The sequence below is a fragment of the Neomonachus schauinslandi genome, chromosome 1, assembly GCF_002201575.2.
Source record: "Neomonachus schauinslandi chromosome 1, ASM220157v2, whole genome shotgun sequence".
Lineage (NCBI taxonomy): Eukaryota > Metazoa > Chordata > Mammalia > Carnivora > Phocidae > Neomonachus > Neomonachus schauinslandi.
Window position 1 is genome coordinate 61,574,545 of NC_058403.1, and position 72,089 is coordinate 61,646,633.

Sequence of the window (72,089 nt, forward strand, 5' to 3'; positions counted from 1 at the left end):
ATGTAAATGAAAATAATGAGAATTCTGACCTTACAGAATTGTTGTAATGATTAAGTCTTGAAGAATATTTGATGCTTGATTAGAATTAAATAGTATTTAACAAAAATGAGATAAAACAAAAAGAAAACAGACATCTGAAAAGCCATCTCCGATAAACTTATAGTTGTTTCCTCTTTGGCAAATCCCCCAGCAAATTAATCTAACCTCTGCTATTCCCTGACAACATTGCGTCTTCTACTGTCTGCAGCTTTTTGCAAATTGCATCCTCTCTTCACTGTCGTAAACTCTAGTTGTGATCTCATGAAGGCAAGGGCTGTCTTACTCATCTTTTTAGTTGTCCCAGTGAAAGTAACTGGACATAACTGGTTTCTAATACATGTGTGTTAATTTGAAAAATGGATACTAGGTACAAGAGAAAAACCAGGGAAACACAATTAAGTATGCAGAGGAAAAGGCAGATATGGAGAACATTTCTTTCTGAATCTAACATCAGTGTTACCTAGTTGGCTAATTTTTTTTTAACAAATGTACAACATATTTAATATTGCAGTGTGGACTTGACCCTGTCATCTAGGAAGGCCTTAGCACAGGTAGCTTAATGAAGTGTTAGGTGAGAAGCTGTCCCATCCCCTATTAAGCAGTGTATTGTCTAAATGAGTTTAATTACCATGCAAATTACTATGAGCTCATATGCCCAAGGCCTAAAACATATCAGATGGCAGGGCTAAGAGAAATTCAGTAAGCCGTGCCTCTCTGCAGTAATGTGTCTCTGTAATAAGGAAAAAAAAAAAAAAAAAAAAACGGTGACTGTAACAAGAATGAAATGCTTGAATTCTTAGTGAATTTTGGCTAAATTAGTAAAATTACAGGAGCTGATACAAATTGTGGAAGAGTAATAAAAGAGTTCATTTTTAACAAATAATTTTTAAGAATTATTTATTAACCTATTTGTTTTCCTTGTCCAAGGCCCATTTTCACATGCTCCTGAATGCTTGGAGAAAGGCATCCATAGAAAAGATCTATGTTCTAGGTCCACTAACTAAATGTGTGGTCCTAGGCAAGTCACTTAACATTTCAGAGTTTCAGTTCTCTCCAGCAATAAAGATTAACACTAGTAATGAGGTTAAAGTGTGGAGTAAATAATTTTACGTGTCTTCAAAACTCATACAAATAAAGGTGTTCATCCTATTAATACTTTTTTCCTCCCTAAAAAACAGAAGATACTTTCCCGTTCTTGGGATCCTTCCCTACATGGAGTTTGGGTCTGTCAAAATATTAACCACATTTTAAGACCAATCAGAAGTGCCACCCAACTAGTAACACTGCTCCCTATACCCTGCACATCATAGTTCTTAACCACACAGACTGACACACAGCAGAATATCCTGTAGGTGCTAAATAAATATGTTCAGGACGATACGGAAATCCCATAGCTACCCTCATTTGAACATCTTTCCAAATACTAACCAAATTGCAATGTAATGGGCTATGACCATCTGTTATCTAGTAAATAAAATGACCTAATGGATTTAACTTTCACAAAGTGTCTAATCTACTCAGGGCCAAGAATAAACTGGGAAATAAGCTCATGAATTCAGATTGGATTTCGAAGTTTTTTCCCCTTATAATTGTCACCAAAACGTGTCTAGGAGAATTCGTACCTTATGGGATAATACCCCAAAGAGACATACTCCTATAGCAGCCTTCAAACTTTGATCACAACCCTGAGCAAGAAATATATAAGAAATATATAACATCATAACATCGTGACTGCTCACACACAAATAAACCAAAAAAGAGTTACTATGTGCAGTGCACTCTTACATCATCTATGTTATCCTACCTGTTATGTTCCATTTTACTTAAAAAATTATGCTGTTCACAATGTGTTGATGGTTTATGACCCATTATTTGGAAAACACTGTGTTATGGATCCAGCACTGTGTAAGTACATAAGTGTTCCATAGTCCATTTGCTTGTTTGCAGAGATGAGGAAATCTGACACAGGTGCTTGTGAAATGCATCCTTCAAGGCATGCATGAGAGTTGTCAGCACTAAAATCATTCTTTGCAAATTACAAAATCAGTATGAACTGTGAGCTTCACCGAAGAGGAGAGTTCGGGTTGTATTTTGTTTTAATAGTTGTATGCAGGGCCAAAGGACTGATAATGTGTTTGATTTTCTCCTTTGCTTCTGTAAACAGGTTCGCACAGGTAAAGGAATGTTAATGTCATTGTTCAGTAACAGCCTAATATGACTCAGTGGATTATATCAGACTCTTTTCTGTTTAGTTGGGACTAATGGGTAAAACTTTAAAGGGAGTTACATTTTTTTTTTAATTTAAAGGAGTTTTGTTTTGTTTTTTTTAAGGCATCTAACTGAGGAATTGCTGTCTTATGGACTCGTAGGACTAGTATATTTCTCATCAGGCTGTATTCAAGAAGTATCTGAAAAAAGATCCGTAAGAGCTCTGATGGAAAATGTTCCAGCAGTGGGTAGAGAGTAGAGAAAACATCCAAACCTGTGCTGATTCCAATTTTGTAGCTATTAGTCACCTGTGGCTATCAAGCACTTGAAATGTGACTAGTGTGACTGAGGAACAGAATTGTTAGGTGTTAATTGACATAAATTTAAATTTAAATAGCCACATATGCCCAATCACAATCTGTGATTAATATGCTGGACTACACAGATCTATAGCAACCAGTATGTTGATTATCTGATATGATATTTATGTTATCATAATTCATCATGCATCCTAAATACGAAAAAGTGATCTGGAATCCATGAAAAGTGGCAAATACAGAATTGGTATATTATAAGTAGATCAGTTTTGAGACTATGGACAAACTTGTTTCCAGCTTTGGGTTTTGGTTTTTATACCTTTCTTCCGATTCTCCCACAGAGACTGCTGACCTCACTGACTCTTTTTAGTGCTTTTTGAGAAGTCATGCTCCAGATTTCAGCTGATGCTTACAGATCAGATTTAAGATACTGAAAAGAAAATTCTGCTATTCCCTTGAAAATGGGGCTGTTTTTTCATTTGTATCGATAGAAGAAATTAAAACAGGGAATGTTTTTGTAAAGTGTGTCATGAGATGATACCTGTGTGATGCAGCTCTTCTTACAGGTTCATTTAATCTTAAAAACAACATAAACATAAAACTCTGAAAAAAACATATTAATCTTAAATTTCTTAGCCAAAAGGAAAACACAGCAAAACAACTGCCCTTTTAGTGACAATTCAGTTGCATCTGATTCCCTCTAAACTCTAAGAAGCCCTTGATTTTTTTTTTTTAAAGATTTTATTTATTTTTTGACAGAGAGAGAAACAGCGAGAGAGGGAACACAAGCAGGGGGAGTGGGAGAGGGAGAAGCAGGCTTCCCGCTGAGCAAGAAGCCCGATGTGGGGCTCCATCCCAGACGCTGGGATCATGACCTGAGCCGAAGGCAGACGCTTAACGACTGAGCCACCCAGGTGCCCCGAAGCCCTTGATTATATGACATTTCTACTGACTTAAAAGGAGAACCCCCTCCAGATACAATAAGGAATTTGTGATATGCCCAGAATAGAGGTGAAAGGACAAGGATAAACTATCTGCTTTAGAAATTAAATCTAGGACATTTAAAAGGACACTTGCACTTAAGTATAACCAATCAAACTGAGCTAAGAAATTGCTCTTTCCTTGATATTCCCAGCAAGCAGCAGAATATCGTAGAAGACATCAATAAGGATTTCAGCACCTCATTTTGTTTGAAAATAAAAAAATAAATAATAACTAGTCAAAAAATTTGACTTTGCATCCATGAACCCCAGGCTAGAGACTCCCTCAGTTGGATCCTTTTCAGGAACTCCCTGGGAAGTGATAAGTTTTACCTGGATAGCAGTCAGCCTTAGGGTTTGAGCGACATGGGAGAAGTTATTATTTAACAGGTTGAACAGGAGTAGAGTTCAAGCAAATTCCGAGAATTCTGGGTGTTACCCATGTGGGTGGCATGGAGGTATAAGTTGCACAGAATCCACTGAAGACTAAGAAATGAGGTTGACCTCTGAGAACAAAATGAGTTGGATCCAGAGATAATGTGTATGCACTGGCCCCTTCTCGCAAAAAAAAAAAAAAAAAGGTCATGATATTTATAAAAATGTGAAAAAAGAGGTTTGAGCTTTCTCTCTAACTTCCATCAAGGTGAACTAGGGAAAGCAATGCAGCAGTTTGACTGAAATTTAATAAGTTGGACTCCAAGCAATTATTGTGCATCTTGTTCAGAGAAAGCTGAACAAAGCGAGAAAGATTAGCTTGGGCTGTAGAAAAGGGAAACCAAAAGCCCCGAAGTTGCTACAATATCTAACACTGCCAAAGAATTAGTTCCTGTGCCAGCAACTTGTCCAATTTCCATGACACTTACGTACCTTATAGCAGAGTGTTGAAAAACTGGGCCTGACACCAGATTACCTGGGTTCTGATTCATTCACATTTTTTAACCTTGGGGAGCGTATTTGCATCTTTGTAACTCAGTTTTATCCCCTGTAACTGAGTATAATGATAGAATCCACCATCAGAGTTGTTGCGAAAATAACTGAGTTAATATAGATCAAGCCTGTGGGAGAGTGCCTGGCCCATAGTTAGTCCTCAATAAATGTTTATAATTATCACCTTGGAAACAGATATAGAATTTATGTCGGGTGCCTGGGTGGCTCAGTTGGTTAAGCAACTGCCTTCGGCTCAGGTCATGATCCTGGAGTCCCAGGATCGAGTCCCGCATCGGGCTCCCTGCTCGGCGAGGAGCCTGCTTCTCCCTCTGACCCTCCCCCTTCTCATGTACTCTCTCTCATTCTCGCTCTCTCAAATAAATAAATAAATCTTTAAAAAAAAAAAAAGAATTTATGTCAATGTATGTGTGACTCAGGCAACTAATTATCCCTGTTTTAGGTTCACGGGAACTAAGCAACTCATTGTCCCACATGAATTGGCCTATAAGAAGGGATGCACTAGGCAGACTGATTTTACTACTCTGATCCTAGTATCACTTTAAATTCATAACTTGGCATTTTGGCTCATAGTTCAGTACTTTGTGCGTGTTATTATTATTAGTCAGCTCTCTAAATCCAATCAACTCTAGACACTGATATGATTGACATTTAGACCACTGAGGCTGAAACCCAGAAGCTTGATAAATTCACTAAATGTATACTAACTGTAAGGTCTTTTGGCAAACGACTAAAAAGTCATCTCCTGAAAACTCCTATCTTCTTTCAGAATGTCAGTAACTGACAACCAAGATTTTCCCAGATGCCAAGTGGTTTGGAATCTCCCAATGGGAAGGAAAAAAAAAAAAAAAGGAATAGCCTATCTCAGAGATAGGGTTAGATAGCAGAAATGTTGCTTTTGAACAAGATTTATCAATCACTAAGATTTGCTCTGCCTTGTCTACTAAGGCTTAAAGATTTTGGCAACACCTGGAGCCTAAGACTTGAATGAATGTACACAGAACAACACACAAAGGGGTCGGTGATTTTTAGTTCAACCATGCCAAATTCCTGCTTCGAATAAACCCATCAATATGCTAAATTAGTACCCACCTTTCCCTGCACGTCCAGTAACCAATATTTCACCTTATCTCTGTCTATGAACAGAGAAGGCAACAATCTCTATTTCTAGAGTGTGGTCCTAGAAATTTAGGAGGTATTTTCTTTTTTTTTTTTTTTAGAGGAAGACAAAAACAATGATGTATTGCTATTGCAGATTTAGGATTAAATAGCCATTTTTCCTCTTTCAGGGGAAAAAAATGACTTTTGATATACCATCCCTTATGTAGTAGAGTTGAAAAAATTCCAGAGCCTCACATGCAATTTTTAAGACTGCTCTGAGCCTTATGCTCCAGCCCATGGAGCATCTCCCCATGCTGCATGGAGAGATGCAAAATTTTGAAGACTCTGCTGCAAAATTTTGAAGACTTCCTGGAGCTGGGTTGATACTGGGTATGCTCTCACAGGATTCTGGGCCAAGGACTATCTTACAGCCTCTAAGTATCAAGGGTTTTGTTTATGTTGCCCCTGTATATGTGGGACTTTCCTCTGCTAATAATGCAAGTCCAGTTATAAGGGAGCAGAACTGAGCCTGTGAGATATGGTAAGGCTGCCAGAGAGGAATTCGACAGAGCATCCACAGCTGAGGAGACGAGAGCACCTGCTACTCTGGCAAGGAGGTGAAACATGCCAACCTTCTGCCCAGCGGTGCCACACCAGTGCTCTGAACATTAAGCCGAGTTTACTGCCTCCCCTGTGACTATGCCAGTCACATTCGAGAACATCTGCCACAGCCTTAACGACAGAGCCTATGGGAACCTAGTGAGTACCCCCTACACCTGTGCTTTACCAGACAGCTGTTTCCGTCTCCTCAACCTCCTTTCTCGATCCTCCCCTCACGTGAGCTCACTGCCCCTTCTTCCCTATAGGATACAGTCAGACTCTCATACTGGTTCTGTGCTTCTGTTAGGATTTCATTTATCTCCATTTGCATGGCCCTCAAAGGCAGCGGAGATAAAAAGCATAGTGCCTTTCAGATTGCTCAAGCTTCACCATTTACTATGCAAAAGGGTGAACATTGGAGACTGAGAGTCAATCAGAAGAGTCCATGGTTTAAGACATATGGAGACTAGAAAGGAGAAGATGAGAAGAGGTGCTTCCCTTTCCTTGACAACAATTCTCAGACATGAATATGGTAATTCACAAAGCCATAGACACACTTCACAGTTTACAAATGTATGGAATCATTTGTTAAAACATTTTCTGATTAAGATAGGTGGCTAGTGGAAGAGCTAAAAAACTGAACAGAAAATCTAGTACCTCTTAATAAAATGTTCTTTAATAATTCTGGGAATTCTGATTATATTAGAAGTGCACAATTCATATGATGCGTGGCAGAAAAAAATCCTAATAACTGTGTGACCTTTGGCGAGTTATTTAACTTTTCTGAATTTCCATTCCCTAGTTTGTTAAATGAGGATAATTATATGGATTTGGTGAGGTCATAAGAAAAAAATTATAGGATGCCTGGGTGGCTCAGTCATTAAGCGTCTGCCTTCGGCTCAGGTCATGATCCCAGGGTCCTGGGATCGTCCCACATCGGTCTCCTTGCTCGGCGGGAAGCCTGCTCTCCCTCTCCCACTCCCACTGCTTATGTTCTTGCTCTCGCTATCTCTGTCTCTGTCAAATAAATAAATAAAATCTTTAAAAAAAAAAAAAGAAAAAAATTATATACATTACATGAAGAGTATCTTATAATACTTGGCACACATCAAATGCTTGATAAACATTGGTATTGTTGTTACCACCATAGAAAACCCATTTCTCTTGGCTTTACTACAGTCATTGAAAGAACATTTGTTCTTGGTACATATTTTCTCAGAATAAATCATCCTCTTGGTGACAGAAGGGAAGTGAAATACCTCCTAAATGAGAAAAAAACTTCAAATAATTAACACATTTTTTATGTAATCAAAAGTTACTAACCGGAATTTCATAGCTATATGGCTAACAGAATATGAGATTTCTGTGACCATTCATTTTAGTCAGTTCACAAACAAGAAGAATTATATGTTCTTTGACAAATAAAAGCCATGTGGCATGATAGAACTTGGACTATATCAGATGTTTGTGCTAAAAATAGTCTGCCGTATCTAGATCCCTACTGTCCAATATGGTAGCCATAAACCACACGTGTCTACTGAACAACTGAAACATAGCTGCTCAAAACTGAAATGTATTATAAGTATAAAACACACACTGAATTTTTGAAGACTTAGTATGTAAGAAAGAATGTAAAATACCTTAGCCATAATTTTATATTGATCACAGGTTGAAATTGTAGTATGTTGGATCTATTGGATAAAGCATATTATTGAAATTAATTTCACATTTCTTTTTACTTGCTCTAACTTGTCTACTAGAAAATTAAAAAGTTCCACGTGACTCCTACCATATTTCTTTTGAGCAGCACTGTTCTAAAGGCAACAGTTCTTAATCTTAACGCATACACTTATACTATGTTTATAAATGTCACCCAAGGAGCTTGAAAAAAATCATACGCCTGGGCTCTCAGTGATTCTGATTCCAAGGGCCAAGAAATTTGCATTTTCAACAAGAAACTGGATATTTCTGATGCAGATGGTCACTGGAGCATGCTTTGAGAAACACTGCTTTAGATGCATCCTAATTTGAAACATGATGCTAAGAAACACAGGTAGCACTGAGGGGATATTTATGGACAATAAATAGGCTAATATGAGGCAGGAAAGAAGAGGGGGAAGCCCAATGGTAAAAGATGCCCATGTACCTGCTTTAAGGATCTTTTCAGTGATAAATAGTGAAGATAAGTCTGTCCCTCTTTCCCAAATTCTAGCATGCATGGGGAGGAAGCAATAATAACCTGCACTGTAGGAACCTCTGACCATTAAACTGTAAAGTTTGAAGGTGAGTTTTACAAGACTATGGTAAATAAAAGTGATGTCAGAAATAATTTCTTCAGTGGTAACTAATAAAATCCTTTTTCCCAACACCACCTTTTCCCTAATATTGCAAATTGGCTGGTGGTGACATGTATAGATGGTATAGATCAAATTTTTAAGAAGAGAAATACTCCACAGAGCCCCCCTGCATCCTACTGTTCTAATTGTATAGTCACTGTCCATGTACTAATTACATTCCAGGCACCCGGTAACAGAATCACAATCATTAACTACTCGTCATTGCAGGAACACAGAACCTCTCCCGACCATGTCTAGCATTTAAAGCTCTTTCTTGGCTACCACAGGAAGGGGGAATCTTTCGAATATAAAGGAAAGATTCTAAGTGGGAAATAACTTATTCAACAAACCCCAACTCATCCTCCACTGTGGTCATGCCCTTCTTTGAGATTCTTCTACTACCAATGCCCTTTTATTTCCTTCCTACCAACATAATGTCTTTGCCTCAACTACTGCATCCTCACAGTTTGCTCCATGATGCTATTGCATCTTCTGTTGCCTTTCCCTGTCCAGCTCACAAGAAACACACAACTGATAAAGTCGTGCTGACTGGATGGTGACTGTCCAAGCCCAACAGGGCATCTCTTTCAAGATTGCCTTTAAAAACCATCACTCTCCTGGAGGACAAAGCTATGGCACTGGCTGGGGATTTTTGCAATCAGATTTCATCTTCATTTTGCTGTACAAGCCAGCAGGGTAAGCACCTCTCCCACTGAGGGCAGTGTGCCATCACAGTGAGATATGAAGTACACTGCATGCCATTCTCAGTGATGAGAAATAAGTTCCTGGTCCAGAAAAGGGTCTGAGGGAAATAGCTGGTAGCATATTTTCAGGCTTGAGTTAACAGTTAAGGTTATCCCCCCAATCTAAAATTTTCTACTCTAATACCGGTAGTGAGACCATACAGTTGTTGAGTTGGATCGCATTTGAAGTCATTTAGTCCAGTTTCCCATGTAAAATAGCATCCCAACTGGATGTCACACATTCTGAATGTAAACAATAACAAAGTTCCAGACATTATTTCTAGAATTTTCCATGAATTAACCCCTGAAATCCTCAATATAGGTATTACATATCCCTCCCTCTTTATGGTGATAAAACAGAAACATAGAGAAATTAAGTAACTTACCCAAGGTCACAAATTGAAGTTATGAACTGTATTTGGACTCAGGAAAACCTACTTCTAACTGCTAGGGAGGATTATGATTGACAGTAATCTGTATCTTCCAGACCCCAAGACCACAGTTTTAGGCTAGTAAGAGTTAGGTCCAGGACTCTTCTAGAAACAACTAAGAAAGAGTAGCTCTTTCTTTACCCCACAGGGCTGCTGAAAGAATAGGATGTAAATCAACCTTTGCAACCATCTCGACTCCCCAACTGGTGAGCCAGAGATGGAGAGGTCCTGCATCTGATGATCCCCTTGATCCACCTGTGCCTGCAACTGTGAGCCAAGTTGAATTATTTACTATCACTTGATAAAATATAAGAATGTAATGAGGGAGCCACTTAGCAACTGACAAAGCTCTAAGTTTCTAAGGCTTAACTCAATATCTTGCACATATTAGATATTCAATCAATATTAGTTTTCATTATTCCATATATGATTTTTCAAGAGCAATGATTATATATTGTTCCCCTATTTTTCATAGTGTCTAGAAAAGGGCTGGAAGCATTTAAAAATATTGAATACATATTGACCAAACAACTTGACAGGTTGAGAACTACACATTGGAGAAGTTAGACAGAAGAATGTCCCGCTCATCTTTTCCAGTTCAGCCTCTGAGTAGGAGCCAGAGAAAGAAAAGTGCTCTCAGCATGGCTCATAGGGGAGACTCTCCCAACAGTATTGTACAGATTGAACTTGACGTGTAGATGTAAACCAGTCTTGCCAGACTTGCCCCTGGGCCACCTGGTTAACCAAAGGACCAGAAAGCATCTCCAGAAGAAAGACTTCAGGGACCTAGGGAAGTGGAAAGCAGTTCACTGAAGTTCCTGGCATCTGCCTGAGGGCACAGCTGGAGATATTAATAATCATTTCTCTCATCAGACCGCCAAAAATGAGCGCAGAGTGAGAGGAAAAAAAAAAAAACAAGTGTTTTGCTGCCTCCTGTTTGAATTAATCTCTTCTGACAACTGCTGATTTGGGCTTGTGATTTGATCCTCCATATGCCTAGCTCTGTTGGTCAATTAAGTGCAGAGGGTGATTGGGGGAAGCAGTGATGCCCGGCCTGATTATGGGAGGAAGCATCACACAGCATTTAGAATATGCAAAGCAGTCCATTGAATGTGGCTTCAGTGGAGCCAAGCTGAGCAAGGGCTGTGCCCAATACCACCAGGACGGTCAAGGGAGAGCTGCTGAACCTCAGCTCTCAAAGCACTAATCAGGCAAACCGGACGTCAGACTCAGCTTCCCATGAGCAATAAATAAGTTCTGGAGAGTTATGTAGGGGATCTCAGGCTGGCATGAAATTAAGTCCTCTATCAACCAATTCCCATCTTATCCTCCAGACTGTCCAATTAATAAAACACTTTTGATGACATGTCATAAAATTAAAAACAGGAAATTAAGTGGTATTTAACTTGGAGAGTACAACTTATACATTTGAAGAGATTGTTTAAAATAAACAAATGGGACAGGAAAACACATAATATAGAGGAAGACAACGTAGCAGCATATAGCACGCACATCACTATGCAGTAAAGAAAATACTTAGGAACTCTGAGTCCTAGCCCTACCTCTGGTAATGGTTTGTGCGTTACTTTGCTGCAAGATACTTCTTTCCTTGCCTGTCACTTCCCCGTTTCCAAGGATGTTGATGGAGGCAGTGGGATACCTTGTAGTCTCACAAAATCAAACCTGACCTGACAGCTCAAGAGAATGTTTTGACTGAAGGGATGACAGCCTCAAATCTTCTCTGCATACTTAAGTCCCTCATATAACTATTGAAAAGAGCTAATAAAAATGATTGTATACTATCTTAAAAAAGAAAGATCTATATCAATGCATAATAATCATCATAGCACGCAACAAGCTCATTTTAAAGTATGTCAAGAAGCGGCTATGATTTCCAGGATGTGGTCACAGACTTACAATGCCATAGAATATTAATCCTTCTGTTTTCCACTATGAAAAGATCTGATTTAGCATTAGTTCCCAGTAATTTACCTAAACCCTAAAAGGGAAAAATTGATATTTGATCAACAAATGCTTATGAGTGAAAGAGTAACACAGCAAATGTTTCAGTTGTTAAAAATAATGAAAAAACATAGGCTGGATCCAAACTAGTTAGGTATGCTCTTAATTGTTAGAATAACTATCGAAGAGTACTAATACAGAGATTTCTAGCACTCTGAGGGAAAGACTGAAAGCTTAGCAAAGACTGTACTGTAGGTACTATCCTATTCAACATGTGTATTATGACTTGGTTAAAATAATCTTTATCTATGTCTTGTCTTTAGCAAGATTATCAATTCACTTCCCAAAATTTAAGAAGTAAAGCTAAGGCATAATAGAAGCAAGGAAAAAAATGAACTCTAGGTTATTTTGAACAAGTCAACAAAAGAAAATCCAACATGGACAAGTATAAACTTCTTCACGTTGGCCCACCAAAACTACCAACCAGTGAGTACAATTGCACAATATTACACCTTAGTCACTGTAATGACTACATGTCTCATTTATGGTTCAACAATGTATTGATGCTGCTAAGAATGCCTATGCATTCTTAGGCTTGACATGAGTACAGTGGTTTGAGCAAGGATGGTCATAGATCTGCTGTATGCCATGATGGTCATTGTATAGAACAAACATTTACTGTAACTTTGGCCGCCACACTTAAAAATGTTGACAAATTTAGGTAAGTCAACAGTACCTAGGATGGGAGAGAAGAGTTGGAACACTGTGGAAGAAAAACTAAAGGAAGTGATTCAAAGGAGAGTGTGTTTGAGGGAAACAGTGACAAGATAATGGGGCTTTTGATATAGTGAAAAGGCTTTTTGATGGGGAAAAGATTTAGACTTATTCTCAATGGGTCCACAGGTAAAATCAATGGACAGACATTTCAAAGACAAAGACTCTGACACAAATAGACTCTGACAAGTAGAATTTTCCTAATAAATAGTGAGTCTTCTGACAAAAGGGGCTCAAAAGAAACTACACAAAAAAAAACCACACTGTAAAAGAGATTCATGAGTTAATTAAGCATCTGGACTAAATGACTTATGAGATTACTTCCAACTGTACAACTCCTTGATTCTATCACAATAGGAGAATTCTATAACTATTTATTGCTTATCTAGAGGAAATATGCTAAGTTCTGAGATACATAAATCTCTCAGTTAACTATAATGATGGGAAATAGAATAGAATTAAATGGAAATAGATTTGATGAGTATATGGTTGCAGGAATAAAATCAAAGAATAGCCCATTGTAGAGTCTTTCTTGAGAGAATGAACCATCTATAAAAGAAGAATAAATCTTGACTATTATGAAAATATTTTATGTGATAGAGTTGCTGAGAGTGATGTTCAAGAGTACAAGTTCCAGATTGGGTGCTCTCATTCAAATCCTGGCTCTGTCATTTGCAGTGTATATAACCTTGGGCATGTTACTTCTCCACAGTTTCTTCATCTGTAAAATGAGAAGATTAATATACCTACCTCATAAGGTTCCTGCAGAATTAAATGAGTTGATGTACAGAAAGCTTTTAGTAAGGGCTATATGAGTGTTAGCTATTATAACAGCTGTTTAAGAATCTTTCAGAAAACAGAAGGTATTCAAGTGAAGATGGATATGCTTTCAAGATTGCTGTGCATTAAACAAACAAACGACACAGATCAATATTTGATTTCACGAATGTATGTATTTGGTATTAGCCTTCTGGGATGGCCATATGCCAAAAAGTGATTTTCGGCCTGTTGTTGTCATTGTCATTACCGACGAAGGAAGTTATAGCACAGAAAATTGAAGTCCACTAATTTTAGCTATTACCTAACTTTTGTAAAAGCTGAAATCTAACAACTTGCAGTAAGATTCATTCATGCCTTTTTTTTTTCCTAACTGTACCCTAAGGTAATGGTGTCAATGAGTGGCCAAAAGATGGAAAGTCACAAGGCAGCTCATCTGATTATTAAATTGTATAATTGACTCCCGCATAAATGGGACTTGATTATATATATAAATTACAGGTTAACTAAAAATGGATAAATGTATTTTTTAAATAACAACAAACTGGGTGATTTGATGAGATGAAAATAAGCTGTAAAAGTCAAAATATTTAAATGAACAACATCAACAATGCACATTATGAAACATGCAGCATCAATTCATTAAATTACTAGTTAATATGGCAGAAATTGGCAGAGTATCTCACAGTTGTGCACAATGTGGGAATTCCAATAAATATTTTCTTGATTCAAAACCAAGATGTCCTTTTTTTTTTTTTTTTTAGGTCTTTCCAAACTGAAGCACAGTCAATAGCAAATAAGAGATATGAGAAAAGATGAAACACTTAAATAAATTCCACAGGAAAATAACCTGCATCTTTCTTTAGACAACAGACCAGAGCTTTTATTTTTCCCCTAAAAAAAAGATTTTAATAGGCTTGATTTAAAAAAAAAAAAAAAAAGCAAAGTCACTCATTGATTTCTCCTTTTTTTTTTTCCCTCACTACCTTTAATGGAAATGCTAATAATATTTCAATAAACAATTCCGCTTCTGAAAATTAGGAAGTAGCATTGCCTAGTGACATTGAAAATGTGACCTTTGGTTAATGTTCTAGTTCAAATGTAATCTAGCTTTATGACCTTGAGAAAGTTTCTTATCTGCTCCAAGCCTCAGTATTCTCATCTGTAAAATGGAGACACATACCTCATCGAGTTTTATGAAGAATACAGGTACACATTAAGAGCTTACCATAACCACACAGGTATTCTAAATTGTCTTTATATCAAAATGGGTCAGTCACTGGACAAGCATAGCATAATCTTCCACAGAACTAACTTCATGGTCTATCATTTAATAACTTACTGAGGATAGAGGGGTGGGGGCATGGGGTAACTGGGTGATGGACATTAAGGAGGGCACATGATGTAATGAGCACTGGGTGTTATGTAAGACTGATGAATCACTGAACTCTACCTCTGAAACTAATATACTATATGTTAATTAATTAAATTTAAATTAAAAATATAACAAATAATTTATTGATGATAGAAATAAGAAACTTCACAACAAAGCATGTTTTGGGGATTTGCTATAACGTGGTTAGAGACATTGTCCAATATGATATTAAGTAACTTCTTTTAAGATTCTATAAGATAAATATATTTTAGCATGTATTACCCCCCAAAATGTTTGTCTTTCTTGGAGAACTAGTATTTTTTTTTCTTTTATCAGTTAATGAAAAAAAATAGACTTCTTTTTTTGTTTGTTTTGTTTTGTTTTGGCTGCTAGGAAACTCAGATTATATTTATTTATATTTGCTCCATACTTTTTTGAATTCCTTTTTCTACGATAAGTATTGTATAAATATCATGTTAATAAGCTGATTGAAATATCTGATCCAGAGAAAAGATTATTTTCAAAAGTACAATGTGACTCTAATATATCCTATGTCACAAAAATAAAATATATTTTATATCTTATGTTAAATATACACTAAAATTATTTAAGCTGATATACTTTCAAAAACAATAAACAAAGGATGCTCACTGTTGTTATAGGTGTGGAAAGAAAAGCAGTCTGAAATGCGGCCTGGTAATGGTGAAAAAATCCACTAAAGAATTTGGCAAATCTTTATAAGTGGCCTTGAATAGGTAAAGCTAATTAAAAAATAAATTTTGTTGTAAAAAGCTATTATTTCTAAGAAAACAAGCATAAATAAAGATAATAGTTTATATATAAATATAATCACTGCAGCATAAAATTGTAAAAATATTTTATGAAAGTATCTCCAACCAAAGGAAACCATGAACTAATGCAATACATAGAATTCCAACTTGTCATATACTTAAGGGAATGATTTTACTTAAAAGAATAATGCACAGTGGAAAAAAGCAACAAGAAGTAAATCCTGCTTAAAATTACATTGAAAAATCATACTTAGACATACAGATATGATATTTTTAAAAACTGGAAGAAAATACATCATAATGTTAATTTTTATTTTAAAGATTTATCTATTTATTTTAAAGAGACAGAGGAGGGTGGAAAAGCAGAGAGAGAGAGAAACTCAAGCAGACTCCACGCTAAGTGTGGAGCCCAACCTGGGATTTGATCTCATGACTCCGAGATCACAACCTGAGCCCAAACCAAGAGTCCAACACAACCTACTCTGCCAACCCAGGTGCCCCCATAATGTTAATATTACTTAAATCTTGGCAATAGGATTTCCAGTGGTCCTTCTTTTGCTTTTGATTGCTCTGTTTTCTAATTTTGTATAATGAGTATCACATTAGTCAGAAAAAAATAAAAATACGGGGAAAAAAATCAAAGGTGAAGGGGGAAACCATGAGTTAACTTTGATATTAGTCCAGTTAAGAAAGTTCTATTAGAGAACATGTGTAGGCAAAGAAATTTACTACTCCACTTTATTACAAGCTGATATCAGTATATTTAAGATGATTCTGAGTTCTGATATAATAATACATGTTAGCCCAAACACCCCTAATTCCACAAATCACTAAATATTATGGAAAAATAGCTGACAGCAAATTTGACAATCACTACGGAGTTTTCAATGTGTTGACACAAATTGTCCTGATTCGAATTGATTCTTGTGGTACTCTATATGGTAAGAGGATTGTATATTAATGCTTTTCTTATTCAAAGAGGTTGCATGACACTCAAGCTCACTTACAGCTGCCCCATGTGGAATCTAGATTCTAACTCACACTAACTCATGTCTTAAGATTGAAACTTTCGGGAAGTCATGGGACAGAAGACTCACTGTTTTCTGATGTCTTTTGTCTATGTCTTTTTCTCTTTCCCTCTCCACTCCTGCCCCCAACCCTCTCTTCTCCCCACAGTGCAATATTATTTACTTCTCCACAAAGCAGTTAGGTTAGTGCCTGGAATCCAGAGCACATGCTGTATTTGTTAATGAATAGAAGTCAGACTTTTCATATTGGCTTGAAAAAATGGACTCTGGGTCTCCTTTACGAAAAAGCTGTGTTCATTTATCTTTTCAGAAAAAAAAAAAAAAAAATCCACTCAAAACTTTTCCTTGATTAAAAAAAAAAACTATTTTTTCTAATAATTACCTCACTTGTATGTGAACAACAGGATATACTTCTGTTCACAATAACAGAGGCCCATGTGCCTCTTATTCCATTTCTGTCATCATGCTGCCCAAAACCAGACAGAAGTCAGGTACCGATTGGCCGTTGTACAAGGTACACTCAGCAATCCCGTGTACTTTGATGCTAGCACCACTGCGGCAGGCCTTCAAAATTGGCCCTGTCACTTTAAATATAACAGACAATAAATCATCCCTCTGAGACAGCCCCTAAGGAAAACAGGGAAAAAATAGAAATAGCATTTAAAAGCCCTTTTCTATTACAGTGCCTCTAGGGAGCTTTTAAATATTGGAGCTTTTTTAAAGTGAATTTTATGCTTTTTGGGGCTTTCAAAAGTGTTTCTAGAATCAACCTTGAAATTCTATGACCAAATCTTCCATCAGATCCGTTAATTTAGGTCTTTGTTATGCTAGGATTGTCATATGTGCTCAACTTTTCTCCTCAATGCTTTCCATACTCTATGTGTTTCCTGCTCCAACCTCTTTGTCCTTCTGCCAGTATTTCTTGTTTGGTGTTTCTTTCTTTCTTTTCTTTTTTTCTTCATCAAATATGCTTTTAGTTCCCTCTCCTCTAAGATAACCTTTGGTCTCTTTGTAACTCAGACACAGATAATCCTAACTAGACGACCATGCAGATGATGTAGAACTTTTTCAGTTGGCAGGTTGGAGCCACGATCCTCCTCCTATAGCAGAATTTTCCAAGGCACAACTGAACCCCATTCATCGCTTTCTCATAAGCCTCCTCCCCTCTTATGCCTGTGGCTCTTTCTAGTTGATAAGAGAAGAACATCAAGATAACAAAGAAATTTGACTTCCTTTGGTAAAGAACCTTAATCAAATCCTGACAGGAATACATAGTAAATATACATAGAAGCTTCTCCCTCTCCCGCTCCCCTCTTCTTGTGCTCTCTCTTTCTCACTCACTCTCTCTGAAATAAATAAAATCTTAAAAAAAAAAAAAAGAAGTGATCCAAAATCACAGCCTCACCCTTGTGTAACCAGTACTCAGTTACAACGACTCAAGCAAGTCCATGCAGCATGATGGCCCAATAAAACAGTATGGATCCCTGGCCTTTATCAGTCTTATAAATTAAAAATATGTACTGAATAAGACACAGTTCATCTTAATATTGAAAAACATACATGCTCAAGTAACAACTGACACTAATATGACATGTCTTCTTAGAGCCTCTGCTATATGAAGAAAGGGAGGAGAAATCCAACTCAATACTGAGCTGGTATCTTTTGATAAATTGGGGAGGCCGAAGTATGAAGTGAAAAGCAGTGAGAAAAGATTATTCTGACACCTTTCAGATTTATAGACTTCCCAGGCTCCTTAATGGCCATTCATGTCACCTGGCCTGCCAGAGTCACTCCAGCCACCCTCTGGGTGAGTGCTTATTACCTACAAAGCAGCAATCAAATTATTGTAGGGAATTTACTGAGTGAGATAAATAAAAGCTGCCTCAGTCAGTGTTTCTCACAGTGTTTTCTCTGGAACATAAGTCTCAGGAGAAGCTCTAAAAATGTCCCACAGACTATAAGTGTGGTCAACGCTACATGTCCTAACACCTCTACAGAGTCCTCTAGCGTAGTAAAAGCCCTGAGAAGTGCTACCAGAAAGAAAGCTGTTTAGTTTTGTTTCCCTCAGCATTTAACCAGAGTCCATTGGAATTCTTACTTTAACTAAAATCAATGATCATTCCTTGAAAACTTTAGAAAATCTAGACTAAGCACTTGCCTAGGAGAAGATCTTATCCAGGAGACTATTTTGGAATTTGAAACTTGGTAATGATCATTAAACCAAATGATTAGATGGAGAAAAATAGTTAAGAAGGAATGCTGCAGGTTTGAATTAATGATTTCCACCACTAAAAGAGAGAGAAATGTACCAGCAGATCACAGTCATTAAAGATGACCCATCAGTGGACAGCATTACATACTGGGGAACCGATGTCGGAGAAAAATCAAAGAGGTAGAGGTCATGTTTTATTTCACTTGTAGCCCTTTTCAAATTCAGTCCTAACCAAACCTGATTAAAGTAAATCCTTTTTTTACAGCCTGTGGAGTCTATAAGATTATGGTGTTAATGGAAGTGCGATTCGATCCGTCAGTAATGGTGCATGTCGGGACCCTGGCGCCTCTGACAAGTCCATTTTTTAAGACGTATTTATTGTTTTTTTTTTTTTTCTCCCTTCTGTTCTCTGCATTGCGGGGTTTAATTGAACAGTTTAAAGCGATTCTTCTTCAAGGCCCATTAATTGATTTTATTTGTGTATTCTCTAGGGGTCAAGGAAAAGGGGAAAAAAAAAAAAACAATAAAATTACAGCTCTGGTTTTCACTTTCATACTCTCCCTGGCAATTCATAGCTCTAATTTTTTTGTTTCTTTTCTCCGCCTCCATCTTTTTTCTTATGGTTTTCACAAAGTGCGATTTTATAGGTTTGTTTTGCAGCATATCACGAGTTTATTCAATCCTGATAGGAGTTCACCCTGAAGAAAATAATAAAATGCACCCAGATTTGATAAACCATGTAATAACCAGGAGTTCTTCAAGATAAATCCTAATGAAAGGGGACGCTGTCATTGAAACAGTCATTAAACCTTATAGGCTTACGGTGCAACAAAGTACCATACATCTTCTTTCTGTCATAATAGGACAGTCTCTTGAGTTTGAGGTCATGACCTATGTATACATATATGCACACAGTGTGTTCATATTTACGCACAGAACCCACCACTAGGCCTGAATGGCTTTAGTTCTGTTAAGTAGGAATGAAGATGATACATGGATTGCAAAACAGTATACTCAGAAGGCGGACACTGTAGATCGAAACTGCGATTCTGCCAAGGGCAGAAGCTATAACAACACATCATAACATCATACCTCAAGAGACTTTGCCCTATTATGACACAATGTTTTATATCACACAAAATGACCTGTACCATTTTGGATGCTGCTATCAAGCAGTAGCTAATCCTTACACTGATGCTATGAAGTAAGTATTACTAGCACCATTTAATCATCAAAGTCTGAGACTCAGATTTATTAAGTAATCTGCCAAAGATATAGATGGGGTTTAAATATGGATCTAATTTGCTCCAATGCCTGTACTTTCCCATCACTTGTATATATGATTGTCTTGGAAGCTTCTTTGCAATGGCTTTTATTTCATTAAAAATGGAAGTATAATAAAGCCATTTAGAGAGATGGCTTTATTTTTTTCATGCTGCCTCCCCAGCACAGGCCATAAACAAACACCAGTTGAATGCCTGAAGAAGATGCCTATCCCATCACTATTATATTGCTCCTGCTTTGAGTCTCACTCCAAGACCAGTCCTTTGTGGGCATCATTCCCACAATGGCTGGCATAGAAGACAGGAAAGTGACAGGACAAGTAAACACCAACCCATACCCCAAAACTTGATGGACAACCTACCTCCAAGCCTCTTGGCCATCTGTGTGTTCCTTCCACCATATGCTTCTCTCTGCTCAATTCCCGTCCATTTATCCTAGTTCTTTGGATGACGTTCTAACAGATTCTTCAGCTTAGGTCTTTCATTAAAATGTAGGTCAAATTTATCTTCAACATAGACTAGTAAAAATATGCCATTGGCTTCTGGTTCCCAATTATCTTCCCCTGAACGTTTTGAGATTGAGTGTTTAAGACTGACTGACATTGAGAGAAAGGTGGGGTTTGGGGAAGAAGGGGTTATATAGGACATAATATATAGGAAGACTTCTTTTTTTTAACTTGTTTTAATTTTGTCGATAGGGGAAAAGGGAAAAGGAAAAGTTTTAAATTCACTTCCAGAATATTAACAGAACATCTTCAAATAAGAGGAACGTATATTTGCAAATGTACTGGTAAACTGGAAATCTCAGAAGCACAGCCCTCTTGTTGAAGGGGTGCACTCTATACTCTTGATGGTCCTACAGTCCAGACAAAACACTGTCTTCTTTCTCATCTCTACACTTCCATGTCCCTTCTCTCTTTCCTCTGCCTAGGATATCATCTTCCTGGAACCCCTTTATCTCCATTCACCTTTGACAACTTTCACGAACTTATGAGACTCTTGTTAGCACCTCCTCAATTTTGTCTGTTTTCTAATAGATATTGGCAGTGAAATCCTTCAAAGGGCCAGGCAAGCAAGTGGTGCTAAGGAGAACTCATTCCCCTCTGAAGCCAGGTGTGATGAATAGGGATTGTTGGAAGGCGTATTTACATAATCTTGAAGGGATAGTGCCAGGTGATAACCAGTACGGAGGGAAAGAAAGCAGGTTTACTTTTTGCAAATTGTTACAACAAAAGAGAATATATTTGTAAATATGTCCTACTCCTATGAAATGGACAGACTGTTGTACAGAAAGATGCATGCTCCTGGACACTTGCTCTTTTCCGGTTCTCTACAACCTGCCAATGCCCCATCAAAATACATGTCACATTCTACCATAAGCTTTGGTTTGCCTGGATCTCCCCTCAAAATGGAATCAAGTCATGCTCATCACTATATTCCTAGCCCCTCCTTAAGTATCTGGTATATAAGAGATTCTCCATAAATACATTCTAGCACAAATAAAAGAATGAATAAGAAGAAATTCCTTTATAAGCACTACTATACATTGTGAAGAAGACACAATTCTTGGCGATAGTGGGGCAAAAAACCCAGTGAGGGTCAAGAACTGGCCTAGTATGAAGCTATGCATGAATTTTGAATTTGTATTATTAGGTTAAATGAAACTCCTGGTGACAGAAAAACAGTGTTTACGTGGGAATTTATTTCAAATTCCAAATGGCGAGTTTACAAAAGAAGCTTTAGAATGCAACCTGCACTGCTCAGAGCAAATATCCATCAGTACAGAGGGCTTATAAGCACAAATAAACATTCACCTCCATAGGTAGCCCTAAGGATCCTGATCCGGAGATAACTAGCTCTAGCATGTTCTTCACTCTTGGAAGTGCCTATCACAGTTTTTCCACATTTGAAACAACTGTTTTGAGTGTGTGTGTGTGTGTGTACAGTGGATTGGAGGGAGAAGAAAACTGTGTCATCAAAAGGCCTTTTACAAAATGTACATATTTTACTTAGGAGAATGTAAATATTGAACCAATACATTTTTCTCATTAATACATTAGCAGAGAGTACCATCTTCATTTTCATCAGAACGCTAAGTTGTCAGGTGGTTAGAGTAGAGCAGATTCTTTTCAACATGAGGGTAATAGAGAAAATGCTGCCTTCCCCTTCTGAGGCTGCCTACAAACTCACTTTGAATCAAAGATTCAAACTTTGCACATACCATCTGTCTTTATTTTTATTTTTCTAATTGTCTCCTGAGATACTAATATGATAGTAGAAGATAACCTTCCTAGAAGAAATCTGACCCCAGGAAAAGTGCATACAAGCATACACATGCATACAAAAATAACCAAACTCATTTTCATCTAAGAAGAAATGTTCTCTAATGGCATTACTTTGACCTGATACTACGATCAGTTTCCACTGAAAACTTCCCTTATTACAGAAGTATGTAATCTCTGCAGCCTAGGTTTTCAGTGACAAAGGAATTTGGATAACAGATTATTTACTTGCATTTATTGGTAATGTCAATAAACACAATCTTCTTCCTGTCTTGTACCTCGTCTCCCTAAATGGTCAAGTTTACAAGCAGACTGAGCATCTAAACTTTCTTCTCCAGATTAAAGAATTCCTCTCATATACTCATTAACATCCAATTTTGTTCTAAAACCCTATGTGAGGGTCCACTTTCACCTGCTCAAATTGATCAGGCTTCATTTTAGCTCCCAATTAAGTAATTTCAACCCAACTAGATCTATCCAATACAACAAAACCAAGGATTCGTTTTTCCAGTACTTTCTGCCATATAAAAATTGCAGCACAGGGCGCCTGGGTGGCTCAGTCGTTAGGCGTCTGCCTTCGGCTCAGGTCATGATCCCAGGGTCCTGGGATTGAGTCCCACATCGGGCTCCCTGCTCGGCAGGAAGCCTGCTTCTCGCTCTCCCACTCCCCCTGCTTGTGCTCCTAATCTCGCTATCTCTCTCTCTGTCAAATAAATAAATAAAATCTTAAAAAAAAAAAAAAAAAAAATTGCAGCACAGTCTTTTAAATGAATATATTGTTATGAAATCATACATGCACACACTCAGCAAAATTATACCTCCTTCATAATAGAGTGGATGCTAAGGTATCTGCGTCCCAACTTCATTTTGCTGCTGTAAGCAAAAAGCAGGCAACATCACTAGTGGCTAAATCAATATCAACTCTATTAATAAGAGCAAAATGAACACGTGTCCCTGGATATTTCTCTTTCAGTCACTCTAGGTCCAAAGCTCTCTAGTTTTAGCTTTAGTCTTGAATGACCATCAAAGACATTGTGCCTGAAGAGGGTCACTGCCAAGCAAACATGTGTGGGACCAGATCAGAAGAAAATACCCAATAGACTGTGGGGCTTGTGAGGGCCTGGTGGAAGTCAGGCCGTTATATTTGCATTGCATAATTGGCGGAGCCTGTCCCAACACTGCTGGAGCCCGCAGCTGCTCTCTGCTGAGAACTAATTCCACCTGATCTCTTTAATAGCATAATGAATTTAATCTTCTCCACATTCAACAGGAAGCCAAAGAGCACAGTTTATGGCTAAACCTGCGTTTGCGGAGAGATGACAAGAAACCTCTCTGGTGATAAGAATTAATTTAGAGAAGGGTGCTGACAGAGTCACTCAATCCTTCATTTGGTTGAGGTACTTTCCCTCTTCGAGGGAGCAGGGATTTGTATGGTCTGAACTTCCCCTTCTCTCCTCAAGAAGAACTCCAGGAGATGAGAAATAGACTTAGAGATTGGTATGGGCTGAACTGCATCCCCCAGATGCCAATTCATATGTTGAAGCCTTACTCCCCTTACCTCAGAATGTGGCTGTCATTGGAGACAGAGTCTTTAAAGAGGTCATGATGTGGAAATGAGGCTCTTGGAGAGAGTTGTAACCCAAACTGACTGGTTTCCTTAATAGGAAAAATTAGGACACACAGAGACACCAGGGTTGCATGCATGGAGGAAAGACCACGTGGGGACACAGGAAGAAGGCACCCACCTACAAGCCAAAGAGAGAGGCCTTAGAAGAAACCAAACTTACTGATACCCTAATCTTGGGCTTCTAGTCTCCAAAACTGTGAAAAAATAAGTTGTGGGTGATTAAGCCACCCAAACTGTGGTATTTTCTTATGGCAGACCTAGCACACTAATAACACTAGATAACATTGGGTTATCTAGCATAACCCAATGAAGATTTTCTCTACAGAATCCCTTAGGTTTTCATAGAATAGAGCCAGGAAGGGACACCTCTCTAACACAAGGCAACTGATTGCATCTAAAAGCAGGTCATTTTGTTAGGAAGTTCTGTGTACTGAGGCAGGATGATCCTCCGTATGACTGCCATGCCACTGTCCAAATTCTGTTTTCTTGGTTTAGAACCAAATCAAATGTCTTACTGGGCAGCTCTTCAATTACGTGAAGGCAGCCATAGTGCCTCCATGTGCCTTTCTTAAATCATCGCTTTCAAATTGAACTTTTCTTTTTTTTTTTTGCATTTTTTCTTTTATTTTTTTATTTTTTATTCTTATGTTAATCCCCAAGTTGAACCTTTCTTAATGCCTTCAAATACTCCCCATACTCCACTGTTCTGGGTGCATTATATAGAATGTCTGTCCTTTAAATCCCTTCCACTGAGTCATTGCTTCTTTTCAAATAAGATATGCCTGAAGTTACTAACTCAGATGTTATCCAGCAGTGTGAAGGGCTTTAGGATTATTCTTCTGTTTTCACCACCATATTTCAGGATCCTTTCCATTAGGAAAGGATGAAACACAGAGATCTTTAAGTCCCAGAATGGAACGGACATGTGGTAAAGGACCTGAGGGGACCATGACAACTTCCAAATGTGACAAATGGGAACTGAGGTCTACTGACTAACTTTCCATCAGCTGAATATGTTTAGAACACATTATTTTAAATATTGTTAGGATATACTCCCAGTAGTATATTTTATTGATATATACTTTGATGTGTGAGATATATGTACATATCCAGGTTCAAGTAGCTTTACTCATATGGGTTCATATTATTGTAAAAATATGAACATATTGGGGTGCCTGGATGGCTCAGTTGGTTAAGCATCTACCTTCGGCTCAGGTCATGATCTCAGGGTCCTGGGGTCGAGCCCTGCGTCAGGCTCCCTGCTCAGTAAGGAGTCTGCTTCTCCATCTCCCGCTGCTGCTCCTCCCGCTCATGCTTGCTCTCTCTCAAATAAATAAAATCTTTAAATTTATATAAAGTATTTTTCCCAAAGATTCAGAAATCCCAAAATCAAAAACAAAAGCCTCAGTATTACAATGGTGTCCACAGGAGTGAACAAGTTTCCATAGCACACTAAAGAGGAATATTACTGTAAATATCCATTAAAGTTCAAAATGCCACTCAATTGAATCTGCAATTTGCAGCTTAGGAGGAAATGGTCAGAAATGATGGCGCCCCCAGGCATTAGTATATGAACAGAGTTACAAAAATAGAATAACAGTGTATATTTTTGGTTTCAATTTGCTGATCTATGTATACCGTAAAGCAATATCCAACTTCAAAGACTTTCATGCTTGCCCAACAGGTGTTGAAAACAGAACATAATTAAAACCTTTCTTCCCTAAACACTACATGCCTCCTTAAAATGTTGAACATAAAATCTACCCAACACGAAATAGGATATAGGTATACCGCCGTCTACCGTATCAACTTTCAACAGTTTTCCTATTATATAAACATATCAAAAATACCCAGAGGCTAAGGCAGGGCTATAAAAATGTTTGGCACATGCAAGAGAATTTGAGAGCTAGCTTAGAGGCACAGTAAATAACAGACACATTAGTTATTTCAGTTACTGGAAAAAGGGTAACCAATGTCTTATTCTCCCATAGCAACTATTTTCTCTATTCCATTCTTGGCATAATCTCTCTAGAAAATTACGAACCCTGATATACTTGAGGAACTTCCTCAAAAATGTAATAACAATATGGAAATACCTTTCAAATTCCATCCTAAAGAGAGAGGTCTGCTTTGCTATTGTTGTTCACTACTGCACAAGACTCCCCTTAATCCCAAACTATTTTGCATTTAGCATTTGAGCTGCCAGAAGGTAATGTCAAAAAAGACAGGCCGCTTAATGAAAAGAAAAGTTAATGAACTAACAAGGGAGCCATAATCACTCCACAAATCAAGGGAAAGATGAAATGGTTTCTAAGGGGAAATGGATGTATCAAAATGTTTTTCCTAGAAACTCAAAGCACTCTGTTTTAAAGGCTAAACTTTGGGGGGGCAAAGATGTAATGTCTGATTATCACATTACTACTGATAACCTCAGAACCATAATATCCCATTGTTTTCCTGACTAGAGGAAAAGTGACAGAAAAAAAGAAGAAAGGTCTAGTCTTTTTCCATCAGGCGAATGGCTTTTCTACCATATGGCATTAGCTGATACAAAAATGATGCCAGTGACGGGGGTCCATTGTGTGGGCCTTTTGGATGAAGTATGAGTGCCTGCCTGACACCTGTCACACAGCCCAAACACCCGAGTTGGCATATGTACATCTAAATTAGAATAATTTAACCATCATTAGCCCCTACCTATGTTGATGAAGGGTACAAAGACTTACTTACAATTTGGGGGCGGGTACGGATGGGGCCTTGATTTTAGACTTGGTGGAATTTCTGTGAGTAGACCAAATACTGCTGTGTCATACCTCCATGCTGTCAGGCTTTATGCCCAGAACTCCATTTATTTGGAGACTTGGAACCTGAAGTCAAGGATACCTCATGCTCTAGTGTTTTCAGTAGAAAAATAAGATGAACTGTCAATTGACTGATTTTTTTATAAAAATGAACAGTCTAGGATTTATGGGGCAAATAAATATTGTTCCAGGAGAGCTGGCAAGCGTGAGTAAGAGCACAAACTGCTGGTATGTTATCTGCGACCTCCCACACACATACTGTGAGCTGCAACTCAATAAGTAGATGATTATAGAGGTTATAAGAAAAGTAGAAATAAATACAATGAAGTTTAAAGAACACCTGGTATGAAAGATACCGTGGTTTCCAGCAGAGACCTTCGTCTCTTGGGAAGCAATTTAAGAGTAGTGGTTAAGAGGGCAGGCTCTGAAGATAGCTGGCCTGGGCTCATAATTGGTTCATAGCCAGTTAGGAGCCGTGGGATTGGACCCAGTCACAAAAACTCGCTAAGCCTCAGTTTCCTTGTATATACAAAAAGTTTACACTGTTGCCTGCCTTGTAAGGTTATAGAGAGAAACAAATGAATTACTCCTCCTAAAGCCCTTATTATAGTGCCTGACTCATGATATGTGCTTAATAAATGCTAGATGTTAATATTACCTTTAATATAGTGCATATGATCTGGCATATTCTGATTTACAATGTCACTATTTTCTTGTCCCCAATACTACCTATTTTAATTGAAAGCAGAAATGCAGCAGCTTCTCAAGTTGGAGCCCATGCAGAATAGTTACAGAATATAATATACTTTGAGATTTATTAATACTCCCGGTGAACATATTTTTTGCAAAAAGATAATCATGTTCATGGAATGGTTTAAACAATGCTTTATTTCCTGAGACAAATGAATTAGATCTTACATATATTTTTGAAAACGGTACACACATAAAAAGGATAGTTAAGCTAATCTGATTTATTTACTTTCATTAACCTTTTATGTGTGGTCCCAAAGGAGTCATGCTTTGTCCTAGGTCTGTGTGAAAATTGCATTGCTGACTTGAACTTTCGGAAAAGGAGAAAGCATTCTGTTAAGAAAATGTGAGTTAAGTCATTAGCTTAAGTGCTGTGAAGAAATTTACATAGATTCATATACACATTAATTAACTTAATAAAGCATATTAAGAAAACCACATCTAGTGATCTAGTTTTAGCCAATAGCTCAAAAGCACCATAAGTTCAGTGTCCCAAATTATATTGCTTACCACCAGTGCCTAGCACACACTCTGCTCCAATGCAAATGCTCCATTCTAACTGATAAATTGAGGAGATATCTGTGTGTGCATGATATTTAGATTCCATTTACAAAGTTCACTCTCTGTTATATTTAGGATATGTTCCACTAATTACAGCTACTATTCTGATGAAATACCTTATGCCAGACACTTTAAAGATACTATTCCTAATCTGTTTTTACAGATGAAGAAATTTAAAGCTCAAATGTGTCAGAGCTGGTTGAGTTCAAGGCTAATAAGTGCTAGAATCAGACCTGATCAACATTCCAATCTCTGTTCATCCTGTGATACTTTCCAATTCGTTCACATGTCAGCTCCTCTGTGCCTAGATATGTGGTATGAGTTCAGACATACATAATTATCCCTTCTAGGTTTTCTTTTTATCTCTATGAGAAAATTAATTATGCAACAGGGAGCACTAATTATTCCTTTTCATACCCCCAATTAAATAAAGATTTATGCTAGTAGGCAGCAAGGATAATTCTCCTTTAGTGAAATAAGCTTTTTATATTCAATGTTCCAAGGAATAAATTTACTATTTCATATACATTTGGTTTTACTATTTGCATAGTCCTTCATTCAGCTTCACCAAAACAGTTAAACCCTGCTCACCCATTCTGTCTCAGTACCTACTGTGAAAGCCAAAGGTTTTCAATGCAATGGGTGTTTGTTTTTATAATCTTTTATCACTCTAAGGAATATTATTAATAAATCACTATTTCTCTATGTTAGAAGAAGGCCAGCATTCTTTTGGATGTGCATAGGTAAACATTCCTGGGTTTAAGATGTAAGTAAAGAGGGCTTTACCCACCCTTTTAATTATAAGGAAATGTGGAATTCAGTGGTGCAGAAAACCCATCTGCAGTCTTGCCTAAAGGGGATTCTTTTAGGTTATTTTGTTAAACCTGGATCAGACAGTAAAATCTCTTTCATTTTTGGTCACAGCAAGGCCAAATTGAAGTCTATTTTCTGAAAATAGTCACATAGTTAAAATTCTAATGGTAAGATAGTAATATTCAATGAAACTACAACTTTTCTGGAAAAGCATCTCACCTTAAATATATGAAACATAGCAACAGTTTCTCAGGATAAGAATTCATGAACTAGTGATCCCCCATAAAATAAATTAGGTTTTCAAGCGACTGGCTTCATTTAAATAATCAACATATATATTTCAGGAAAAAAACTTGCCATTACTGAAAAATTAAATAATATGAGTTTAAAAACAGTAACAGTAATTATTATATTTTCAATTTATTGGTAGGTTACTGTGTGTCCAATCCTCTGCTGAGTAATTCACATTTATTAACTCAGTTATCTATACTTCAATTCTATAAGGCAAATACTTTTTTTTTTTTTAAAGATTTTATTTATTTATTCATGAGAGACAGAGAGAGGCAGAGGGAGAAGCAGGCTCCCAAGGAGCAGAGAGCCCGATGCAGGACTCGATCCCAGGACCCTGGGATCATGACCTGAGCCGAAGGCAGACGCTTAACCATCTGAGCCACCCAGGCGCCCGGCAAATACTTCTCATACCCTCAAATTATGCTGTTTCATATCAAAACACATTAGGATTAGCAAGGAAGAGCAACTTGACTAAGGTCTCAGGGTTAGTATGTGACACTCAAATGGGACTGACTCCAGGGCATAAACTCTTAACCTTCATGCATATTCAGTGGTATAGGTCAGTGGGTCAGTTTCCAAACTCCAATGTGAGGACAGGTGCTAATTCTTAAACTTTGAGCAGTCTTCAAGGTAAAAGAAAAAAATAAGCATTAGAAGGAAACATTCCAAAAAGCTGACTTTTTCAGTTATAGAGGAATTTTTCCATGTTTTTTTGAAAGAATCATAATTGCACATGGTAATCTAGTTTTATTTTGCTTTTATATATCCTTATTTGAAAAAATTAAAATGTTGGCAAATAAGTGCTATTCTTCCACAATAAAAAATAAAACACACTTTTAGGAGTTGAATGAAAAAAAAATCTTTCAAGCCATTTCTGTGTACTGGATAGGTTTGAGCTGTTGCCTGAATGAGGAATCCCTTACTTGGATGCTCAAGGGTGACGGTGTTAAAGATCAGCAAGAAGAGTAGATGGAGAAAGGTAACCATGTGAATAATGGCAGAGATGTGGGAAATACTGAGAGGAAGCAGAAAGTAAAAATTGTTATGAGCCTAAATGATTTGGAAAATTCAGAGAAATAGAAAACTCTGGGGGAGACGATGCTATATTATATGGGGACATAGTGGGTTGACTATTAACTTGCTCCTGAACATGTTGAGTTTGTGGTGATGGATTCAGAAGGGAAAGTATCTGGCAAGCAATACAAGGAAAACTGCTGGTTTCCAGATCAGATAAAAACTGAATTCTTCAAGGTAAGCAATGTGGTCAGTCTCTATAACAGGTTGAAGGGTGGAAAGTGGTTCATCTCTCATCCTTGACACCTGTTCCTGTGATTCATCTCCCCTTGGAGATTTATCTTATGTGAATATTGCCACTACTGCATTGGCTTGGAGGGGGGCACATCCTTTCATCCTCGCCTGAGCCTATCCCTTCTCTTAATTTTCCAATTCAGAATTGAGATCAGGCTGGTATATTCCCCAATGGTTAAAGGCTCAGAGTAACAAAGTGGAAATTAACACAAAGTATATAACATATAATTAGGTCAGTGACTTTTAACCTCCTTGGGTAGCTTTGAGAATTTGATGAACCTCCCCATAAATACACACAATTTCGCACTGCCATGGAGAAACTCCTCCAACATACCTAGACTCCTCAAATCTCAAACCCAGGAGAGAAAAAGACGTGAGAGATGTAGGAAGAAACTCTTTCTCTGGTTGGTTAAGGCCCATTTTCATCTGCAGATGATTGGCCTGGGGAATATACATTCCCTTCAGTGATATTTAACCTGTCTCCCTCCTCTGACGTAGGGGTCGAATCTTAGTTTATGTCTCCCAAAGGTCAACCATATAAAATGCAACACAATAAATTCAACATGGGTACAAGAGATACACATGTGCAGTACAAGAGTGTACTTTCATCACAGAAATAACTTTAATAAAACAGGGCTTAGTAACCCCACAATCCCAAATGCCGTATCAACTCAGGACACATTGAAACTAAACACCAATCCACAGATCTACTTCCAGAACTCTGACTAGTTCTATATTTCTATGCTGAATTTTTTTTATTGAGGGAACAAGAAAGAATAGATTATACTGACAAATACATACACGGCAAAGTTGTCTTTAAATCCCTTCTTCCCCACATCTCTCTTCCCAAAGCTTCATGCATCCTGGCATTTGCTTGAATCTGTTCAAAACATAAGTCTCTGCCCCTTTTGTCTTTCTCATTTCTCGATGTACTCTCTTTCTTCACTTATGTTCCTTCCTCCAGGCTCACCCTTGTTCTTTCCTTAGTGGGTCTCTCCGTGCCCTATCCTAAGGAGAAATATCTATTCCCCTCTGAAGACAAGCAGCTGTGAGAGCTGCACACAAGACTCTTTGGAGGAGCTGACAGAGGACACATTAGTCAAGCTGAGAGCTATGAAAAAAGAAATGATATTTGTTTTTTGCATTCAATTGTAGTCTGAATACTTCACACAGTGCTTGATGCTTAATTTTTCAGTATATTTGTTGAATGAATAGAGAAGTTCTGTTTGGATTTCAGTCAGAATTCAGCATTAGAAATCTTGACTTGCAGAAGTTCACTGAATGTCAAAATTCTAATGGGCCATATGCATAAGAATGAAGCCTTAATAAGATATAACTAAAAAAAAGTCATCAGAAGAACATCATATAGGAAAAGAGAATACACAGTGTCCCAGAACTGAATCTTGGAGAGAGGAAGGAAAAAAAGAAAATGAGGAATTAGCAAATGAAAGATCATCTTTAAAAAAGAGAGAGAGAGAGACCACAGGAGAAACAAGAATGCATCATCACGAATCCATGAGAGAGTTACAGAAGAAAAATTCAAGGTCAACAACACATCACTGAGGAGAACCCAAATAGCATAATCCCTCACATCAGTGTGCAATTTAATCATCAGGAAGAATTTTCTTTTGACCTTCTTAATCAAAGTTTCTTGATCTGGTGTGCTTGCAAAAAGGTTGGTAGCATCACGAAATTAGTATCTGAAACTCTGGCTGATGAAGGAAAAAACAATAAAAAATAACCTGGATTTGCTCATAGTCCTAAGGACTAAATGGAATACTCCATTTTATTTCATGTGCATATGTGATTCTAGGCTATTTTTGGAAATAATTCATATCCAGGTTAGCCTGGAAAAATAGTTTTATAAGAAAGGAACAAAAGAACTGTAGAAAGTAAAAAACTATTCCAATTGTTAATCTACGTTTTAATAACTAGTATTATGAATTATGCTTATAAAGTTCAAGTATTCAAGCTGTTGGGGACAAATCTCATTACTAGTAATAATTAACCTATATTATGAATGAATCATCTTTGAAATTTCAATTAAACTTATGATTTTAAAAGTAGACTATTTCAACCAAAGAATTTTGTTTCATTACCTCCATCTTTAAATGATTAACTATTTTCCTTTTCTTAAAAAATCTTATTTCTAAAAGAATGCTTAAGTAACCAAAGACATTAGATATTTGCAGCTCATTTTATATAATCACATGGCTGATGTTTCAATTATTGTAATATGGACATACAGAAAGACATCTGAGCATAGGGCAAGAAAAAGTGAAGGGCTGAACTGTATGTTTGTGTGTGAGACAGAGGGGGTATTTGTTGAAGGGAAGCAGGAAAGAATTCAAGAAGTTCTGTCCTACCAGGATCTAAAAGGAGTGGAGAATAATCTCTCTTATTTCCCTTTTCTTCCTTTATTTTGAACCACCCTCAGCTACAACTTTAAAATTAGTGGGGCCCTTTGGTTATTAACACTTATATTTTTTCAGAGACACCTAACCAGGGTATTCTCAAATGAATGCTCACAGTAGTAATTCTGAAGTAACCCAATATATAAGAATCAAAATCTTTATCTCAGTCCTCTCTTGCTGAGAACAGGTGAAAAGAATTCTTAGTGGTTGAAGAGACCCTAAAATATAAACCTTTAGAAATCCCTCATTCACTTCAGCCAAGCTTCAGAGTGTGTTCGCTTAACCTTGATCATTACACAATACTCAGACCCCTAGCAACCCAAGACATGGCTGGTTTTCTCCTACCTAGAGTGAGTGTCTGGTTGGTATCCTATATATATATATATATATAGCTGCAGCCTCTTGCAAGTTCTTAAGGGAGACTGCATGACGGTGTATAGATCAATCAATGAATCTACAACTACTCAATAACAGAAAACCAACCCAAATAACACACGGATTTTCAATAATAGGTCACTGGAATTATATCCTTATAACAACTATGTACCAAGTAGATACAGTGTTTATGGAACCTAACAGTCTTGGACAACTTTCTTAAAACTACCATGTTTATTTTTTGGATTATTTTACAAAACTGGCCTATGAATTTCTTATCAAGCAAGTAGAAAAGTATTCTAAAAAGATAAATGAAAAAGATCTTTCCAAAGTACATTAGAGATTTGCTATGGATATCATGGGTTAGTGTTCAAATTGCATTTGATGTTCTTTATAGCACACCTTCCTGAAACACTAAGATGCAAAAGCTAAAATTTGTATTTCCCAGACTTCTTTGTAGGTATATGTTTAGATGTTATTTGTATTGTCCAGTTGGAACATTTCAGTTTGATTTGAAAAGGAAAGGAGACTTGAGGCATTTGGTTACTTGGCAGCAGCATTAGCAGAGGTCGTAGGTGCTGTGAAGCAGGGTGAGGAACATTCTCTATTTGAGACACTCTTCCATCAGACTCCACCATGGAGCAGTCAGCAGTAATGGAAACTTCCTTAATGTAGCAGCTTATGCAGCTTATGGAGTCATAGAAGAGGAACCGCTTCCTTTGGGATGATGGTTTAATGCTGTCTTTGGGGGTTCCTTATGTCAATCCAGTCTAAACCTATTTCTGTAACCCATCCATGGGTTCCATAATTTTTTTATTTTCCTATGATAAAGTACTTCTTGTTTAAAAAAGCTAGAGTGGATTCTATTCTCTACAACTGAATTTGGATCAATATAATAATGTTTTAAAAATCCTGGGTAGCTCAGTCTGTTGTCTGCCTTTGGCTCAGGTCATGCTCTGGATCCCGGGGTCCTGAGATCCAGAATGACCTACTTCAGGCTCCCTGTTCAGTGGGGAATCTGCTTCTCTGCCCCTCCCTCCTACTCACATGGGAGCTCGCTCTCTCTATCTCAAATAAATAAATAAATAATAAATAAATAAAAGTTTTTTAAAAATCCTACATTCAGATTAAAATTACTAATCCATTCTTTCTTAACACTTTCTCTTCTGTTTCTATTATCTTACACATGGTGAAAAAGTGGCCCTTTCTATTCACCTACTGGTTGGCTTATTTGGGGAATCAACTTGTAATAGTCCCCTGGGACTAGGTAAAGTAATGTCCTGCCTAAACTGGTAATCTGGTCATTTAATCAATGTACAAAGTTTTAAGGTATGTAGACTTCAGTTTCACCTCCAATTTTAACTTTTACTTATTTTTTTGAAGAAACTTATTTAAGGTCAGAGTACATGAAAATTAAAAGAAAAAGACTTTGCAGTTGAATATATACTGAGTTGGAAAAATGTTCTTCATGTATTGTTCCTTATAAAAAGCAGGCTACCAAATATATATGTAGAAGGATTCCATTTCTGTAAATAAAATGCTTAAATATTTATCAAAAGAGACTGAAAAATACAACAAAATATTATTAACACTGGATATCATTAGGTGGTGGGATCATAGGTAGTTTTATTATTTTTTTTAATATTTTATTTATTTATTTTGACAGAGAGAGACAGTAAGAGAGGGAACACAAGCAGAGGGAGTGGGAGAGGGAGAAGCAGGCTTCTCGCTGAGCAGGGAGCCTGATGTGGGGCTCCATCCCAGGACCTGGGGATCATGACCTGAGCCAAAGGCAGACACTTAATGACTGAGCCACACAGTCGGCCTATAGGTAGTTTTAATTGGCCCATTTTGCCCTAATAATTCTTCTCACTCAAAAATACTTCTGATAAAAGGTGATCCAATATTTTGTCTTTAGTGTAGTAGTCACAGATGTGCTTCATCTATTTTTTTTTTTAAAGATTTTATTTTATTTTTATTTGACACAGAGACAGAGAGCACAAGCAGGGGCAGAGGCAGGGAGAGGGAGAAGCAGACTCCCCGCTGAGCAGGGAGCCCAATGTGGGACTCGATCCCAGGACCCTGGGATCATGACCTGAGTCGAAGGCAGCCACTTAACCAACTGAGCCACCCAGGCGCCCCTGTGCTTCATCTATTTTATATTCAATATGAAATGATGGAATGGAAGCATCCCCAGCTACTGTCACTAGGGCATTGTTTAATGATGTTACTTAGGAAGAGACAAGGCACTAAAGAAACAGGGGATCCATTTTGCAGTTCAGATCTAGGCAGGAAGAGTCATTCCACCAAAAAGGCTTGAAAAATACGCTTTCATTATCATTATCTGAATACAGAATGCAATTATCACTGAGAACAGAAAGAAAGGCTTTGGACTCCACAGATGAGAGAATGGGCCAAAAGCCTTACATGGCTTTTCTGTATGAATGAGCTTGTGTAGCCCAGTACTAAAGACATATTCTGAAAAAGTGAATTAATAAAAGGTTTGAACTTTATATGGAACCCTGAGGGAGGACACAAGCATCATAGTACATCAGTGGACTGCCTGAGAATCTGCAATTGGATACGATCAAAAAGCACACAGATAAGGATCTAGATCAAGCAAGAAAAAATTCTCATGTCTCATCTGGTTGTCATTTTTTACTTGTCTCTGAAAGACAAAACAAGACAGTGTCAGAGTCCAAGGCTTTTCTGTCTCTGATGTTATATACACAATTTTAGAGTAAATAGTGTTTCAAATTCTTCTAACAGTCATTTTCAAAAAAATATTTTGAGATTTTCATGGGATTTCAAGATGAGTATCTGTCTTCGCATTTTCAACATAAAAATAATTAGAATGATTAGTCATTTTCTATCAGAGTCAAAATTTTGCTGTTCAAACTAAGCAAAATGAGGCAAAGAAAGAGTAACTACTTCAAGTGTTGTTATAAGAAGGGTTATTTTTGTCTAGGTGTGTTACCTATTACAAGCACATTAATTCAAGCACATTATGTTTCTTGGTACTCTGGATCCATAAAGTGTATTTTGAGGCAATTGGTCAAAAGAAAACAGAGGGATGTTAACAATGGGAATTAATACACAAAGGGACTGAAATACTGAGCCAAAAATTCTAAATTTCACAGTCTTTCTAACTAAGCTAGTCAGCTGTACTTTTGTCACAGAAAGTAGAGGGTATCCTAAAAATTAAAAAACAATCCAATAATATAGACAGAAAAGGATTGACAAGAACTAGAACAATATTTCCTCTCATTTACTATTAGAGTGTGACTTTTTAGTAGAAAAGTGATGAATTTTGGTAGGAAGGGTGGAAGGTTTCAATACTTTGAGGCACTATGGCTTTGTACATATATACATTTTGTGTGTGTGGAATTTCTCCAGAAGGATGACTTTAGAACTTGGAACTTTGGAACTTCCTGAGACTTTCGGGGCATCTCTTCGTAGGACTGGCTTTTTCTTAGAAATCCCTTTCAACTCTAATGAGTTTGAGGGCACAGGAGAATCCCAAAAAAGAAACTAAGAGTTGGCTTCCCATAAAAGGAATTTATTCCTTTTATATTTAGGTTATACGGTGAAGGTTGTAAGGCTATAAGGGAGGCAGGGATTCAAGGTACTCTCTTACCTAGAAATAATATAGAGCAAATAATTGAAATTTCCCTCAAATTATATTTTTCAAAATCTTGTATGGGGCTAAATAGGCATAGAAGGCTGAGAAGTCCCCAGCAGAGCTGCCCAAATCTAGCTTCTCACTTACAGTCCCATATAAAGTGTCACCAAGCATTACTTCATTCTTAGAGGCTTTCTCCTTCAGGTCTCTTACCATGTTCTCAGAATACGGACAGCACTCGCCAATGTGATCCTATGCTTACATGCCCTGTGTAATGTTTACCTCTTGTGTTTCAACTGGGCTTGGAACAAGCCAGTGACAAAAGCATTGAGCACAGCATCAACCTGCAAAACTAGGTTTGAAAATATAAATGACTCACATTTTTTTCAGGGAAGTATTTTTTTTTTTTTTTATTTGAGAGAGAGAGAGAATGAGAGAGAACACATGAGAGGGGGGAGGGTCAGAGGGAGAAGCAGACTCCCTGCCGAGCAGGGAGCCCAATGCGGGACTCGATCCCGGGACTCCAGGATCACGACCCGAGCCGAAGGCAGTCGCTCAACCAACTGAGCCACCCAGGCGCCCCTTCAGGGAAGTATTTTATCACCTTACTTCAACAACTGACATTAATGAGATCATAAATAATTCAAGATAGAACTCTAGGAGACAGAGACATCTACCTTCAGAAGGCCTGAAACAATAACGACAAAATACCAGATAACTTCTAGAATAGGAATAACAGTAATAAAAACAACAGCAAAGGAAACAACAATACTAATTATATTAATCCCCTTTAGGAGCTATTCTACTGCCCACTGTGGTAGTATTTTGGTTTTCTCATGACTCACCTTAGTACATCTAATCCATTTCATTCATTATAAAAGCATTTCCTATTTTCATATTACCCATTCATATTGTTCCTTCAAAAGTCCATACAATTTTCCTTGTTACCTGCTTGATACTTCCTTGATATGCTAATTTAATCCTAAGCTTTTTTTTTTTTTTTTGCCTGCAGGAACTCTGGAAAATGAAAAGATATTTCTTTGGTACTAGTGTTCCTATAACCATGTCATCCTGATTCTAGTCCCCAGAGGAGCTTTCCAGACTAGGCATCTCACAGAACTCTGATGGAGCGAAACATCTTAAGAGTTGTAAATTCTGACTCTTCATGACCTTCCCCCATCTCATACATTTTGTGCTTACACCTATGTTCACTTTATTTTTCCTCTGTTTAGTATGTTCTGTAGCTTTCATTTTTGTCTATAAGTAGACAAACATTCTCATCAGACAGTAGACAAACATTCTCACATTTTACCTCTGTATAGCCCCCACATGACTACCTGGAAAATGACACATTCCCAAGTTTCTACTTGAGAATGCCTCCCTCTTTCCTCATATTGTCCTGTCTCTCAGCCCCTATGCCCTTCCCCCACTCCCTCCAGTTCACTCATGCTTTATTGATCCATCTCTCCCCTCTCCCTTCATTGCTACTTCATTCCTTGTGCTGAGAGTAACCCATTCCCAGTCAGCTAGGACCTTCCAGATGAAACTTTCTGAAGATGACTGTGGTCTCAGTCCTGAGTTGTGTGGGGACTGCAGAGCTGGGTGGCACTGGTCCCAGCCTTGATGGTGGCAGCCAAATCAAGTTTCCCTAAATAAGGAGTGATGGAAACTGAGACTGATTTTGGTGGGAGCGAGGACTGCACAGGCTAGTAAGAATGCAAGAGGGAAACTAACTAGTTAAGCCAACCTCACATGATTGACAGAAAAGCACAGTGAGAAAGATAATATTCCCATAATAAGTTTATGGAGGAGTCATCCCCAGACAGATAATGTAATAAAATATAGACAAGAAGAGAGGCATCAGAAGGTGAGGACTAGACAGAGGGTGAGCGTGAGTCCTGTTTCTCTGGCTTTCTGATCACTGTTGAGTATTTGCTTGAGCACAAGGTCAATCTCAAATGATTGACAGAAAAGCGTGGTGAGAAAACCACTCCCTTATAAGTTATAGAGAAGCCATTCCCCAACTGATAATGTAATAACATTTTTATTGTCCCTTCCCCCCCCCACATACTTTAGTGATCCAAAAAATGGATGTACTGATTTTATTACTTTCTTAAATGAGATATTATATTTGGGTAGCCTTCAATTACTTCATTAAGATGATTTTAAAACTGTCCATGTATGATTTTAAATCACACTTTCTAATCACAAAAAGAAAGAAAAATTGGAAATTGTTCAGATAGAAAAAATGTCAGAACAGACTACCCAGCATGGCCTTTCAGCTATGTGCTTGGCATTATCTTTATGGATTATAACTGTGAATATATCACTGCATTTCTTTTTTTTTTTTTTTAGATTTTATTTATTTATTTGAGAGAGAGAGAATGAGAGAGAGCACATGAGAGGGGGGAGGGTCAGAGGGAGAAGCAGACTCCCTGCCGAGCAGGGAGCCCGACGCGGGACTCGATCCAGCGACTCCAGGATCATGACCCGAGCTATATCACTGCATTTCTAAAACTTTTAAGCGCGAACTCTTTCCCTTCTTTCCCCTTTCATTTACAAAGAAAATAATATGGTGTGTTAGTATAGGATGGATAGAAAAGATCTGTCCTTATATCAAATTGGCAAGCAGAACAAGAGACTAGAGGATAAATGATAACATCTTCTTCTTTTTTCCGAGTGCTCTACGTCTGATGTGTTTTTTTTTGCTTAATCTCTCAAATTTGCTCTGTTGCTTCGTTGGCAAATTCTTGTTAACAAAACTACCCAAGTGGGGAATAGGATTAGCAGGAATGAGAACTGATGGGTCTTCTTTAATTATCGTCAGGAAAAAATAAGTACACACACAGTTCTGGAGTGATTCCTTTCTAAATAATTCTAACCACAATCAGTTAATTCCTTCTGGTTGAATGACATTCATTTAGTCATTCACCAAATATTAATTGTGTGATTCACAGCACAAGATAGTATAAGAATATGAAGATGAATATGATGTAGCTTTTGTATGAGGGAAGACAGGAGCCTGGTAGGAAAGAGAAAGAGAAGGCAACAGAGGTGCAGGGGATATGAGTGAAATGTCAATTGGGATGATTGAAGCAGAATTACAAGAAAGTGCTATGAATTCAGAACATGGTATGACACAGTGCAATATTATATTATGAGAGAAAAAGTAAGGCTTTATGGGGGAACTAATTTTTTGAGTGGGACTTTGACGAGTGGGTTGAATTTGGATATGAGGTCATATCTAGGTGTAGGGAATAGTGTGAACAAAGGCACTGAGGCAAGAAAGTCTTTGAGACTTTTGAGGAACAAGAGACTATTTAGTTTGGTCTGAGAATCCAGTGTGGAAAAAAATGAAGGCAAATATGAGGTGAGGTCTGATGGGATAAGACCCTAACATTTCTTGGACCTGGAAATGCAGAAAGATAATCCACTCTCTAACTTAGGCAACCCAAAGCTAAGGCTGTTCACATTATAGTGCACGTGACAACCTCTGAATGCCTGGTTTCCCCTGCTGCCTTTCCAGGAAGACCTCATCAGCTCAAACATTTATTCTAGAATTTTATTTTTCAGGAACATTTTCTAATGACAGTAATAGTGGTTATAGAAAGTACCTTGAGCCATGATTTTTATTTGTTTCCACCCACGTCATTTAACTAATTTCACCATCTACCTCAGTATCTTTCACTATTACCAGCAGGATGAATTAGTCTATGTTTCTAAAATATACAGGAACACTCAGCTACCAAATGGGAAGGTTTCTGACTTTATGGAACTGGGTTCAGAATATCCAAACATCCTTGTCTGGTCACTCAGAAGACAGAAGAAAACAAGTACAGAACCAAAACACCTGGTGGATGGCTAAAGTTTGATACTTAAAATCATGGGTTATTTGAACTAGAAGAGACCTTAAAGAGAGTCCAGTCCAAAGGTATAGCCTTCATTGACTCTTGTCTATTCAAGGGTCTACTAGGGTAGTCAAGAGAGTCATAGATCTATTCTAATATTTTGAAGGCTAGTAGAAATTAAGCACTTATCTTCATATGGTCCTACAGAATACACCAAAATAGCAATCATCCTATCTTTTTTGTGTATGGCCTTTCCTACTGTTTTTAATATATATCCTATAAAAAATCATTGATGAATAAAAACAGGAAAGTAAATTACTCACTGCAATATGATAAACCAAATATTTCCAAATAAAGTCCATGGGAATAAATAAGTTATTGTGTTGAATATGCCAGAGTTCCACGTAATCAAACTGCCAAATTATATAAATGGAGAAACAGACTAAAATAAATAGAGACACCTGCCAAAGATCATATGGTTATTTAGTAACTCAGGTGGCATCAGAACCCAGATCTTATAAATGCCAAATCAATGTTCTTTCTGCAATAGCACCATACTAGGTGGACTTCTCAAAAAGATCCCAGAGTGTAACACAGGAAAGTTTAGGTCTAGAGAGCATAGATTATAAAAGCTAAGATGATCTCAGCTTATTCTTTTTGATTTGTAAAGAATCCCACTCATGAAAACTGCATGATAATGAGACACGAAATAATATATTTGACTTATTGTTGCCTTGAAACAAAGTCTTCAAAGTGCCTGACATGTCTTAAGAGTTTGGTTAATTTACTTGTAATACCTTTGCTAATGTGCTATTTACTTTCCAGCATACCACTGATACTCACAGGGGAAGCAAGTTTACCCATTTGGCAACTATTAAAGTTGAGGCCCCAGAAAGCTGTGTCAGGAGTGAGACCAGGACTGGGCCATAGGACTCCTTTCACTTCATTCCCAATTTTTGTTTTTTTGTTTTTTTGGAAATCAGTTTCATCAGTTTGACTGCAAGCTGTTCTTGGGAATGACAGGGGACAGTTGAAGGAAGAGAGAGGGGAGACATGAGAGAATTATAAAGTTATGTAAGGATTTTCAATGTGCTGTACTTTGCTTTGATAGCTTTCCTCCTTCAATCTGAATAATTAAGAATTGCCTGTGAAACACTCACCAATTCCCAGAGGACTTGTGATTAATTCATTAGCAGCCAAAGGTGTTGGGAACCATAATATGCCATATCAATTCTGATGAATATTAAGAGAGAAGGATAATGTATATCCCTGTTAGTGCAGGCTTCACTGGAACTGAGGGAAGAGGGCTGTACCCTTTACTCTTATTGTTATTCTGATCTGAATGTCATTAAGGAGAGTCTAGTTCACATCAATAGGTGGCTATGAATTCTAACTCCTGTCAATTCCAATAAGGGTTTCAGATAAGGACCACATACTACTTATCTCTACTGGAATGAAAATATGGATTTTCCCCTTATTTTTGAGGCATTTGACACCTTTCTTTAATCTTTCTGTATCACCTTATGTATGTACTTGTGCAGCAGCTAGGTATGCCTGTTAGGGGAGGATGAGGAATAGTTTGGATCTGGATATAGGCTAAGGGAATTGTATTCATGGCTATTAATAACTATTGTTACCTTCAGATACAGTTACAATGATATACATTTATAACTGTCTGAAAATTGACCAGGCATCTATGGAACTAGATGATCAAAGAATGATTAGATGTCAGGAGGTAAGAATATTATTTTGATGGAATCTTCAAAATTAAAATAAATAACACCTGAAACTAACACTGTATGTTAAGTTTACTAGAATTTAAATTTAAAAAAATTAAGATAGGGGCGCCTGGGTGGCTCAGATGGTTGGGTGTCTGCCTTCAGCTCAGGTCATGATCCTGGGGTCCTGGGATCGAGCCCCACACGTCGGGCTCCTGGCTAGGCGGGGAGCCTGCTTCTCCCTCTGCCTCTGCCTCTCCCCCTGCTCATGCTCTCTCTCTATCTCTGTGTCTCAAATGAATAGATAGGATCTTGAAAAAAAAAAAATTAAGATAAACAAGAAGACTTTATGAAGTAAAATTTACTTAATAATTCCTATATATATTTTAAAGATTTATTTATTTCAGAGAGAGAGCAGGAGCAGTGGGGAGAGGGAGAAGCAGGCTCCCAGCTTAGCTGGGAGCCTGACATGGGACTCAGTCCCAGGACCCTGGGACCATGACCAGAGCCAAAGGCAGATGCTTAACCAACTGAGCCACCCAGGTGCCCCTAATAATTCCAATATATTTTAAGATGACATAATAGGAATAAAAAATAAGAAGATGCGACTAAATTATATATTTCTAAAAGAAGCACAAGACAGATTTTCTGGAGGAGGAAGGACTATTGACCTCTAAAATATGTTGAAAAAGTAATAATCTATAGTTTGATGTCATCCACTCTTCCAATTAAAAGTGCAGAAGGAGGATAAACAATCCCAACTTCAATTTACTTCTTTAAAAACCCAGTCCTTAAAATAGTAATTAGCAAGTTATATGTATTTGGGTTGCTCAATACATTTCCAAATGCACAACATACGTTATAGAGGCATGTATTTGGTCTTCATCACAATGTCTAAGTAAATAAATTTTCACCAACATGAGAATGTGGTATCTGTTACTGTGGTGAATGTCCAGGAATTAGGAATTTTTAAGTGTGGGTAACTATGTGTGAATTGCCCATGCTGCACTCATGAGATATATTAGTTACAATAACACATTTTGGAAAAGTAAGTATCTACTAAGAAGCAATGGCTATACAGTGAGAACAAGGTTTTCTAAAACAAACTCCCAGATATCTTTGCCACTGAGCACATCTCATAGACAAGGAAATCCTGACTCTTCTTTTTCATTTAAAAACTCACCAAACTGCCCCAGACAAGTTAAGGGCTAGCTATCAGAATCCAAGTATTTACTTCAACTCTATTATCATATCTATCATCCCCTTTAACAGCTGCTTTGTCCTAAGAAAAAGTGAGGCTTTCTTGGGCTAATGTAATTTTTATTAATGTGATTTTTCTTCTTCTTGGCAAAAGCATCCAGAGACCCAACGCAGCGCCATTAGTATACTTACTTGCACTGGCAACATAGTTTCAATTTTAATAATTAATATCTACTCAGCTAGATTGTAAAACCCTACTAAAACCAAGGATGTAATATGGTTTCTTTATTGATGTCCTAAAAAACAAATTTAAATAAAATGAGTAGTGCTTTCTTGGCAAAAGTCAAGAAAATATATAACTGAGAGTGGGCTTGCTTGAGACTAGTAATAAAGTATCACATGATAAATAACATGGGTTGATACGTGTACTAGTGCTCCATCAATGTAAGGGATTAAGAGTTTGGGCCTGGGAGTTAGATGACCTGTGTTCAATCATATTTCCACTATTAATAAACTACGTGACCTTGGACAGATTACATCACTTCAGCGACCCTCAATTTCCACACCTATAAAGTGGGAGTAATGATAGGATCTAGCACATGGAGTTGAGAAAATTATGTGTGATTAAATATATAAAATACTTAGCAGAGAACTTAATCTTCAGTACTCCTTAAATATTACATTGTCAGTAATATTCACTAAATTACATAGAGGTCACATATTCTAAACAAGTGAGCAGTGAAGAAATGTTCAAAGTAGTGAACTTAAGGTTCTGGAAATGTTAAAGTCATTTAGAAAAGAATTGAAAGGTTTTAAGTTGATACATGCAAAACCAGCTCAGATTTATAAAACACATATAGATGTACAAAATAATTAACCAAAAAATCTTCAAATGAGAACATCAGACTATGTAGACTGTGCTCAGTTATTCTTGCAACCTTTAGGTAATTTCCTTTGAAAATACTCTACTCCCCGTACCAGATAGTAATGGAGCTTCTCTTGCACACATAGACACCAAGGCTGAAGTACCGAAGAGATGCTGGGCATGGTTCAGTCTGCAAAAACCTTGTTTTCCAACAGCTGATACTAAGATGGCTTTCAAATTGAAGAGCTGATACTAAATATCTGGAGCACATTCCATAAAAATATAAGAACGCAGGCCCAGAAAGTCATTGAATGTACCTATAAATATTTTGTCATTGGCTATAACTCCCACTACTTGGAAACACATTAAAACTTTTAATGTGTAGTCATCTGATGTGTCCACATACCATTACACTTTGGGGAGTTTAACTTGACCAAGAAAGAACAGTACTAATAAGAGGAATGTTGTGTGATACCTGCAAATTCCTAGGAACAGATCTAAGTAACTAGGAGGTAGATTAAAAAAAAAAGAAAGTAGCCTTTTGGATTACAGTTTCCAAATATACGGTGGTAGTTTGAGGCAAAGGGCAGTAATTTCATGCAGAGAGGCAAATGGTAGAAAACATCAGCAATCATTCGCAACGATAAATTCTCCCCCTACCCCCAAAATAGTACAGCATGATCTTCCTGACTTGATGTTTTATGCAGACCTCAGGGATTATGTCATTTTACTTTTTGGGGGTGCGGAGGGGTGAGGGGAGTTTCTAAAAAGCGTATCTCTGTTCCTTTGCAGAAATAACTCATGCTCTTGAACAAAATCAAACATCTCCCATCCTGCTATAAAGTAAATACTGACGTAAGACAAAAAGGCAGTATCTGGAGACTCTAAATGCCTCATACTTTGATTAAAAATGCTTTTGTCAATTACAGATTGATTTTGTAGCTCATTACAGTGATGGATGTCGGGGCTGGCGGAGGTGGTATTTTACCACTTGGCCTGAGGGTGTACTCTGTTAAGAGAAGGTAAAATTACAATTATTTTCCAGCACTCATCTGTGTGTCTACACTGACCCAATGGGTATTACTGAGAGAATCTGAAAGAACAACATCGTGTGGAATGACGAGAAGAACAGTACCTCAGCTCGTCTAGAAGGTAAACATTTTAAACAAATATTTCCCAACAGCCTGCTGAGATTCCTGCCACATGATAAGGTAATACCGAACCACATCAACTGGGTTTTGAAGTAAGCCAGAGTGTTTAACAGAGGTTGCAGCCAGGAATATGCAAATGTCTCTGTGTGTATAACTATGAATATTAAAACTATACATATTTTATATAATATATGTAGGCACATTCATCCATACATATAAATACAAATGTACTTTTTTTCTCCCCTTAAATATCAGAGGTTGTTAGGAGCTGTGGGGAAATTAGAAGATATGGGGAAGAACTGCAGGGGAAGAAATCAATATTCAGTAGTGACTGAGAAATGAAAGAAGGAAATTCACCTCAGTTTGTAATACATTCACATCATGCTCTGAAGTGACCCATATTTCTGGAGTCACTGTGTGGTTTCTGACTCTGCTATCCCTGGTTTCTTCACAGGGCATCCTCTGCTGGTAACCTATGCACGACTACATCTCTATAATAGCTACATGGCCAAAGCAGTAATATCCGTCAGGCCTCAAACATGCAAAGCTTGTATGTTGTATACCTATCACCTATTCCAAAAGTACAGTGACTTAGCCTCCGATGAAAATTTTAAGACAATCAATGCTCGGTATTAGGGAAGAAGGGATTATGTGAGCTTGATATCAGCAAGACTTGGGATTAGGGGAAGAAAAAAAAATCATTTCAAATTGAAGATTAGGAGGCTTGGTTACACTATGACAATAGCAATATTGGCCATATATCTATACAATTGCTTTTTGTAATAGTCCACATGAACACAAACCTATTTATGGCCTACTGTCATGGTGATATATCTCTTTTCTCCTAGTTGCTTAGAATCCCAATACTGTGAAATGGAACCATGGTGACAAAAAAATAATACTTCATATAATGAAATGTCAAGAGATTTAAGTTAAAGTAAGGTAACAAAACATAGGTTTGAGGCATAAAACCTGATCTATGCTTATAATCCAAGCGGAAATGGACAGTGGAACATCATTAAACATCTGGATCGTTTTAGAAACTGATTATGCTTGCCATCAAGGACCAAATCAAAATCTCATTTTTCTTTACCTATTTTATTATAGTGGTGGTAACAAAATAGAAGGAGCAGGTGCTCACAAAGTCTGAAAAAGGTATGAGCTAAGTACCAAAGCTCTTTTTTATTTTTATTTTTTTTAAAGATTTTATTTATTTATTTGACAGAGAGAGACACAGTGAGAGAGGGAACACAAGCAGGGGGAGTGGGAGAGGGAGAAGCAGGCTTCCCGCTGAGCAGGGAGCCCGATGAGGGGCTCCATCCCAGGACCCTGGGATCATGACCTGAGCCGAAGGCAGATGCTTAACGACTGAACCACCCAGGCGCCCCCCAAAGCTCTTTAAAAAAAAAAAAAAAAAAAGCAGACAAAATACTATCTAAAAGATATTTGGGACATCCAGGGTGTAAAAAAAACAAACAAAACTTATTTAGATATTTAAAACTAACTAGAATTGTAATCATGGCAATGAGATTTTAGATGGCTTATTTTTGTCCCAAGGGGCCAAAATTGAAGTAGAAATGATGCTGTACAAGTAGTCTTTGCCATAAACAATCCCAGACAAGTCCTGCTGATGGGATAAAATTTCAGAGGGGGGAAAAAACGGAAGAAAAGAAACACTGTCAGCAGAAGAAAATGCTTAGGGAAGCAATGATAGCAGCCATCTTAATGGTCCAAGGCCTCTGGTTCCAAGTGTTGCATAGTCTCTGCCCCATAGGCAAAGATGATTTTAAGCATTACTTGCAGGCAAGAAGCAGATATCATTTAGAAAAAAAAAAAAAATTGAATACCTGTCCTATGGTCCTAGTGTTATTCAACTCCTAGGTTGCTAAAGCCACCAGTCTATCTCCCCTTTCTGCAGAGAAGGAAGGAAACATGGGTGTAGACACTAGTGATACTGCCCAGCATTTGTTCTTCCATGTACTGTGGTATTGTCAGACCATTTGAAGATCTCATTGCCTCCTCTCTCTTTGGCTAATATTGCCATGACAACTCTACCACACTTTTACACTCCTCTCTCCCAGGGTTCAGCTCCTAAACAACTGAAAGCATGTGCTCGAGTGCATCAGGAGTACAGAGAGAAATACAAACATTCTTCTGCTCCCTCAGGCTTTAGACTTGGTTATAGGTGGGGCTAGGAGGACCCTGTACTCTGCCTTTGTAGCAAGAAAGCCATGAGAACATACCAGATGGATAAATTTTGAGTTGGTCTTTTTATTTCTCACATGGTTATAACATCAAAAGATAATCCAGGACACCATTTTGAACTCATGTCCTAGTATCTAGGAAACTGTCTGCTGCTTGACTTTATAATAGCATTTGTCATGCCACATTTATTTTCTGTTTATTGGTCTCTCTCCACTTAATTCTCCACGAGCTCTGTGAAATGACTATTTTTGGTTTCGTACTTACACCACCTACTATATTACCTGGGTTACAGGAAATGCACAATGAATGCTAAATTCGTGAATTTATATATCTGTTTGAATGTCAGTCCCTAACTTTCTTACCACCTAAGCATCTACATAATCAATGAAACCAGGAATTTAAATCTTATTAAAAATCTTATTTAGAGCATATATATTTTTAATTTTAGATTTTCAAGGGGCACCTGGCTGGCTGTCGGTTAAGCGTCTGCCTTCAGCTAAGATCATGATCTCAGGGTCCTGGGATCGAGTCCCTCATCAGGCTCCTTGCTCAGCAGGGAGCCTGCTTCTCCTTCTGCCCCTCCCCCCACTCATGCTCTCTCTCTCTCTCTCTCTCTCTCTCTCTCTCAGATAAAATCTTTAAAAAAAAGATTTTCCAGACATTATAGACGTGTAACATACAGAAAAATTAGAAATGATAGAAATTTAAAGAACAAAGAAAGCATATTAATGATGTTGATAATAATGACAAGAATGTAAAAAATAGCAGCCAAAATTATGTACAGTGGTGCACAGTAGCTCAGACACAAGTCGGAGGAAAACCAAGTTCATAGTGGAAAATGACAATTCTAGAACTCCTGCCATTCTTGTGCTACACACAAATCCAAGACAATTGCCTCAGGACCAGATTTATGCCTCACTGAACTAAGCCTGTCGCAGAACCTCCTCAGCAAAAGTCCCTCCAGTTGCAGTAATGCCTGCACGAGTAATGAAAAGATTCAGAGTAGAGTTGAATACACCTGTGTAATTACGACCTACCGTAAGCTCACACAAACCATTTTGCTTCCCCTGGATGTGCCCTAAAGCCTGATTCAGAAGACAAGTTGACAACCCTTACAAGTGAATGGCATCTGTCTACCCAATAAAATGCTTACTTGTCGGCAACGCTGAGTATTTGTTGGGTAATTTCAAACTTGAAGACAATCTGACCTCACCCGACAGAAGATTTTGATTATATGAACTACCCAACTAAGTGGACTAACAAACTAGTGAGGGAACACACAATTCTGTGGAAAGGTGTTACGGATCTCATTTAATGGCGTTTAAAAATGTAACAGAATGATCAGAAAATCAGCCAGACCCAATGTACAAATTCACGCTAACGTACTAGGATTTGTAATTTGCCTCCACTTTGAGTCTAATTCTAGCATAATATCAATTCAGGAGGAAAATGGAAAATAGGACTAACACTAGCTGACCACGACCGAACAGCTACAACCCAATGTGAACACCCTATATGTTTACGTGGACAGTAGAGTGTAGCATATAGAATGGAGTCTGGATTAGCATGCTGGCTTCCACCACCCACACTTATGAGAAATTGTGAAAAGTTACCATTTCCCACCTCAGTGTTCTCATCTGTAAAGCAGGGAAGAAAGTCACTTTCTCAGGGGCTTATTCTGTGCCTCAAGCAATGTTCGCCTTGTTAGTGATAGGCTGAGGACAGCACGGTGGAGGGTCTCCCAGGGCAGACAGGAAGGGGAGCAGTAAAAGTCACAAATGCAAGGAATTGTAAAACATAATAAAATCATTATTTTTATTATATTTTATTATTTATTATAACCTCTTTATTATAACCATGTGCTTGGCAATAACCACATGCTTGGCAATTCTAAACAAACACTCCCCCCCCCCAAAAAAATACTCCTGTCTTTCTATTTGCAGAAAGATAGAATAGTCTCAGCATTGCTCTCATTTGGAGATGTAGGATCCCTTTCATAGGAGTTACCCCCCAGCTATCACTAAACTGTCCTGCACCAGTCTTTGGCTTTAGTTTCTCTCACTGCCAACTCTAGTTGCAAACGTTTACTTCCTGGTTTACAGAGATATAAAGAGGATAGATACAGTAATGTTATCTTTGTGTATTATTTTCCACTGCTAAAATGAAACGTACTATATATGTAGAGTACGTTTTAAGTTACAAATAACAAAGGCAAAATAGGATTACATTCTCTCCATGGAACTCGTGACAGAAATAAGGGCACATCCATTTATTTTGTCTAATACTCTCCTCTCCCATCATTGCCTTGTTAATTATTCTCAAGATCACTTACTTTTTACTTGGTATTTTTTAAGTTGATGAGATCATTAAATTTATCAGCTATCCAAATACATTCGATGTTTATTAAGACTCCATGCTGCCTTTGAACTGGAAGTAGGGGAGGAAAAGAACTCACTTTTAAAGAAATTAAAGTAATAAAGCAAAATGGGTACCACTTTATTTTAAGTACCCATTAAGTAGAGCATAAGAGATAGAGTCAAAATGGAAATCTCAGAGAAATAAACATGTGAAACACATGCTGTTCTTCACACACAAGCACGGAGACATTACTCCAGCAATCAGCCCACCTAGAATACGTGTCAAAACCATTCCAAAGGGGAGTATTTTAAAGATGTATTTTCTATTATTAAATATGGTGTCTCATTGAAATCTCAATTTGTGTGAAGGAGTCATTTAAGTGATTGAGAAAATGCTTTCATTTATTGATGATCAATCTTAATTCATTTTTATCATTAAGCGACGCAAGGCTTTGGGTTGAGGATGACACAAAGTACTTTACACAAAATGATGTGATTCATGACATTTTTATTCCCTGTAAATTGGGTCGACACAAATTTTCTTAAACTGTGCATATCATTCTTGGTGTCTTGGAAGAGCTGCTGGTTGCTTCCTAAATCTTCAAAATTTGCTTCATTTAAATATGTTGGCCAATTGCTGGAGTTGGTGATGATGAATGAAATCAGGATTAAATTTTTAATAAACTGGATTGGCTCCAGCCTAGGCTTAGCCCAGCTATGTACATGCTAGGATCTGAGTTGCCTCAGATCTGCCTTAATGCAGTTGCGATGCATTAAAAATATTCTCCTATTAGGTACTAAAGTATCCAAAACTTTATTTAGAGTTATTGCTTTAAACCATTGGTTTCATAAAATCACGTTAAAATATGCATCAGGGAGACTGTATAGTAGCCCCCCTTATCTTCGGTTTTGCTTTCCACAGCTTCAGTTATCCACAGTCAACCACGGCCCAGAAGCTGATGATCCTTCTGACTTAACGGTCAGAATGTCAACAGTAGCCTAACACTACATCATAATACCTATGTCATTCACCTCACCTCATCTCATTATATAGGCATTTTATCATCTCACATCTTCAAAAGAAGGGTAAATATAGTACAGTAAGAGATTAACGCCCATAGCTAATAATAAAATAGAAAAATTATGAGAATATACTGTAATAAATGTAATATGTAATCATGTGAATGCAGTCTCTCAAATATCTTACTGTACCTAATTTATAAATTAAGCTTTATCATAGGCAAGGATGTTTAGGAAAAGATATAATACATATAGGGTTCAGTACTACCTGCAGTTTCAAGCATCCACTGGGGGTCTTGGAATGTATTCCCCCATGGGTAAGGGGGGACTACTATAATGAGGTAGCACTTTAGTAGCTATTATGTTTGTTTATTAACTTCTCACACCACATTGTGGTTTTGTCAAGTGGGGGATGCTGAAAAACATGCAGTACTGCTTAAGTCCTAAGTGGGAGTCCTGGGGGACCAACTTAGACCCAAGAACGAAGGCTATGTGATGAAGAAGAATCAGACCTACAGGAGGCTGCATCTACCTCAAAATCCTTTCCGAGGCTGGCCTAGATGCTAAACTAACAAATAAGAAATAGTTTCATCAACAGTCGTCTTTTCCTCCCTTGGTCTTTTCATTTTGCTTTTCTTTCAGATATTAACAACACAGGTGACCTAAATGGGATGAAGATTCACTCGCATAAAAGAGAACACTTAAATTCTGTCACAGCCTTGCACAGGGCCTAATTACAGACCTCTGTAAATGCAAGATATCTGATGACTGAAAGTTTTGGACAAAAGACGACCCTCAACTTCTGTAATTTATGAAATGGAGCTGGGAAGCCACATGTCTCATGTACGTTTATTTGTTTCTATTAGGAGAATGGCTAAAATTTAAAACAGTTTAACAACAACAAAAACAACAAACCAATGTCAAAATTACATTTAAAAGTTGTAGAAACTGGGGCGCCTGGCTGGCTCAGTCGGTTAAGCGTCTGCCTTGGGCTCTGGTCATGATCCCAGGGTCCTGGGATCGAGTCCCACATCGGGCTCCCTGCTCAGCGGGAAGCCTGCTTCTCCCTCCCCAGCGGGAAGCCTGCTTCTCCCTCCCCCACTCCCCCTGCTTGTGTTCCCTCTCTTGCTGTGTCTCTCTCTGTCAAATAAATAAAATCTTAAAAAAAAAAAAAAAGTTGTAGCAACTTTTTTTTTCCAGAAAGACATCTTCATGTGTTTACAAGATTTTAGATTTATATCTGGAAACATGCTTCCAAATGACCGCCATTTAACTAAAACATAATCATTTTATTTGTTAGACATTTGTTGAGATGATGACTTCATGCAAAACAAAACCAACTAACAACATTAATGCACTACTGTAGAAAAGAAGGGATTTCAAATCCTGCAGTGATCACAGGTGGGGTGTTTTGCATGTAGTAATTATAGATGGATTTAATGATTATAGATTATTTGCTGATTTCTTAACTGATCCTCTTTGAGCATAGGTAGAAACATGCTAGAGCCTTGGTTAAAGACCCTGTGGCTACCGTGTGGAGCAAATCTGAAAGCAGTTTCTCGGGAAGCTATGTGGCCAGTGCAGAAGCTCCCCGGAATTAGCGGGGCTAAGAGTAGAGAATCTGTAGAAAATACCCTGTTTGGTATGCTGTGTCCTACTGGGGATTTAAAGTAAACTCGGAGGTTAGCAACCAGGAGCAACAACCAATTCTGCTCTTGTGGAGCATACTTATTTCTAACAAACTTAGATAGGTCTTTCTTCAATGATACCCTTAGGTGAAGCAACAAGAGTGGGGATAGGCACGCAATGTTTGTAATGTGGCTACTATTTTCTCTGTTGTCCTTGATGTGGTTCTAAATAAAGACTCTGGTCTGTGAACTGCCCACCCCAGCCTTTTCTCTCAATAAATGTGGTCATATAAAAGAATAATTTATGATGCTCAGGATTAAAAACAAATACCAAACCAAGACTGGAATTAAGTCAAAGCCAAGTTTGATACATAACAGGTTACAGACATACGAGACATGATTATAAATCAAACACCTATGTGTATATTACTATGTTAATTTTATTTACTTAAGGTACTTTTTCCTTTTCAAAACAGTGAACTGTCTCAATTCTTCAAAAACAGTGAGGAGATATTAATTAAATCTGATAATTACTTAGTGAATATATTTTAATAGGAAAAATGCACATTTGAGGGGATATAACCTCATTTCAGATAAGAGAGGTCAAAATAATCAAGGTCTGATGGCAAGAGACTTGCAGCATATATTTCTATTTTTGCTTCACAATATCTGTTAGATGTATAAACTATTTTCTCTAACAAGTCTCCAGACACATGAAAAAAGGGCATTTAAAAATGATATTCTATTCCTTATGCTCCTGAAGCCTAATGGCATCTGAACAAAGTTCTAAGAGAACTGACATGGATTATAAAATCAGAAATTTTTATATTTGTACTAAACTCATGTTTTAAAAGTTTTCATTACAGGATATCATACACAAATGCTCCAAAGATCATAGTTGTACAGCTTCATGCATTTCTATAAACTTGTTATACCTATGTAAATACTACCAGATCTGGAAAAAAAACACCACTCTTACTTACTACCTCATGTTTCCTTCCAGTCATTATGCCCCACTTCTGATTTCTATCAGCATAGCTTAATTTGTCTTTTATATACTAAAATAAATGCAATCTGGGTTTTTTTTTGTTCAATATCCTGTTGCAAATTTTATTCGTATTATTGCATGTACTTCTAGATCATTCTCAGTGCTGCATATTATTCTATAGTGTAAAAATAACCCAATTTATTAAAGAATACATTTTAAATTTATATATTTGGCAAAAGAGCCCCGGAATTTTTGAAGGGGGGCCTAAATACCTGAATATAATACAAATACATAAATGCCTTAAAAATTAAAATCCCATTTTTAAACACAAGAGGATTAGGGAGAAGCCACAAATGTATCTCCTTTCAATCCAACCATATTAAAAAAGGGGGGGGGGCACCTAGGTGGCTCAGTTGGTTAAGTGACTGCCTTCAGCTCAGGTCATGATCCTGGAGTCCCAGGATTGAGTCCCGCATCGGCGGGGAGACTGCTTCTCCCTCTGACCCTCCCCCCTCTCATGCTCTCTCTCTCTCTCTCTCTCATTCTCTCTCAAATAAATAAATAAAATATTTAAAAAAATATTCAATACCCAACACCAGTTAAGAGACTTTAATTAATATCTGTAAACACTCTGAAATGAGTTTTAAGTGTGATAAGCCATATCAAGTTTTCTTTGCTAAATAAATGAGCAATGACATGGATATTGGTGAAATTGATAAATATTAATTGATAATTAAGTTGTTGGTGATAATAAAAAAAAGTTAAGAATTATGATGTCAACCTCAGCAGAGGAAACTCATCAGAAGCAGTTAATGCATATATTAGGTATGTCCTTAAAAATTAAAAACAGCTTGGTCTGTAAAAAGTCATAATAACTTGACTTCATGACCAACAAAGTATTTCCAAAGCAGAGATGCTGCTTTAATTTAGTTTATTATATAAGGAAAGCTCATGTATAATCAGGAGTTGAATTTCCATATTATGAATATGCTAAAAATTCTTAAAAACCATTATCTTGAAAAACTTATAAAAGGTCCCATGATAATCTTGTTTACAGTATTAATTTTCTAAAGAAATCTTTTTTCTTTAATGCCCTGATCACAAATTACAAACTAGAGTTCTGAATTAATGAAATGTGAGAAACGCATTTGGCAAACCTTATGTATTTCCTCTAGATCTTTATGAGGTTTGGGAAATTTTATGAAAAAAAAAGCCTCTTGACCCCCCCCAGATGCACCATATCTAAATGTCTGGGCTCCACTGAGACTTCTCTGACTACTTCTGCCGAGTCTCCCTCCATTTCCCACTCTTCACCTGGCCACACCTTGTACATATCCTGCTGCCTTAATTGCCTCTGATATTTCCTGCCTTTATTCTATAGTGTATCTCCATAAAATCATCCTTCCCCTATTATATTTTCACAGAGAAGATGAAAAATGAGTCTCTGCCAGTAATCATCCACCTCACAACTATTAGACCAGATTCAAGAGTCTACAGTATTTCCAAAAGCTGAGTGTCATTATCACAAACACACAACTGACACTATAAATTCAGCAAATGCAGAGAGTTTATATGGATTCAATTTTGTATTGAGGTTTCATGCCAATGGCATTGCCTCTCAACAGCAACAAAATGCCCAACTTCATGTAGCTAATGAAGAACTTGGTCATATGGGGTAACTTTGTCAATGACATTAGGAAACCCTCTGTACCCATTAAGCACAGCAGTGAGGGAAAGAATAGTTGCCTCCCTAGGGTTACTAGACTTCAAGGGGGTAGTACAAAAAATCAGTTTATCAATGGGACAGCTAATGACTTGAGGGGATTTCCAGGAGAAGTAAATATTTCCTATGGGTGAAAAATTCAATCCAAGTACTGGAAATTTACCATATATAAAATACCATGGACAAACAACAACAAAAAAGTCAACCTCGTTCACTGTTGCTTATAGTATGGTGAGGTTTATATTTTGGTGTAATTCTCACCAAAAATACGGTTGAAAAAATGTGTAACAGTAGGGAAACGATTTCTGATTCTAAAGCATGACACTTCTGAACTTCAATCTTGAGATGTGATGATTTCTGATGAAGCTAATTTGTGCATTTTAATTACAGCATTTACTGGAAGTGCTCGTTGAGCAGAGAGGAAAAGGAAGCTCGAGAGTCTTCTGTGAAAGTGTGTCCAGAACAAAATTGCTTTGGCAGCAACAATCAGCTAATGAAGGGAGTCGAAAATGAAAAAAGAGATATCCAACTAGAAGTGTATTTCATAATCGCAGAAGGCTTTTAGGTAATGTCCTGGCCATAAAATGTTCCAGAAGTAGCAAAGGGAAACTGTTATTACTCTTTTAGTTTTCTGAAGCTCAGCTTATGCGAAAAAGAAAGTTGTTGGTTTGGGGATGGGGAAAAAAAGCTACCATCTCACCTCTGCCCACGTTTAACATATATCTAGGAGAAGAACAATGACTCTTTAGAATGTCGTCAGCTCAGCTTGAAGCTACCACTAATGGCGTGGCAAAGAGAAACAGAAAAAAGCATCGGTGTTACTGAACCTGGGACTTCGCTAACCTCCTGCTTCTAATTAGAAGAACAAGCTGAGCCATGGTCCAGCCAGATAAGCCTGAGTCAGGTAGGAGGAAGGAGGAGGGGGAGTGAAAGAGGAGAGAGGCCAAAGTAGTGAATGATTGGCCTAAAGATTGCTCTGGTGGTTGCAGAGAGTCTTGGCTGAGAGTCTTGAAGAGTTACATACCCTGCTGTAAATGCACCGAATTTGGAGCCTGGGTTTCATGTTCAGTTTCCACCTGTATTCCTGAATCCATGTCCCATTCCTTCATCATCTTCTCCTACGGTAACTCTCTCCCTCTTGCACTGTCAGTCTCTCAGGGGTTCTGACAGCTACTTCCTTCTGCCCACAGGTTGCTCTCATCTCAAAAGATGGAATATAAATTATTCCCTCAACCCATAGCTGACTGAAATCCTCCACAGGCAGGAATCTAAGGCAGTGGACAGGGCTGAGGTCTGGGGTGCCTGAAAGAGTTAGGGGTGTTGAGGAGTGGAGCGGAATGAGGGATGGTGGGTGCATGGCACCCAGGCCGTACAAAATGGAGCCAAGATGATTCCAGGGACAAAAGGAGCAGTGAACCACATTCAGACAGTGCCACTAAAGCATAAGAATATAAAAAGAGGACAGAATGAAACAGGATAAAATGCTCTGGAGCTTAGGGTAGGAAGGAAAGCCCAGAGAATTCTGAAACTTTTCCAATTTTCCATAGGCACATTTCTCTTTCTAAGATGCTACTGGTCCAAATGTATGCAGGGTGTGCTTGAACTGCCATCTCATTTCTGCCATTCCCTTTATCACCAAACTTTAGAAAAACAATTTACAGACGGTTCTCTTTTAATTTTGTCACTAATCTGGAAACTTTCATAAACTTATGTCTTTTCACTTTTCCTTTGAGATTGCATTTTTCAGTCATTGGTAGTTGTGATATACATAGTAGCCAAATTATGTGATCCTTTCTTAGCTTTCATGCTCTTTAACATATATATTTTTTTTGCAACATTCAGTTTATGTTGCCTCTTTCCTCAGTTCTTCTCATGAAAACCTTTACTACCCTGATTTTCTATATATCTCTCTGTTCACTCATTCTTGACCTTTACAAAAGAAAGAACCAAAGTGGGGGTGGGGGGTGGGGGGTGGGGGGAAGCAAAGCACACATTTATTATGAGTTTGCATTTGGACCTAAAATGATTAGTGCATATTCTTTTATGTTGAACTAGATCACCAACTGCTCTGTTGAGAGTAACCTTAGGGAGTCTAGAGTTAAAACAGAGAAGTCCATTAGGAAGCCCTTGCAGTACTACAGATAAGTACTGATAGCAGCTCAGATAAAGATGGCAGCAGTAACAGTAGAGAAAGGTGGTCAAATTCTGGATATGCTTTGAAGACAGAGCCACAAGATATGGTGGTATCTCTCACAGGTTGTACGGGGGGGGGGGGGGGGTAGGCAAGAGATCCTAAATTTGGGGTTATACAACTGGAAGGGATTTACCACCAACTACAATACAGAGCCATACAGAAGGAGAAGATCAAAGGAGAAGAGGAGTAGTTCAGGTTTTGGCATTTTAACTCTGAGGTATTCATTAGATATTCTAGCAGGATATTGACTAGGTAGTGAAATATATAAATCTGAACTTCAGAAAGAAGTCTAGATTGGGGATTGTAATTTGGGATTCATTGGCTTTTAGATGGGGTACATGAGACAGACATGAAAGATCTTGGAAGAGTTATTTTATATTATACCAATAAATATTTATTAAGCATCTACTATATGCCAATCTCTGTGCTAGGCACCCTCAGATATATTATCCCACAGAATCCTCACACAAACCCTGTGACAAAGTTTTGCATAAGAAATGAGGAAATGGCATCTTGAAAAGGTGGAAATAAATTTTCTAAACAACAAAACCAGGAGGCTGTAAAGCCAGGATTTAAACCAGAGCTTGTTCTACCACCTTATTTATATCACTCTGGGGATATTTATACATACTTAAAGCCATTGGCTCATAAATTCTGGGTATTTGCCCCTCAGATATTTGCTTCATGGCACGGGGACTAAATCTACCCCCATGTAGCCTCAAGACTCTGTAGATGGCAAGCCTCAGGAACATTCTGCATCCAGTGTGCCTGAGCACCCCATGACACGGGTAAGGGGCCTCTTCCCATTTTATGTAAATAGCTTGCCTGTTTCAAAGTGCTATGAAGTGCATCAGGAGACACTAATTTCCCTCAGCTGCACCCACTCAGGCTCATGTCAGACTTACAAGCAGCTCATGGCCTCTGAGGCTTTGGTGCCTCAATATTTCTGCAAATGTCTCCTCATCAGCCTCTTGAGCATTGGATGTTGTTTTTTCCCCCCCTTTATTTCCTTTTTTTGTTGTTGGTTTTTTTATTTTGTTTTGTTTTGTTTTTTGTTTCCTTGAACTGAACAGGAAGCACTGTCATTAAAAGAAGCAGATAAAACCTGAAATGATGGAGATAGATGAGAAGGGTTTAGGGAGGAAGAGCATAAGCAGCTTGACCTTAGTATCAGGACAAAGGAAGGCAGTTCCAGGTAGCTCCTGTGGAAGACAGAGCTGCCATTTTGATGTCTTTTTAAGTCTTCACTTTTGGTTTTTTACCGTTAATATTTGTGATCATGGAGCTAGAATATGAATTTTGGACTCTCCCATTCAGTCTACCATCTAATGTCTCTGACCTAGAGGGACATCTGCTTTCTCCTCTGAACTTGTGAAAATTAACTTCCTCAAGTCTAAGGTAGCCTTCAGTCTGCCTTCCCCTCTTTCTCATCATTCCTAATTTACTATTATATACAAACCCCTGAGCCTGGTATAATTTCCTAAATGTCGTCTATATGTCCATCTTTTCTCCCACTAGCTTCTAAGTTCAAGGACAGGACCCACTTTAAGTTCTCTGTGTCCCCCAAAACCTAGCCCAATACTGGGCCCTCAAGAAGCATTTCAATCATACCTGCTGACTTGTTATATTTCAACACTTTCTGTGGGTACTGACATGGCCAGGGACTGTGGCTCATACAATCAACAAATATCCCAGACTGGGGGACACAGACTGACCACAGAGGGTACCCTCTGTACCTAAAAGAAGAAGCAACAACCCTTCTGGCTTACTGGGCCTTTTCCTGAAGCCCCAAGGGCTTAGCTCTCCTTCACCCGGATTCTTATTTCAGTTCCTCCCTGACCTTGATATTCAGACCCACTTGCTTCTCGCACAACCTCTGCTGTCTGCCTGGTGCTAGAAGGAACTACCATTGTCAATTGTCTAATCCATATGTCACCGTTTCCCAGTGCTTTATATACATTTTTTTTTTCAAGTCATCCTCATGATAAACCCTTATTTGCAGATGAAGAAACAGGCTTGGAGAAGATAAACCATTCCCCAAGATCCTACAGAGAAGAAGTGGTAAGTTGAGAAACGGAATCCAGGTCTGTCTGCCTCTGAGCCACTCCCCTCTCCTGAATCCACACTGCCTCGGTTACCTAAGCTGATGTAACAAAAAGCAAACCCCACTTCCCTTGCATTCTAGTTTTGTGATATGCTCTCCATAACTGGCTTCAATCATACTTGTCTGAGCTTTCCTCCTATATTTGATTCCTGTTTGACATCATATTCCCCTCATCCCCTTCCTCCACTTGCCCCTCCAATAGTGGGGTTTACCAGAGTTCTCAGAGTCCTTATCTCTTTTTGTCTCACGGGAAGGTCACCCTTGGTAATGCCATGTTCTACCAGAATTGCAACTGCCACCTATAAGCTGATGATTCCCAACTTTGTGCCTCTGGTCCTGCCCTGTCTCATGACTTCCACACCTTCCTACTACACCCCTCACTTGGATGGTTCACAAACCTCTCAAACTACAAATATCCACAACTAAATTCAATGTCTTTTCTCTCCAAAAGTAAGTATTCCTTCCTCTGGTGTTGTAAATTTCCATCAAAAACATCTGCATGCACCCAGTTACCCTAGCCAGGAAATCTAGAAGTGACCCCATGCCTGCCTCTTTCTCACCAATCCATTCAGTGACCAAGTCCTCACTACGCAATTCCGCAAATGTCTCTGACCTTTTTTTCTCCTGTCTTCATCCCTACTACCATTCCCTTCTTTTAGAACCACATCATCTCCACAGATTAGTTTCTCTGGCTTTAGTCTTTCCCCTCAATCTGGTTTTCTCCATATGCCATCAGCGTTACATCTGTAAAAGCAGTCTACTATGGTGTCCCCTGTCTTAAGAGATCCATTGACTGCCATGTGACAGGACACAGACAAGGATGCTCAGAATCCCCCACCCCCGTCCTGCTAATCCTCTACCATTCATTGCAGTGACAGCACTTTTCTGTTTTTGTTGTTCGTTTTTTCTCGTTCTCCCCCCATTGAATGAATGTTGGCGCAATTTTTTTTTGTACCCTCCACTCTGCTCCTTTTTTTTTTTTTTTTTTTTTTGCCTGGACTGCCTCCTCCTACTCTACACTCTTGGAAGAATCTTAAAACATCCTTAAAAGTCCAGCTCCAATTTCATTTCTGTGAAGGTTTCCCTGACCCATCTGAGTGGAATTAATTACTCTCTCCCTTTCGTTTCTATAATAATTCTTTTTCATACAGCCGTGCTAGCATGCAGTGCATTCTGCCAGAGTTAATTTCTGAGAGGTCTGATTCTCCAGCTAGATTGCTAGCTTCTTGAAGGCAACAGCTGCAGCTCATTCATCTCTGAAGCCCATGCATTCAGCACAGTGCTGGGCATGTAATAGGCCCTCAGAAAATGTTTGCTGAATTAAACTTAATTTAAATGATACATAATGGAGAAAATAATATTTCATATATAGAATTGGCAAAACTCACTTTACAGACAACTGTTTAGAGTCATATCTATTCCAAAAATGAGATGCTTCAACAATCATAGTGCAAAAGGAAATAATTAGGTCTGCCGCACACACAAACTTAAGTTCTATACTTCCAAAATGACTTCAAAAGAGAGAGATTTTGCACAGAACCATTTGTATCGAGCAGGATGTTGCTTGCCCTCCAGTAAGCATGACAGAAAAAAAATAAATAAATAAGCCTCCAGAGTGTTAGTAATTTGTTCTTATGGAGCAAGGTGGCTGGCACTCCCTGCAGCAACTGTTAGGTGGGCTACAGACATCCTGACATATCTATAACCTATTAGACTTGCTTGTCCCTAGGGATGTCATTCCTAATATGTAGCTGGAGAGTGTTGCTTAGAAATCTGTAATGGAGACTGGCTTCGAGGTTTGCATGGAATATCTCACTAAGTGACTAATGATCTCCAGAGCCCTGATGCTTGCCACATCTGCCTTTCCCTGGGACCATATGCATTATTATACTTGCCAATCTGCAGCCTCAATGAAAGAACTCTGGCCAGGAAGGTGAGAGGCTTTGAAATGTGACTTTCAAAAAAATGACCTTCTAGCAATAACTATCAAAGCATTAAATATGAGATGGCGCATGTGTAGAATCATACATAAATGCAACACAAGTTACTTTATATAAATAGAAATAAATAATTTTTTAATTTAAAAGTCTGCCTTACATTTAATCTTGATTTTTGTGGTCAAGTTTGTATGTTTATCCCTATATTATCTCAGCTACTCCTGCATCCTCTATTTTTTGCTTCATATCTGTTTTTAGGTTTGGGGACTAGCATGAGTAATCAGATCTCCTAATCCCTAGCTGAGGGCTCTCTGCAAGGGCTCAGTCCTACTCAATTTCACTGTCATCCTGGATATGATCAATTGTATCACAGTAATTTTTACCAGATCCTGGTCAGAGGGAGAGAAGAACAAAGTGTTCCATTTCAACGTCATGGACAGAGAATGCAGAAAATCCAGTACTGAACTCACACCTCTGGGTGCCCCAACTAGTGCTTTCACTTACATTCTGAACAATGAAATAAGGATTATAAAGACATATGGCAGGGCCAATGGGATGAAACTTCAAAGGGGGTGTGTGTGAAGGGAAGGGGATGAGAGCTGAAAATAGACTTGATGAGGAAAGCAATAAAAGCAAGCTGCTCTCAGGTGGCATTAGCCATAAAGAGCAATCTTGCTGGTCAGTCCACCAGTGGTACTTGAATGCTGGTAGAAGATGATTAAAGGGAGTTTCAGGTGTGCAAAGAACTCAAGTGGAGGACATAATAGGTTTTAAATCAAAAAGTGAATTTGAAATCAGCTATTTTTTTTTTTTTAAGCACGGAGGGAATCTGATTGACCGGCCAACTCCGCTTGTAGCTCAGCCAGGAGTTCACAAGGCCCTGAGAAAACCATCTGCCTATCTCTCCCCAGGCCTCTGACGGTCCCACAGGCTCTGCAGCTGACAGAGGAGGCTGTTGGAATATGAAGAGTCCTGCGGAGGCTGTCAGCACTGGCCTGGTTAGGGAGCCTCGGGTTCATTCACTGTCTCCACTTAAAGGGCCTTTGTGGGGAGTGGCAATTCGCAGGGTGAATTTCAATAGGATCTTTAAATCTCTTGGAGATTTTTCTCTTTTCCACCAAACACTTGTAGACTGACAGCCCCGTGGGTCTCTCTCTAATACAGCAGGTCCTTTCTTACTCCTTACTGCACCTAGGGCCTAGTTTCCTAAAGGTTTAGATATACATATGTATTTTAAATTTTATTTTGATGGATCTTTCTTTTCTAACTGGCATCAGTCTTAAATTAAAATGAATTGGGCCCTGGCACCATACAGAAATGTTGTTTTTATAGGTTTCTCAAAGTAGGATGTATTAAAGAAGACATAACAAGTTTCTAGGGCTTGCGTTGCCATAGTTACCAGTTCAGACCCAATTTAGAGAATGAGGATGAGGGGTGAATAAGAGACCACCGAGACATGCTTTCTTTAAGCATAAAACCTCTGAGCGAATTAGGTGCCCACTGTTTTTGTGGTTTTAAGATGTACAACAAACAGAAGATAGGTGGGTGAGCAGATTTGCATGTACTTTTTTTTTTACTGAAGGAGGCAGAGGTGAATTACAAATGGAAACAAAAGTGTTCCAGTGTGTGGCAGGATTCTCAAATATTAGAGTTTGGAACACATGAGGAAACAAGGCTGAGAGAAGTGAAGTAACTAAGCCATCAAGAGAGGGCACATCTGGGACAGAAAATAAATGACCTCGGCTTCTCCACCAAATCAAACAGTTGTGTTCCAAACGCAAAAGGAGTACTATTTCTTTGCAGCAGCTACAACTTCTTTGAGGAATACTGACCCAATGGAATGGCCACCCCTGTCTAGAATGGAAAAGTCAACGATAACAAATATAGTAATACTTAGTCACAATGAATTCTCTCTGAAGAAAGAAATAGAAATTCTGTAGGTGAAATCATTTGCTTAATTTTTCTTTCACCTTATGGATATGCCCTGTGCAATGGAAAATGTACGAAGTTCCACATTATCCATTTCCCTTCTCCTCGATGTAGCTAACCATGGGCTCTGAAGCTGGCGAAAGTATATCTCAGCTAATTAGATCTGTATGATAATGGTGAAGAAATCCCTTTACACTTTCCCACCAAGTTGGAAGCCTGACCCCCACCAAATCCACAACAGAAATGTTCTCTTTAACACCTTTACTTACTTACAACCTTCCATGGGGTTCTATGCTTGAACTTCATGTCTAATCCAGTACTCTCAAACAGAAATATGTTCTTAGTAACCAATGAGAGGCAGGTATATAATTTTAAATTTCCTAATGACAATGCTAAAAGTAAAAATATGCAAGTAAATTAATTTTCATGAGCCTATTTTATTTAACCTAATACATATCAAGTATTATTTTAATATATAATCAACACAAAAATATCAATGAGCTAGTGTAAATTTTCATAGGAAATTTGAGAAATCTGGCAGCATTTTGTAGTTACAACAAATCTTCGACTAGCCATGTTTAAGTACTTAGTAGCCACATGTGGCAAATGGCTCCTGGATTGGGCAGCATAGATGGAGTATGTGAGGACAGATGGTCTATGGACCCCCAGAGGAAGAAGAAAAAGGAAGGAACTTTTCTCCCTCCCTAGAAGTTCCTCCCCCTAACATAACCTTGTCTTCTCTCAACTTTACTCTAGATGACCTACTTAAAATCACAGCAGAAGATAGTTTACCATGTCTTTCATAATTCCTATTCATCCAATTTTGTTTCTCTATAATTAAGTATATGCAATACAAAGCTAAAATTTAAATCTATAACATATACATACAAACACACATTATATATACACACATAGGTCTTCTTTTCTTATAAAACCTGGATTGTTTATTTTTCTGCTGTTTTTGCTTGCATAATCAGATAATTACCTTAGTTTCCACTCTAAATCTTCCCCTGAAACAAGATGGAGTATAAATAAATAATAACTTTATTTTTGTATCTCATTTTCCCCCTATAGTCACAGCATTAATGTAAAAACCATCTACCCAGTGAAATATTTCATCAGAATGTGGACATCCTGTTTTATCCGAGGGATTTTTTTTTTTAGCCAAAACACCTTACAACCTTTTGTTATTGAGTCATATATTAATAATATGAAATGTTATAAACAGAAAATTTGAATCCGTGGATAACGAATGGCTAAAGCACTAGATTCAGGCTCACAGTCTCAGCACCCCAGGCGTAAGTTTGAGAGAGGGAGTTTGTCTTCTGTGCAAACTCTGTTTTTCCCATGCCCAATTCCCATTTTTTCTTCTGCTTCACATTTCAACACCTCCATATAACTGGATAATCTGATAAATCCACACCTGTTTATGTGTTAATGGAAAAAGTCTAGAAAAACCCATTTCTGGGCTCTCTCTGTCTTTCTAGGTCCTAGGTGCCAAAGGATATTTCAACAGTGTTTGTTTGTTGTGGAGCCATTTTCTTCACTAACAGAGAAGAGATGCCAAATGAGAACAGCAGTTCAAAAAGAGAGAAAGGTTGCACTAAGATGGGTCAGAAATGGGATCATCTGGGAGTCTTGTGTGAGCTGTGTGTGTGTGTGTGTGTGTGTACGTGTGCATGTGGTCTCTTCACCAGACCTCCACCTCAGTATCAAATATGAGTAATTTCATGTAGGATGTATACAAACTCTGAATCATGATATGTAACTCAGTGGCTTGGACCAGAGTCATTTATTTGCTTCATCTATCCTTTTTTAAAGATTTTATCTATTTATTTGACAGAGAAAGAGAGAGCACAAGCCGGGGGGGGGCGGGCAGAGGAAGAGGGAGAAGCAGGCTCCCTGCTGAGCAAGGAGCCCAAATTGGGGCTCGATCCCAGGACCCTGGGATCATGACCTGAGCTGAAGGCAGACGCTTAGCTGACTGAGCCACCCAGGCGCTCTGCTTCATCTGTCTTTCACACACACACACACACACACACACACACACACACACACGCACGCACACACACAGAAACTAAATAAAGGAATATTCTGTAACAACGCATGAATAATCCCCAGTTTGTAAAATAATTCTTATAAATACCATGATGGAAGTTGTTTGTTTGGAAAGGGCTCTATCCTTTCCCATAGAAGTAGTCTTAAAAAAGCATGATTGATAATAATGGTTAATCTCCACTGAGTTCCAACATACACAAGGCGTATTACCTCTTTTTGTCCTAACAATACTGCACGGAAATTATCTCCATGTAACAGATGAGAAAAGTTAATGTTAAATGACTTACTCAAGGTTGTAAGACCAGAAATTGGTAGGATCAGAATTTGAGAGGAAGTCCCCACGTTTATATTTTGTCTGTCGAACCAGAGGCTTTCTTGGGGTTGCATTTCTCCCCATAGCATCAGATTTAGCCCCCTCCTGTCATATCACTGAGTTACAATGTTCATGGAAGCAGAAAGTCTAGAGCCAGTTGTATCATACTGATTCCATATTAAACTCATTCTCTCTTCTAGGTGAAGCACAGAAGCACATCTACCTTTGCTGCCATCCTGGCTGTACTTGCGTCACAGAGAAGGAAGGGGAAGAGGAAGGGAAGTGGTGGGGAAGAAAGCCAATGTGGAATTCCAGTAGAATCAAAAATGAGAACATCTTTAGCTGTGATGGGAGGCAACCAGTCTACTGGGATGTAGGAACTAAGGAACTGTTCCTATTAAAGAGATCTTTGTAGGTAAACTGGCAGTTCATGAATTGGCAACTGCTTCTATTTCCTACTGTAAGAAGGAACCAAATGATTTGCCATAGGCTTGAACTCACCAAACTTGTTCATTCTGATCACTTCTGACTCAATAAAAATTGTAATGCAAATCTACAAAGTGTCAGCTATTCAGCCCAATTTGCTGCCACCACAGAATCCTTTCCCTCAGGCCTGGGAAGGACTAGGAACTCTAGTTATCCCCTGGCAGGAGTAAGCTTTTCAAATTATACAGCCCTCCCTTCTGGCCATACTGCATTCTGGGAAGAATTATCACAACCTTGATCACAGAGGTAGAGAGTGGGAAAAACAGGGGGCTACGTAATTTGAAAGGCTTCTGAATAACTAGTACACAAGCTCTCTGAAGCCACCCCCACTACTGCCTCTGCACTTGCTGAAAACACTGAGATCATCCATCATTCCCTGCAGTAGCTAGGAGTCCATGTCTAGAACCACATTGCCTAAGTTCAAACCCAGTTAATGCAAACAGTGAATCATGGAACACTACATCAAAAACTAAGGAAGTACTGTATGGTGACTAACATAACATAATAAAATAACAATAAAATAAGCAAGTAATGAAACCTCTATTTGTCTCCATTTCCTCTTTTTTAGAATATGTATAATACAATATATCCATAAGGGGATTAAGAGGTTAAGTAATTAACATAAATAAAGTACTTGGAATAGTACCTAACACAAAGTTTGCTGTTATTATCATTATTACTTACACTGGAAAAATGAGGACTGCATAGACCAAAGGGCTTACCTTTCTTAACTAAGAGTCCAGAATGGAATGCAGATTACCTTACTTGAAATTTAGTGTTCTTTTCATGACACCAGTTGACCCCCAAACTGAAGCTAGTCAATGTTGTTTATTTTCTTAGTCTGTTTCTTATTCAATCTTATGCACTTAACAGAATCTTTAAACCAACATTGCTGGGAGGCAGATTACTGCACTAATTTAAGAGATTTAAACAAACACACTTTCTATTTCATAATATTTTAGGGGTATTATTTTTTACTTTTTTTAAAAATTTTATTGTTATGTTAGTCACCATACAATACATCATTAGTTTTTGATGTGATCCATGATCCATTGTTTTCATATAACACCCAGTGCTCCATGCAGTACGTGCCCTCCTTAATACCCATCACAGGGCTAACCAATCCCCCCTCCCCCCTCCCCTTTAAAACTCTGTTTGTGTTTTAGGGTTTTTTTCATCCAGCAGCACGATCAAGAACATCAAATGAGAGAGAGACCCGCGTTGCTCAGCAGATACTATCATCCAGGACAGGAACCAGTACTTTCTGCCTTTCAACCCACCTGCTTCTTCAAGCTATAAAAGCTGCCAATGGGGGGCGCCTGGGTGGCTCAGTCGGTTAAGCGTCTGCCTTCGGCTCGGGTCATGATCCCGGGGTCCTGGGATGAAGCCCCGCATCGGGCTCCCTGCTCAGCGGGAAGCCTGCTTCTCCCTCTCCCTCTCCCACTCCCCCTGCTTGTGTTCCCTCTCTCACTGTCTCTCTCTGTCAAATACATAAATAAAATCTTTAAAAAAAAAAAAAAAAAAGCTGCCAATGGGGGAGCCAGTCCCCTGAACTCGTATAAGCAATCATTTATTTATCCACAAACAGCAGAATATGGCAGGGGGAATTTGGGAGGAGTGAAATGAGGATTGTCAGACTAACAGTGACAAATGGGATGCAATTGTTCTCCACCAGGTTGGAGGCAAGGGGTCTTCCCTTTTCCCCTCCCCTTCAACCCCACCGCTCCCACTCAGCCTGTGCACAGAGAAGGTGGTTAACAGAGGAAAGCCCTGTGAATAAGCCATGACAGCCGTACATTCAGAAACTGATGTCATTTCCCTAAAAGCTGTTTGTAGAATGGTAATTATCTGCCAATATATGACAGCTGGCTCTTCGCAAAGAGACGTAGAGACGGAAAAAGAAAGGAGAATAAAGGGTCCCTGTGCATTTACCAAAGGGCTGAAAGAGAGAAGGAAACATAATCAGAAAAATAAAATGATTACCGGTGTGTGATGGGGTGAAAATTGCTTTGGGCATTTTTTCTTCAGAGAACACAAGATGGAATTGGAAGAGTGAAGCTAGAGCTTCATGATACACACTGGAAGAGAGGAGGTGGTTGTGAGGCTGTGTTAGAAAAGAAAAATACACCAAGTCCTGGACTGTGACAGAAGAGCACACAAACTTGTGTACACCCCGCCTCCCAAACAGGGACTAGTCAGTCCACCATTATTGGATACTTTGTCCAAGATTATTGCCCACAGTTCATTTGGGTCTGAGGAATAATGTAGTTGCTTCTTGCCTCCCTCCCTGTTATGTGCTGGGATGGACACTTTGTGTGTCAACTTGGCTACGCTATCATACTCAATTATTTAATCAAACAGTATACCAGGTGTTGATGTGCGGGTATTTTGTGGCTGTGATCAATATCTACAATCAGTGGGCTGTAAGCATAGGAGATTATCTTGGATAATCCAGGTGGGCTTGATTCATTCAGTTGAAGGCCGAAAGAGCACAATTGAGGTTTTCCTGGGGAAGAAACTCCCTGTAGACTATAGCATCAGCTCATGACCTAGAGTTTCCAAACTGCCCCCCGATGGGCTGCCCTATGGATTTCAGACTTGCAGACAGTTCTTATAACTGTATTACCAATTAATCAGTCAATCTTTCCCCTCCCCTTTAATCTCTGTGTATGTCTATGTATACACACACACACAGCCTACTGGTTCTTGTTTCTCTAGTGTAACCCTGACAGACTTATCAAGTACATGTACAATGATTTGCTTAGCAAAGTGGGCATATAACAGGCTGAATTCGGGTTGAATTATAAACACCCCCAAATTCATATATTGACCTCCTAATTCCCAGTAACTCAGAGTGTGATCTCATTTGGAAATAGGGTCATTACAAATATAATTTTTGTTAAGATGAAGCCCATTACGGTGAGCCCTTATACCATATGAACGGTGTCTTTTTTTTTTTTTTTTTAAGATTTTTTATTTATTTATTTGACAGAGAGAGACACGGGGAGAGAGGGAACACAAGGAGGGGGAGTGGGAGAGAGAGAGGCAGGCTTCCCGCTGAGCAGGGAGCCCAATGCGGGGCTCAATCCCAGGACTCTGGGATCGTGACCTGAGCCAAAGGCAGAGGCTTAACGACTGAGCCACCCAGGTGCCCCACGAATGGTGTCCTTTTAAAGATGGGAAGTTTGGACACAGACATGCATACAAAGAGAATGCCATGTGAAGATAAAGGCAGAATTAAGAGTGATGTTTTCACAAGCCAAGGAATGCCAAAGATGGCCAGCAAACCACAAGAAGGTTGGTGAGAGGCATGGAACAGATTCTCTTTCATAGCTCCCAGAAGGAAGCAACCCTGCACACACCTTGATCTTATACTTCTAGCCTCCAGGACTGTGAGAAAATAACATCCTCTTGTTTAAGCCACTTGGTTTGGGGTACTTTCTTGCAGCAGCCCTAGAAAGCTAATACAGAGCATTACCAGGAAAATTAAGGGAACTCGATTGGGGAAAGTTAAGGAAAGGACAAAGTTAATTCTGAGACATACAGAAAGCTCCATTTTCTTAATGTCTTTGAAATACAAATTAATTCCTTTTAATACTTAACTATTTTACTGCCAACATCCACTCAGGATGAGACCCGGGTAAGGAAACTGACAGTTACGCAGATACACAAATGTTCCAGCATTTTATGAATACAGTCCTTTTGTTCATTCCTGCATTGTGGTCTCCTTTTGGAGACTGGATGTTATGGAACCGCCCATAACCATTCATCCTTCTATGCGTGACCTTGTGGAAGGTAGCTCTGCAATCCTTCTCTTACAGGAAAAGCTACCTATCACCACTTGGTGCCTTTTCCTCTCTTCTAGCAAGTGAAGTTAATAGATCTTGTGAAAGGGAAAGCAATAATTGTTTCCAAGGTTTCCACAGATAGTTTACACTATGGCATAACTGGAACCCAGGTGTTTTGATGTCTCAACCAGTGATCTTTCCAAGGCATTGTTTCTATTCAGTTATTGAATTAGCAGTTCAGGTAACTCCTCTCAAATTAATCATAACATATCTGATTTCAGAATAAGCATTCCTTCGCTAAATACATGTGTCTTCTCCAATACTCAGGAATGTGGCTTTGGATGAATCATGTATCTTTTCTAGATAGGAGCTTCCTCATTTATAAAATAAAGGGAAAACTCACTGGATAATCTATTTTTGACATTCTGCAGAAACAGAATTAACATCAGTGTAGTGGAAAGACCTAGATTCAAGTATAGCTACTGTCAGTTTCTACAGAATAGTGGTCAAGTTACTTAGCTTTAGTGGACTTTTTTCCTCATTTGTAAAAATGGAAATGGGGGTGATATCTCTTTCACTGGGCCATTACAAGGATGAAATAACATACATGGGAACACGTTATACACTCTAAAGTGTATTAAAGAAGCTAAAAGTAAAGTAGCAAGGTAACATTCTATAATATTACAACCTCCTTTTCCATCCCACATGGTAGAGGATAAATGTTGCAGAGTTTCTTATCAGGTTTCAACAGACATGTTCAGAAAGTTCTATTTCGCCTGGGTGTATCAGTTCATTATGTTTTTTACAAACTTCAGAGTCAGACCTAGCATAAACATTAAGTACATCAGGGGCGCCTGGGTGGCTCAGTCGTTAAGCGTCTGCCTTCGGCTCAGGTCATGATCACAGGGTCCTGGGATCGAGCCCCGCATCGGGCTCCCCGCTCCGCGGGAAGCCTGCTTCTCCCTCTCCCACTCCCCCTGCTTATGTTCCCTCTCTCGCTGTGTCTCTCTCTGTCAAATAAATAAATAAAATCTTTAAAAAAAAAAAACATTAAGTACATCAAAAGTATTTCAGGACCTTGTAATTCATGGATAAATGTGGGCATCCCCACCACGCGCTCCTAAGCACTTAACTTCGCAATTTTATCACTTATTTATCTGATTCCTTCACCCCACAGTAAGCACTTATGACAATAAGGACTATATTTTGATCATCCTATATTTTAGCATCTGTCTGTCCTTTGAATTAATTAATGCATTAATATTTAAATAAAGACTGTAGTCTTGCTCAATTCCACCTTGGCCATAATAATTTGTAATGAAAAGTTTAAGGCCAAAAAAAAAAAAAAAGGTACAAGACCATTTCTAAAAACAGTTGACTCTCACAAACAAAAATACATCAAGCCCTTTGAGTTTATTTACTATTAGCCTATTAATTTACATAATTTTCTCATGTCTAGCAGAATCCATTGATTATAAAGTAATTTACAGACATCAACTTTCGAGGCTGTAAAGGCTTTTGAAATTATCAGGAAGAGACAGTTTGTGCCGGAACTGTGTGGTGTCAAGCCATCACAGTTTGAAATACAGTTATAGATTTCGGAATGTAAATGGTTGTCATCAGAATAAGATTACAAATTTCATGAGCTCCAAGAAACTTCGCTTATTTAACACTGACTCAATGATTTCACAGCCAAAGTGAGTTAAAACACTTCAGATTTTGAAAGAATATCCTCGTTAAATTTATCGAGCAGGATTTCAAAATGTCCAACATGTCTGCCAAGGAGTAACACAACGGGCTATATTGAGAACATGTAGAGTAGCCCAGTTTT